The 64,817-nt window shown below is 28.4% G+C and overlaps 3 protein-coding genes and 2 pseudogenes across 14 annotated transcripts; 3 read left to right on the top strand and 2 right to left on the bottom strand.

Moving 5' to 3' along the window:
- Positions 1-11,301: 11,301 nt before the first annotated feature.
- On the bottom strand, positions 11,302-19,474 carry LOC111306717 (uncharacterized). Its single transcript, XM_022904534.2, has 6 exons — positions 19,110-19,474; positions 18,872-18,972; positions 17,983-18,052; positions 12,017-12,044; positions 11,884-11,944; positions 11,302-11,731 (listed from the first exon to the last, which is right to left on the bottom strand). Exons 1-6 carry the CDS (start codon positions 19,212-19,214, stop codon positions 11,617-11,619), a joined length of 480 nt encoding a protein of 159 aa, XP_022760269.1. The 5' UTR covers positions 19,215-19,474; the 3' UTR covers positions 11,302-11,616.
- Positions 19,475-19,644: 170 nt separating this feature from the next.
- Positions 19,645-22,507, top strand: LOC111306716 (actin-depolymerizing factor-like; annotated as a pseudogene). Its single transcript, XR_016332018.1, has 3 exons — positions 19,645-19,797; positions 20,701-20,966; positions 22,224-22,507. The product of XR_016332018.1 is annotated as an actin-depolymerizing factor-like (transcript).
- Positions 22,508-23,617: 1,110 nt separating this feature from the next.
- On the top strand, positions 23,618-30,194 carry LOC111306714 (cryptochrome-1-like). 10 transcript variants are annotated; one of them, XM_022904528.2, is made up of 6 exons: positions 23,618-23,634; positions 24,408-24,794; positions 25,891-26,112; positions 26,620-27,332; positions 27,873-28,542; positions 29,992-30,193. In XM_022904528.2, exons 2-6 carry the CDS (start codon positions 24,485-24,487, stop codon positions 30,096-30,098), a joined length of 2,022 nt encoding a protein of 673 aa, XP_022760263.1. In that variant the 5' UTR covers positions 23,618-23,634; positions 24,408-24,484; the 3' UTR covers positions 30,099-30,193. The 10 variants fall into 10 exon arrangements, with proteins under 10 accessions (XP_022760263.1, XP_022760262.1, XP_089607845.1 ...); XM_022904527.2 differs by lacking the exon at positions 23,618-23,634 and adding an exon at positions 23,966-24,210; XM_089751719.1 differs by lacking the exons at positions 23,618-23,634; positions 29,992-30,193 and adding exons at positions 23,966-24,210; positions 29,438-29,793 and having other exon boundaries at positions 26,626-27,332.
- A 6,698-nt stretch (positions 30,195-36,892) lies between these two features.
- LOC111307405 (phosphoenolpyruvate carboxylase kinase 1-like) lies at positions 36,893-38,110 on the top strand. Its single transcript, XM_022905414.2, has 2 exons — positions 36,893-37,775; positions 37,872-38,110. The coding sequence occupies exons 1-2, from the start codon at positions 36,992-36,994 to the stop codon at positions 37,898-37,900; spliced, it is 813 nt and encodes a 270-aa protein (XP_022761149.1). The 5' UTR covers positions 36,893-36,991; the 3' UTR covers positions 37,901-38,110.
- A 4,478-nt stretch (positions 38,111-42,588) lies between these two features.
- On the bottom strand, positions 42,589-46,130 carry LOC111307403 (low affinity inorganic phosphate transporter 1 pseudogene; annotated as a pseudogene). Its single transcript, XR_016331959.1, has 2 exons — positions 45,908-46,130; positions 42,589-44,891 (listed from the first exon to the last, which is right to left on the bottom strand). The product of XR_016331959.1 is annotated as a low affinity inorganic phosphate transporter 1 pseudogene (transcript).
- Between the last annotated feature and the right edge of the window lie 18,687 nt (positions 46,131-64,817).

Here is a 64,817-nt window from a genome sequence, read left to right as displayed (position 1 = left end):
AATTGTAACAAGCATTAATGTACCGTTTTGAATAATGTGATGATTTCAACAACTAAAATGACTGGCTTTTAGGAAAAAAAAACAAATTCGTTAATTTAAGCCTTCTTAAAAAGAAATAAATTTCTTAGTACATAAAATATTGTGTAATTTTCAAAGTACAATCATGATATTTGTGAAATATTTAATTTTTTTATCAACGCTCTTTAAAATTCAATTTTTGAATTCATAATTTTTATAAAATGATCAAAACTCATCTGTTTTTGTGCCTATGTGCACGTGAAAGAAAAAGAGTGAGTACGTTTGATTTTTGGGTAGAAATTTATATCGTATGAATGTTGATGTAATTAGAGGTGTAAATGATACATTAGTATTCGTAAGTTATTCGGGTTCGATTCGAAAAAAATTCGAATTCGATTCGATTATTGTCGAGTCGAGCTCGAGCTCGAGTAACTCGACTTATCGATCGAGCCGAATTCGAGTATTCTCATATCTGACTCGAATAGCTCGTCAGCCTAATCGAGCTTATATATTTAAATATATTTTTATTTTTTTTAATTAATAAAATATTTTGAATCCGAGTTCGAGTTCGAGCATGAATAATCGAACTCTTGTCGAGTATACGAATCGAGCTTATTTTTATATATTAATCTAACTTAATCGAGCGAGCTCGAGTAGCTCGAATTCGATCACAAATCGAGTTCGAGCTTGAAAAATAAAACTCGTTCGAGCTCGAACCGAGTATCGAGCTCCGAGTTGTGAGTCGAGCTCGAGCTCGAGCTCGAGCTACTCGGCTCGGCTCGTTTACAGCCCTAGATGTAACATAATTTGTTGATTTTTTTTTAAATTCTGACAACATTGATGAATTTAAATATTTTTGAAAGATAATAGATAAAAATTTATGCCCTTAGACAACTCTAGTGATTGTTAATGTAAATGATAAATTTTGTATTATATTTTCAATCTGGTTAATTTTAAATATTCCATTCAATATTCGATTAATGTAAATGAAAATTTTGTATCTTTTTCGATATTTTATATCCGAAAATTAACAAAATTCTAAAGTCAGTTATGAAATCCAATGACATTGAAGTACAATAAACAAAAGTTAATATTATTATGGGATATGACAGAGAATATATGTTATCACAATGAATTAATTTATTGAAATTGACATGTTTGCAATTTCACCCTCAAGCTAATCCTAATTCAAAGCTCAAGCCAATCCTTAAACTACGGCGGTGTAGGACTAAGAGGTGGCCAAACCCTTGCAAAGGACCGGAGAGAGAGATTGGTCAAGTCAGGGCAGCAAGGTCTGCCCAAAATAATTGGCCAAAGAAATTTCAAGAACACGCAACAGACATAACAGATTGTCCTTAATTAATATTCTTCGATGGATACTAGCTATAACTTTGACCTATGGTCAAGGGACCTTTGGTATCGTTTTTAATTTTTTGTTTTATTTTGTTTGTTTTTTCAAATTTTGTTTTATTTTGATAATTTGAAAAAAAAAACATAAAATTTTTGTATGATTTAAAAATTTAAAGCATAAAACATGTTTGATAAAATTTTTTATAAATAATAATTATATTCTAGTTTATATAATCTATGAGTATGAATTTATAATTATAAAAAAATATATGAATTTGTTTCGTCCCACGTCTTTTTCTTGACAGTGATCAGCATGGCATGGAATTCAACCTTCATTCCCTTTATTTATTTATTTATTATTTAGCAGTGCATGATTGATGGTTAGGGATGACATCGAGTCGGGTTTAGCTCGCTTCAAACTCGATTCGATTTTATGCTCTATTAAATCTGAATCTGATCCGATTCGACATTATATAAATCGCATTCGATCTGATTTGACTCAAAATTAATAAAATATTATTTTTTAAAAATATAAAATATTATTTTTTAAATATAAATATTTTAAAATATCATTATATATATAATTAATTAATTAAAAAATAATTTTTTAATAATGTCGGGTCGGGTCGGGTTTTAGGTATATCCGAACCCGATCGATCCCGATTGTTACTTAATTTTACCCGACCCGACCCCAACCCAAAACTGAAAATTCAAAAAAAAAAAACCCAACCCTATAAGATCGGATCGGGCCGAAACCCGTCAGGGACGGGCTTAATTGCCATCCCTATTGATGGCACCCTTTATTTATTTTATCCTGAAGGACATCCGAGTTTTTGTCACCCAATTACCTAACATTATTATATTTTAACATTTCAATTCTTAAAAATAAAGCTAATTATAATTTGCAGCGATATATCCTTACTTAAAAATTAGAAAAACACTTAAAATTCAATATATTCATACATATAATTTGAAGCTTAAAAATGTCTAAGAGTGAATTCAAACTTAACTCTATTAATTCATGTAATTATTTTTTAAAAAATATATTTAATTTGTGATTTAATTTTTAATATCTATAATTATTTTTTTATCCTTAAAAAATGACTTTCTTTATAAAAAATGTATATAAATATATAATTATATGTATAATGATTGATATTTAAAATGAGATAAGATTGTTGGAGAAATAAATTATATTTGGAACTCATGGGTGTACACTAAAGAACTCACATATACATGTTGACATCACTTAAGTCTAAAAATTTAAGTTATTAGATTCTTAGATCCTTTAAACATATATAAGAGGATATTTCATTCAGATTTTCTAATAATATAAAATTTTTTACTCACATGTGAACAATATTCTAACAATTTCTTCTGTTCACTTGTGAGTTCTAATCAAGTTTTACTTTGATTTTTTCATACAAATAAGTTCTATCAATACCTCATTTTGGGTCATGTAACCTCACATTTCTAATACGTTTTTGAGTCAGGGCACAGCACTCAACTTGGTTGTCTTTATTGTCTTAGTGCTTTCTCAAGCTTACACTCCATGTTGACTCAACATATCGTCCACTTGAGTATTTTATTTCTACATATTATCATAAACTCGCTACATCCAAATCGAACTTTTTAATACCGACGTTTGAGTACATAGAGTTGATAGACGTGACCAACCTTCTATCTGCTAACAATCTTTCCTCTAGCAATACCATTGGGACTTCACTTTTGCATATTATCATAAATTCATTGTATCTAAATTGAACTTTTTAAAATCGACATTCGAGCACATGGAGTTGATAGACGCGACCAACTTTCGATCTGCTAACAATCTCCCTTCAGCAACACCACTGATACTCAAATCCACTATAATCTTGACTTTGATACTACTTGTTGAGGAGATAAATTACACTTGGAGTTCATGGAGAGCACACTAGATAACTCATATATATGTTGAACATTATTTGAGCCTAAAAATTTAAGTTATTAGGTTCTTGAATCTTTCATACATGTATAAAATATTTCATTTAAATTTTTTAATGATATAAACTTATTTACTCATATATAAATCATATACTAACAATGATATAGATCATAAATAAGATTGTCAATAAAAATTTTGAATAATCCCCATATTTGTTGATTTCTTTAGAATTGGCTACGAGTACAAGTAATATAACTTTGGTACTTAAGAGTCATTTCTGTAACTCAAATTCCTTTGTATTATTATTTTTGAAAATTATAAATACAAATTATAAATATATTCAAGAATTACATAAATCATTCGTGAATTTTTTATTTCCATTTATAACATAAAACACAACATGATTTCAATCAAACGGCGTCATAAAAGTAAACTTGTTCTTCAGTCAGATTAAATCCATTTAGTCTTGAAAATTTATTGCTCAAGATTCAGTTTGATTTATCAAGCCAGTGGATCCGATTTTTCAATATATATTAAAATAAAAATACTAATATTTAAATATTTTAAATATATATTTTAAAATAAATAAAATATTTTTATTATTTTTTAAATATTTTCAGTCAAATAAAATTTAAACTTCAAATCTCTTATTCAAAACCCTACCCGAAAATTGAACTCACTCAGTCTTTGGATAAGTCTACATAAAAGCCTAAATTATTATTATTTTTTTGTTTGTGAATAAAAGCCTAATTGTTAGTTGCATGGACTATAAATAAGTAAAATAAAATGAGACGTTTGATAATTTTCTACTTTTTTTTTTTTGTTTATATTAGTTTTTTATTATTTTATTTATATTATTATTCGGAAGAAATTAGGATGAAGAGATAAAGAGAATTGAAAAGTTCACATTTGTTGACTGTTATTGTGCTTTTCAAAGGACGGGAAAGAGCCCTAAGTCAACAAAAGGCGGCATTCTGCCATGAATTGTCAGTGGCAGACTGGCAGTGGAAGCCTGCACTAGTCGTTTCCCACAAGACTATCAACTTTTTTATTATTTTTTGGGTGATTTTTATCAATATAATATTATGCAGTTTTGAAATTACACGCCCCCAAAGTTTTTAAATATTTCTTTTACACATATATGACATTTCTTTTTTTTTAATATTTAAATGAAATTTGATTTTCATTAAGTTAAAATTTATAATTTCACCTCCCAAAAAAATAAATATTATTTTTGATATTTTATTTTATGTTAAAGATTAAAGTTGCATAATCCTCATGACCAATGATAATATTTAATATATTATTTTTTATTTTGATTAAAAAATATGTAAAATTAAAATTTCCTTTTGAGGAGTTTAAATTAACCTATTTTTTACAAAGATAAATAACTAATTAAAAAAATTTTGCTTCTCCAACAATAAAGTAAGAAACAAAGCTCTTGAAGAATACTCTTAAATCTAAATCAATTAATTTTCAATTTTGCTTTACAATTTCAATTGAGTTTATTCTAGTTTACTCTTTACGGATATTTTCTTTTAACAATTTAAATTATTTGCCATTACATTAATTTTGTGTACCCTATTATAAGTTCAAAACTCAAAAGTTAGGGGTTTTTAACTTAAATTTGTAGTAAAAAAATTAATCACGAAATTGCAATTTGATGTAAAATCAACAAGTATAAAATCAAGATGGAAATTCATCTTGATTAACTTAAATAATAAAAACAATTTTGTTTAAGTTTTCTTTTTAATTTTTGTTTATTGTATTAGCTTGCCTAATATATATATATATATATATATATGTTAAAAAAATAAATAAGATAATAGAAATAATAAAAATAAATTTTAATTTTGAACGGTGAATTTTTAAAAAAAAAAACAATAATACCTCTAGAATATTACAAAATCTTAAAATTTTTCAAATAAAAGTAATAAAAATGATTATATTAAAAGATTTATTAATAATAAATGAACAAACATAAATTTTTATTAAAATAATTATGATTTTTTATATAATCATAATTTTTATGAATAATAATTTATTTATTTTCAAATAATTATAATAATTTATCATATAATAATTTTTTTATTTACACATAATTATTTAAAATATGAATAAAATTAATATAAAAATTAATTTTTTCATCAATAATTAAAGTTTTTTATCCAGTATGAAATGCACTATAATTTTTTTATTGCCAACAAAAAAAATATGAGTTTATTATGCATTAAAAAAAATTAGCTCTTAATATTCTACAAGACTTCCACCCATTCAAACCCAAAAACGTTGTTTCTGTAATTGTTAAGTAATAAATTCATTGACAAAACAATGTTAAGCTTTGAAACAATATAAGGATATGAGGTAATCTATCTCAAAATAAACAAATTTGTTTTTTTTTTTTTTTTTTTTTATAATTTCTGGAAAAGATAGACTAATTCACATTGAAACGTCATTTCTATATTTTTTTTCTGCTGCCAAACGAATCAAGTTATCGCACCAGTCAAAGAATCACCCATTCTTTATCCTTAAATTCAACCATATCTGAATATGTTACCATCTTTAAGCTTAATTCAACCTTTGTTACCAACGTAAAACTATAGCGGTTAGTGGCAGCCCAATTGGTCAATTTTTTTATTGATGCAGTATTATATTTTTGAAAAAGAATGACATGTGTTCAGACGAAAAGAACAAGTTGACAAGTTGAGGTCAATTTTTTTTTTTTAAGGTTTTATCTAATATATTTTTTAAAAAAATTGATTCAATTTTAATTTATTTATATTAAATTTTAAAAATTATTAAAAAATAATAGTTGAAGTTAAATTTTCGACAAAATGAAACTTATGAAATTAATTATTATTTGGGGTAATTTCTTTTTAGCTAATGTATTTGACCATGAAAAAAAATTAAAGACGTATGTGTTCACATTAAAGCCATTAATGGAGGGTTTTTGAGTTTTGATGAGAAAAATAGTTTGAAATCATATATAACATTATTATATGATACATGATTACTTAATAAGGTTTGTTTATGTACAATCTTATATGGATAATTTATATTATTAACACGTAAAATAATTTTTTAATTGTATTTATTTACCAAATAATTTTATTATTTAAATTAAAAAAATGTTTTAAATCTTAAAAAATTAGATTTATCTAAATTTTTTTATGTTAAATAATTTATAACCTTTATTCTCATTTAAATAAGATAAACTTATTGGACCTATTCCAAAGAAAATAAAAATAAAAATAAAAATCTTATTTAAAATTAACCTAAGTATTTTTTATATAGAACATGTATATATTCTTTATCTTGCATTTAAGCTATGTAAGTATGTTGTAAAATAATTTTAAACTTTTGGACTTCATTTATTTATTTTTTATTATTATAATTATATGTTATGTAAAGCGTAGATATATTTAGATGTTGTGTTTTTATTATTAAATTTGTAATATATGTTTTCAATATTTTTGTTCTAAATCAATCATTTGATGTGTCGTTGTTAGTAAAACTAAATACATACATAGAAAATGTGTATTATTATAATTTCGTCATGTATAATAAATATATAATCAACTTTCACTTTAAATTATTTTTTGATGTACAAATTTAAATAAAGGGTTATAAAAATATATTTTTTAATAAGTTAAATAAGACCATAGATCCATAACAATATATAATATTTATAGTTATTTTTTATTTACATTACAATAATTTTTTTAATATTTCATATATCCTATGATGTATATAGAACAAAGATAATTATTTATAAAGATCCCATGATGTGCTTTTTTTTTTTTTTAAATTCATTGCATTCCGATTTTCTTAAGATGAAATGATGGGCTTTAAGATTTGGAACCATTTGAAACATTAGACAATGCTTTGAATTTGTTTTTCCTAACATTGGAGTGCACAAAAAAAAATTGTTTTTTGGGTCATAGTCAATTTATGACGGCTAGTTTTTTTGTTTTTATTTGAAACTTTTAAGAATTAAATTTTGATACACATTATTAAAAAAATCATACAATTATTGATAAATTATAAGAGTTAAAAGAAAATTTTTAATTAATTAAAATAATATAAAAAGTACATTAGATAATATATATATATGACTAATTATATCTACTAAATAAAAACACATGTAGATATAGAAATATATATTATTGGATTTCACCTATCAAAACCCCATTTCCAAGCTGACAATCCTTCTCTTTTGTTTATTTCCTTGTTAAATGCATAAATGTTGTTAATCATGGAAGATTATTTTAAGGAGGTCAACACAAATTCATGCATATGTTAATTTCATGATTCTATTTTAAAATTATTGGATGCATCTGAACATTGTTTTGTCATGATTGAGTAATTTTATTGGCACCATTATCAATCATTGGAGAATCGAACAAAATCGAAGAATTATTTTTAATGATAAAAAAAAAATCGATGAATTATAAGAAAGCTAATCTAATAATTCAGATTCATGCATGTATCTTAAAAGTATATACATACAATATAAAATTCAAAATAAATTAAATTTGCCAACCTAAAGCGTTAATTGAATTTTAACAAATGCAACATTTATTTTTATTGATATTAGAAGTTGCAAAATTTGCCAGTTATTATATAATATTATAATGTAAATATTAGAAATAATATTAAGTTATTCATATTTTAAAGCTAAATAAAAAAGATAAAATTACTAAAAATCAAATAAAAAAATCACATATTTTTTTTTAAATTTTTTTTTAAAAGAAAAATAATTTGGATGGATTTTTGCGGTCCCATTTATAAATCTAGATGAATTTGGACATAATACAAAGTTTGAATTATTAGGTCTGATTGAATTTAAATAAACATGTATATAATTTATAACATGTTTAAACTTAATTTGACTCGGTCTATAGACACCTATAGTCGTAAATCATATGGTAAGCTTTGTTTTAATCAACTTCTTGTCTTCTTTAACTGATCCATGTTCAATTAGTCAAACAACAAGTGCATAACCTTGCTTTAGTCTTCCCTTATAACATTATTTTTCCACTAAGTTCATTTTAAAATATATCAATCATGACAGATTCATCATTAAGGATGATGGCTTTTAAATCTTTGATAATTGCTACTTTTATTTCTTTGAATCATTTAAATATTTTGGGCTTTTTTAAGTTTACCTAATAGAGTTGGCTAAAAACACGTAACCCAATATATAGAGGATGAAAAAGGTAGTTTTGCTTTATATTTTTAATGACTATTATGGCTGCCTTTTCAACTTATACTAACTATACATTCATGGCTGCCAGAAGATTAATGCATTTGTAATTTGATGATATGTCTCAAAGTATAAAAGTGGTTTAGCTACTTTGTTTTACATTACAAAAAAAAAAAAAAAAATCAACTTTCCATCAAATTGAGCAAGGGAGAGAAGACTAGCTTGAAAAGTAGAAATGAGTTAGCACTTGGCAATAATGTACTTAAGGTCCATTTTAAATGTACGGTAAGATTAGTTTTATTGAGATTGAAATCATAGTAATAAAAATTATTTTAGTTATGATTGAAAAAAAAATTTATTGTAATTACGATTAAAAAAATTTTTTATAGAGAATTTTTTATTAAATGCAATTCACTAAATTTAGTATTTGAATTCAATTAGTGGTGCGATAAACTTGATTGCATGAAATCCAACCCTTAGACTTAGTTAAATTAAAAGTTTAAGGAGATAGTTTATGGATATTTCATGTCAACTTTCTTCTTTTATTATGAAAATTTCATGCCTTTTTTTTTTCTCTCAAAAATTTAGTGGGATTAAGATGAAATTTGCTACTAATATACAGAATTTAGTATTGAATTTTTATCCGCATTTATCCAAAAAATATATTGAATTTTGGCAATGCACTTTGATTTTATTTGTTCACTTTTAAAAAATATTTAATATAAATGATAAATTTTATCACTATACTTTTAATTTTCTCGATTCTCAAACAAAAAAAAAAAAACATAATTGAAATATTGCGTAAAATATTTTACGCAGGTAGCCAATTTTCATCAATTTTGATAAGTATATATTTAAAATCAACAAAATTAAAAATATAAAGACAAAATTCAATGAAATTAAACAATAAATAAATTCAATATCAACTCATAATACATCTCGGCAAATTTGATGTTAATCTCAAATTTAAAACTCATAAGTGAGATATGTTTTGAGGGAGGGAAACCCTTTGTGCAGATTTTATTGCAAAATCTTTGTTAAGACGTTTCCATTTGCAAAATCATGCTAGCTGATGCTGATGCATCTGCTGATGCATCTGCTGTTGCTTTGCTGTGCTCATAATTCAGGCCAGCCCCGTCTATCATGCATCAAGAAATTAAAAAAAAAAAAAAAAATCACCTTCTTAGCTTAAGATGATTTGACCATGAAAGATTAAAACTAGAACTGGTTATGGGTTAGATCAGGTTTCAGCTGGTGAAAAAGATGGAAAATTTAAAAAATATATATTCAAACATTATTAAAATATTAATATTTCAAATTAAATTAAAATATTTTATTATTAATTAATTTAATATTTCAAATTAGATTGGATTTGAGCTTAAAAAGATTTTGTCTAGAACATAACTCGAAATAATTTAAGTGAAATGTTGATATAATTGAAAACTTCAAATTTGCGAGGTCAAAATGATGAGCCTATTCTGTCTTTTTATTCAAAAAAGTGTGTAAATGTCTAACTATGATTTTACTTTAATTCTTCCCCAAGAAATTTTCAATAGAAAAAAATTTGAGCCACCGGCTAACAAGTTATTGTCTCTAATCTGATGTTGGCAAAAGCAATTGGTGCCGTAAACTGACCGCACTTAAACATTGTTGCTCCGATGGTGATAACTCAAATGTTTATTTCTTTAATTATTCCCTTCGTTTCTTGATAATAACGTGACAAAAACAGGTTGAAATTTACGGTGTCTTAATATTTAGTATTATTCCGGAAGTTGATTTACCGGAACGTTTTCGCAATCTAATTTTCAAACTCACTTCTATCTTTCGTCACATTGAGTTGGGAGAGAAATGAAACGTGCTTAAATTTGATTCTTTGTTGACATTATCCAATGCTTCGTTCAATAGCTTGAATGTGAAGCGATCAAGTTTTTGCTTTACAATATTTTTGTGGTATAGTTCGAATCTGAAGTGAACTAAATACTTGAAGAAGTAACAGGGGAAACGGTCAAAATAAGTTCAGTGTTTTACTTCAAATTCTCTTCTTTCTTTGCTTTGATTCATATCATGGCTGGAAATTGTATTGCAGCCTTTCATGGACCTCTTCATTTCCTCTTTCTTAAGGTACTTGATTTGTGTCAAGCTCGGCGAAGACCAGGTTTAAGATATTCTGCCAAGGTTTGTGCTTGGTGCAAAGAATTTTACATGAAATAAAATAAAGATTTATTCAACAAATAAGACCAATGAAGATTTTTTTTTTTAATCAACCGTGGTTCAATTTTTGCAAAAAACACGTCGAAACTAAAATTTTAAATGCATCAAATCAATGTAAAAAAAAAAATGCATTACTATTGTTTGGAGAGAAGGTTTGATCAAAACAAAACTTGATATACCATATATAAAAAAAAAAGAGACACATGAAGATAATGGCCCTCCCAATCCAGTCATTTAACCCATAAAATAGATATTGGGCTGCCCGCAAAACTGACCGACGCCCAAACCCAACTTTTGTACTGAAGCCTGGATTTGAGTTGCTAGGTCAATTTCTTGTTTGATACAGAGAAGAGTTATAATGTTACCACACTTCATAGCTTGAAGAACTTGGTTTAGTTTTACCAAACAAGAAAATATGAATGAGAATGGAATCATTCAGGGAAAGAGGAAACAGATTCGATAGAGAAAATGAACTAGTCTTTCACCTTAACCTGTACAGATTACTTTGTGCCATCAGCTTAAACCAACCTCAACCAGCCGAGCCTCCTAAAACTCCAGTATCTTCAATCACTGCCTGATAATGGGTACAAAATTACAAAGAATTAAGTTGTAATTGGAGATTATAATTGGAGCTTAGCTGGATTTTCTTTCCAAACTTTACATATTTCTCGAAAATGTCAATATAATAAACACAATGCAATCGAAACAATAAAGATTCAAAGGGGGGGAAATTCTACAAAATAAATTATACATGACACCTCTAGATTCGCTATATTTTTCATACGCAATACAGCCATCCTAAAGACTGCTTTCGGCATCACCTAAACCCTAAACTACCTAGACTAACTATTAAGAATTCCCCTCACTGTTACAACGGAATACAGTTACAGTATAAGTACTTGTTAACTTATCTCAAGTTCATATCAGGATCATCTTCATCATCAAAATCTTGTTCACTTGATGGCCTGATTCTCTTTCCATCTCTCGCTGACGAGGCAGTTCTTCCCTTCTTTGGTTTCCCTCTAAATATTAAACAAATACAAGTTATATGTTATGAGCTGATATCTAAAAGTTTCACTTGATTGAGTAATGCCAACTCGATCTGGAATCTACTGTTCTCTTTTATTGTTTCTCTTCAAAACTAAAATAGTAAAAGATGAATGAGCAGACTCACTGGCCATTGGCGGCTAGCCCTCCAGCCTTAGACTGACCTGAACCAAAATCAGATCTTCCATCTGCAGCAGAGAGGATGTCAAAAAATAGATTTTAAGGGGGAAAACATTAGTAAAATAACGAACAAGGTTTACCATACTGTCGAACTCCCAGTTCTTCAGCCTGAACATAAAGAAGCAAAGTGAACAAACCAGTCTAGGTAAATCTGAAAAACTATCTCAACTATATGTACTCTTGAGACACAGCCTTGTCATAACCATTTTGCAAAATTGATTTCTGCTAAAACAAATGGAAGGTACAGCACAATTGCACAAACATGGTAAGACTAGAGCAATAGTCGAATAATACTGAAGATAACAAATCATCATCATCATCATCATCATCAATGACAATTCCATTCACCACCTCATGTAACTAATGGTTTATTTCGAGACAAAATGCAACCGAAATTATCTTGAGAAAGACATGCAACAAAGAGATCTGAAGATAAGCATCACGTACTGACAGCATGTTTTGTCAGCTTAAGTCAAATGCTCTTATGTGATAATAAGGTCATAAATTCCCAAGAGCGGATAGAAGCGGGAAAAAAGTACATCATACTGTTCCTAAAAGGGTATATTATTGGAAAAGCTCCTTTGCTTCTAGTTTAATCACATCAAGTGCCGAAGGAAACATAATACAGAGTTTCAGCATACCATCAAACCATGTGTTGTTGCTATCATAACAGGCCGAAATGTGACTCTCCAGGCAATAAACATTAAAATGCAACTACTTGATATCATCACATAATAATATGGAGATGGCCTAGAAGATGCCATTCAGGAAGTTGACAACGTTAGTGTATGCGCATGTGTGTGTGTGTGTGTGAGAGAGAGAGAGTTGGAATATTATGGGAATATTCCATGGGAGATAGTTTAGGAGGGATTAATTGGGAGCATGATAGTTTAGGAGGGATTAATTGGGAGCATTAATGTGTAATTTGTAATTGATTCTCTTTTCTTGGTATTGTCTATATAATGAAAGGCTAATCCAAGGGATTAGCAGGTTGTTCTCTAAAGCCTTAGCTCTAAAATGGTATTAGAGCCAGCAACGCAACCCTAGCCGTTGCCACCCCCCTTCTCTCTCCCTTTCGCCAAACCCCTCTGCGATAGCCTCTGCGTCGTCACCTAAGCCATCTCTACTACAGACTTTGATCTTGCAGCCCTAAAGCTGCATACTTAAAACTTGTTCTTCCTTTTCAAAAATCCCTCATTAGTTGAAAGGGGGCCGTCCCCTTATTTTCAAAGATGGCAAGAAGAAGGGGATACACCTTCTTCGTGAATGATAGATTAAGGGAGACAAGTTCCTCTCGATGTAGAGCGTGGCTGCAGAACTAGGGATGGTGTTCCTTGTTGTTGAATAGGGGTTGTGTTAGTCGATTGAAGGATTACCAGTTGTGTTCTGAAGGAAGAAGGATATGTGGCCATGGCAAAGGGAGAGGCAACCGCATCAAAGGTGATAACTTAAGAGTTTGTCATGGGCTCACGGTTGTCAGATGAGAAACTTGATGGCTCCAACTACCTGCCATGGAGCAAGATTGTGTTGGTGACCTTGCGAGTTCTTGGAAAGGCTCGGTTTTTGACAAGTGAGTTGCCAGCAAAGGCTCAGAGTGTCCAACGTGGGAGCAGAAGGACAATTGAGTACTTGGACAATTATTCAACTTAATGAAACGACAAGTCAAGGTGATGCTCAATCAATACTTTGCAACTAAGGAACTTTGGGATGCTTTAAAAATTGTTTATGCAAATTCTAAGAATTGGCAAGGGATCTTAGATGTTTCCAGGGCATGGACTAGAATGGACCAGCCTGATAGGAGCCTGAGGGAATATTTTGCTGCAGGAGGTATATGACGAGTTCAATGAACTCATGCCCTTGTTTACCAATTTGAAGACAAACCAGGAGCAACGAGAGGCTCTAGTTGTAGTGTTTTTCTTAGCAGGATTGAAGAAAGAGTACGCTAATGCTAGTACCTAGATGTTAGCAAGTAGAGATCCACTTTCTTTACTGGATGTTATAAGTGCCTGAGCAGGGTCACTTAGCATGATCCTCCATAGAAAGACAAGGAAGTATTTGTTGCCCCACAACGTGAAGGGCGAGCACTATGCGGACGATGTTGTGGACGAGGTAGAGGACGTGGAAATGGTAGAGGAGACCCACGGTCCTGCTACCATTGTAGACAGCAGGGACACTTACAGAATGTTTGTCTGCAGCTTCGAGGCAATTCTAGCCCACCAACAACATATGTGACTGATGTTGCGCTTCAACCCCAGTAACAAGTAGAGAAAGGAGTTCAGTTATCCCAAAATGAGTATGATAGGCCTATTCAGATGGTTCAGAATCGAACTTCGATCTCCTCTCCGACAGCAACTTTTATACAAGGTAAATTTACTGCATACCTGGTTACCCCCTCTAAGACTTGGGTGATTGATTCAGAAGTTTCAGATCACATGACCTATGAATGGGAAACATTCTGTTTTGGTTGCTGATGGAAACTCTATAGATATTGTGGGAAGTGGCAAAGCTTCACCTATATTCACGTTACGTTTACATGCTGTGCTACATGTCCCTTCTTCTCCTTTTAACTTACTTTCAGTTAGTCAGATTAAAAGGAATTTAAATTGCAGTGTTTCCTTCTTTCCTACTTATTATGTTTTTCAAGATCTATTGATGAAGCAAATTATTGGCAGGGGAAGGATCAAACAAGGTCTTTATGTACTTGATGTCATACAGAAGATATAGTCTAGATTAATGACATACTTAGGAGAATTGTCATCAACTTATTAGTCTCATTGTCGCTTTGGTCATCCATCTATGTCAACTTTAAGAGCTATGTGTCCTCATCCATCATCTTTTAGTTTGGATTATTAATCGTGCAAGTTTGCTAAACTGCACAGAATATCCTATTGACCTCGATTTAATAAAAGAGAAAAGTTTCCTTTTGCTGTGATTCATTCTAATGTATGGGGGCCTTATCCTATTATTTTGAAATCTGGTTATAGATACTTTGTGACATTTGTTGATGATTATTTACGAGTTTGTTGGTTGTATTTGTTGTGGAGGCGTTTTGAATTATTCTCTGTCTTCACTACCTTTCATGTAGAAATAGAGAATCAATTCGATAAGTCTATCAAACTTTTACAGAGTGATAATGGGGGAGAGTATTTTTCTACTGAGTTTGTTCAATTCCTAAATGCAAAAGGTATTGTTAATCAATCCTCGTGTACGGATACCCCAAAGCAAAATGGGGTTGTTGAAGGGAAGAATTGCCATTTGTTGGAAGTGACTAGAGCTTTTTTGTTTCAAAGGAAGGTCCCTAAGGTGTTCTAGAGTAAACCTGTCCTCACAGCATGCTATCTTATAAATCGTTTGCCATTCTCAGCTCTTCAAGGAAAAATTCCTCTTCAAGTATTGTGTCCTGATTGTCCTTTATTTCCACTCTCCCTCAAGGTGTTTGGGTGCACATGTTTTGTTCGTGACACTCGTCCAGGTTGCACTAAATTAGACTCACGTTCTCTTAAGTGTATCTTCCTAGGTCATTCATATGTTCAGAAAGGATACCGTTGCTACTCTCTAGACTTGAGTCGCTTTATTATTTCGGCAAATGTCGCATTCCATGAGTCGGTTCCTGTTCCTTTGGTACTACAGTCTCATCCATAACCTATCATATCAGAAGAAGATGATTTTCTCATCTATCAAATACATAATACAGCAGTCAATAAATCTCTTTTTGAGGCATGCTTAGGTACTCGATTTGGTCATACGTGCACTAAAAAGACCTACGTAGATCCACCTACAGAAACTTCCCCTATTGAGATAGTCTCTTCGTCAATGGATCCACCTCGAGACACTATGGCTAAAGATGTATTGATTGCTCTACGAAAAGGTATGCGAACTTGCAAAAATTTTCCTTTACACACACTCTCATACAAAGGACTTTTTGTTCAACTTCATACTTGTATTGCCACAATTGATGCTATTACTGTGCTGCGTACTCTTTGAGATGAGACAATGGCCCTAGAGGCCAACCATACATGGGACTAGGTTTCCTTGCCAAAAGGGAAGCAAGCTATTGGGTGCAAGTGGGTTTACACCACAAAATTGAATCTTGATGGTTCATTCGCTAAATTGAAGGCAAGACTAGTAGCAAAGGGATATGCATAAATATATGGAGTAGATTATTTTAATACCTTTTCACCAATGGCAAAGATGACATCTATTCGCCTATTCCTTAGTTTTGCTGCTACAGATAAATGGGCATTACATCAGTTGGATGTAAAAAATGCTTTCCTATATGGTGACTTGATTGAGGAGGTATATATGGAGCAGCCACCGGGGTTTGTTGCTTTGGGAGAGTCTGGGAAGATGTGTCATTTGCATAAGTCTCTATATGGTCTGAAGCAAACTCCACGTGCATGGTTCGCCAAATTTAGTGCAACTCTTGTTCAATATGGCATGCAACAGAGTGAGAAGGATCATTTAGTATTTTATATGCAGCAGAGTTCTAGTCTTATATTGTTGGGAGTGTATGTAGATGATATCATCATCACTAGAAGTGATAGTGCAGGGATTGACAGACTTAAGATGTATCTTAAGTCCCAGTTTGAGACCAAGGATCTTGGTCAATTGAAATATTTTCTTGGCATTGAAGTGGCAAGGTGTAAAAAGGGAATCTTTGTATCTCAAAGGAAGTATGTGTTGTATATTTTCAGAGAAGCAGGCTTGTTTCATGCCAAGCTAAGTGACACACCAATAGATTAAGGTAGCAAGCTTTCTTCAGAAGATGGCACTTTACTTGATGATTCCACACCTTACAGGAGACTAGTGGGAAAACTGAATTACTTAACCATGACGAGACCTGATATATCTTTTTCAGTGAGTGTGGTAAGTCAATTCATGGCAGCTCCTAGAGATACTCACTGGAGAGCAGCGATGCACATCCTCCGATATTTGTTGAGAAATCATGGAAAGGGAATATTCTACAGTTCTACTAGTGATGGGAGTATTCAAGCCTTAGGAAGATGTAGATTGGGCAAGCTCTCCCATAGATAGGAAGTCTACATCCAGTTATGCTATTTTCCTTGGAGTAATTTGGTGTCCTGGAAGAGCAAGAAGTAGCAAGTAATTGCTAGGTCTAGTGCAGAAGCAAAGTATAGAGCCATGACTATGGCTACAACAGAGGTATTATGGATGGTTCAATTCTTAGATGAAATTGGACTTTTAGTTCAGACACCTACAAAGTTATAGTGTGATAATCAGGCGGCAATTCATAATCTAGTATTTCTTGAAAGAACCAAGCATATAGAAGTTGATTGTCATTTCATTAAGGAAAAGTTGTAGAGTGGAACAATATTACTGAAGTATGGGGGCACAAGAGAACAACTAGCCGATATTCTTACGAAATCATATCCAAGAGTTCAAGTTGACTATATATGTAACAAGTTGAGCATGATTGATATATATGTTTCAGCTTGAGGGGGAGTGTTAGCGTATGCACGTGTGTGAGTTAGAATATTATGAGAATATTACATGGGAGACAGTTTAGGAGGGATTAATTGGGAGCATTAGTGTGTAATTTGCAATTGATTCTCTTTTCTTAGTATTGTCTATATAATGAAAGGCTAATCCAAGAGATTAGCAAGTTTTTCTCTAAAGCCTTAATTCTAACAGACAAGATCAACTACCCCATCTCAACTCTCTTTAGTTCAAATAAACTTATGCTATGTAAGAATGACATTTAACAATAGCAACATATCAAATGTCATGCTAAAACATAATAGCCTTTCTAATCTCAATACTTAGAGTGATTGCTATAAATTTCCTCTGTGATATAATCTATTAGGAAATTTAATTTCACGCTTAATTTAAGATACACAAGATCACAGAGATATCAAGCCCAAGTAAATGCTCACAATATTTATTTAACTCTAACCATCTAACACTGAATACACATTTAAAGTGTCACCTCTATCCAAGAGAAAGAATAAACAAAAATGGAAACGAACATGCTAAAAGGCAGTAAAAGACATTACTCATAAATACTGAGGCTTATACTATCACCTACCACTGCTGATGTGACTGAAGACAAAGAGAACAATCTATCTTCTGGCTGAAATTTTCTGGACCTCTTTAAGCTACAAAAACACAATTACAAGAATTTTCTGTCACAAAAAATCAAACATGAAATACTTAACATGATTACCCACCAGCAGTATTCAGTAGGAGTCTCAATTAAATACAAGAATATGTGCTGTGATACCCATTTATGCACTATTACTATATAAACTCTTCCTAGAACGCCAATTATGGATCAACAAAAAATCACGATATAACATGTCATTAAAATTTCTATGTCAACATAAACAGGTAGAGATTTTTCATTGATCAGAAAAAGTATTGTAAACTATACCGACATGCAGACGTGGCAAATTTTAATGATGTGTCATAACTTGATCAAATCAGCCTACCACTGAAATTATGTAAAAAATTTTCTCACTAATTTTGTAGATTTCCAGTAAAAAGAATTGTAACTTATAAAGATAATAATCTGCATATATACAGTCAGATATTAAAAAATTGCAAACTGGAAATTAATTCTATGATTAAAATAAAATTTAGACATAAAATTACCAGCAGTAAATAAAAGGGTTAATGTCATAAATAGCCCTTACAATATAGTAGAATATTTAATGTATACCTAAACTTTAAAAGTTTTTAATGGGATCCATGAACTATGAATCAATAACTAATATGATACTCACATCTAATGTGGCTAGCTTTAAATGATAACACTGATAAACAAATAACCCTTCAAGTACCATATTAATTGATATATTTATAATTCAGGCATATTTTTAAAATTTAAATATCATCTTAAATGTTTCACTATAGATTAGAGCCATTCTTAACATTATCCATAAATAAAACAACATAGCGTTAAAAAAAGTAGTTACTTTGTTGTGTTCTTGGATGAAGAAAGAAACCCTTCGAATCCTTTCAAAACATGCCCAAAATGGCTCGAATCTTGCAAATAATTAGTCTCTAACTCATAAACCTACATCAAGAATATCAATTAAATTAAGCAATTTAATGGTAATTGTAAAATTCCTCAAAGTTATTACTTCTCTACTGATATATACACATAAGAGAAAAAAGTAAAATTCTCCGGAGTACAACAGGAAAAAAAATTACCTGCTTTTCGATATTGCGAAGCTCGTTTTGAAGCTTCTCTCTTTTGGTCATGAGAGAAGCAAGCACAGCCGCCGGATTTGCCGAACCTTTGTGCCCTAAAGCCATTTTAGTCAAAAACAAAAACAACTTTCTGTTTGGTTCTAGGGAAAGAAGCAGAGAAAATTGAAACGAAGATTTTGAAAAAAAAAATTTAATGGTTTTGTACAGAGAATTTTAGTAGTTTTTAGTTTTAAATTTCAAAAACAGATAGGCGTAGTTTGGTTTGAATAAAATTTGAGGGAAAAAGAAAATGAAAACGGTTAGGCCTGGGACGGGGAGGAGCGACGTTTTAGAGAAGAAGATGAGGCAAAAAAAGAAACGAGGGTGGAAGGGCACAACTCTAAACGGTGTCGCTTAAGGTATTTTTCCTTTTTTTTTTTTAAATTATTTTTGGATCCCTTTAAACCTTTTACTAATAGAAATGAATCTAAAGCAAAGCAATTTTCATTTTATACAAAAAAAAAAAATCATTTTTATTAACTCAAAAAGCTAAAATAAAGCTTTTTTTTTTATTATATTTTCAAAATAGTTTCTACATTTTCTTTTTCTACTTATTTTCTCTCCATAAGGGCTCTTCTCTCTTTCTTCCTTTATCTCAAAAACTCCCCATTTTATTTCTTCATTTGAAGCAGCTATGGCTTTTAGAGGAGTAAGTCTCTCTTTCTTTTGACTCTTTGAGATCTGATTTAGTTTGGATTATTTTTGTTCTCTTTGTTTTAGGTTAAAATGAGTTGATTTTTCCTTTTTTATTTTCATGCTGAAATTAAACAAAGTGGAGGTTTTTATTATATGGGTAGCTTCTATTTTTGTTTTAATTTATTGGGTTTTTTTTTCCTTTGTGTAAGATTGAATCTTCCATGTCTATTAAGATCTTAGCTTTTAGTTTTAGTTGCATGTTGTTTTTCCTTTTTGGGTTCATGAAATAATAGATTCCTTGATTAGATATGTTTTGCAGTTTCATTAATTAAAATCTGATGGGAATGTTAAGCAAGTCAAGCTTGGGACTTTGATGCAATCCCATTGAGCTTAGTTAAAGTAAAGTTGCCTCAAGAGCACTGCTTGAAGAAAAGATGGATTTTGATTTTGTACTCAAAATAGTGTATTCAAGGTAAATTGTCCTTTTATGGCCTCTTTTTTGTGCATCTTCGTCCCCAATTGTAAAGACTGCATCTCGTTGTAAATAGGCCTTGAGATTTGAACCAGGATTAGGCTTTTGAGTTATGTTTGATTGGTTTGCTGAATGACGGGCTTGAAATTTTATGTGCACTGCTTTGGCCTCAATTCCCATGAAATCTATGGCACTTGTGAATGGCAATGGAGTTAGAAATTAAGGATCGTTTTGGAACATTATGTTTTAGTGTCCATTTACACATTTAAATTTATCATGTGTTTTAGACGCATCTGCGTCTTGGACCTGTTGTTTAGGGTTTGTTGAACAAAGTTTATTTTGCTTTGCAGAAAATGTTATGGTTTTTTAATATAAAAAAGTCAATACTACTCATTTTTGGTTGGAGTAAGCATTGAACTTTGAGAATTTGTTTCTGGTTTTCAGGCAAATATATCATCTGGCATGGGAGTGGCTGAACACAGCAAAAGTACGTTCCTGGAGCTGCAGAGGAAGAAGGTGTTCCGATATGTGATCTTTAAGATTGATGAGAAGAAAAAGGAAGTTGTAGTTGAAAAGACTGGAGGTCCATCTGAGAGCTATGACGATTTCACTGCTTCGTTGCCTGAGAATGATTGCCGTTATGCAGTTTATGACTTTGATTTTGTGACTTCTGAGAACTGCCAGAAGAGCAAGATCTTTTTTATTGCATGGTCAGTGTCTCTTTCAATTGCAAAATAATTCAATTCTGTCAAAATATTGTGCTGCATTAGCATTATAATTCAGTGAGTCTGATCTAATTATAACACATCTCATTCTTTATTTCCTCCTTTTTCTCTCTGTTTGGCTTGTGAAACTCCTACACCATTGTATGCTCATTGTATAATGCAACTTGACAGAAAATGGAAGCCTGTAATGTTGGATCAATTTTTTAATCCTTTTCCCATATATCTTCATGCCTTTGATTTTTTGTAAATGATCTTTTGGTTGAAAATTTGATCATTTATGCTTTGTTAATGCCAGGAGCCTAAGGAATTTTGAATGCTGTTGTTTTTTTCTTAGGACTTTCTAGGAACTATTTTCCTTACTCAGGTTATTGTAGATTGTGTTAGTTTTGCTAGAAATACAAATGAACATGGTGTATGGGTGATGTGCCCTCCGTTCTCCAAGCAAAGAGACGGAGAGCGAATAAATATTGGTGGTGAATGAATCCATGGATGTCATGCTTCCAATGGAACTTTGGTATTTGTGCGTGAATTTAAAAGTACTTCTTCTAAGATGACGTTTTGTACTCAGGTTCCATACAAAATCAAATTATCTTCTTCACATTGGATATTAGTTTTTTGATTTTCCTACTATGCAGTTACAGTTCACAAAATTTTCTTAGTACCCCTGGATTTGATTTGTCCTGTTCTTTTACATTATTAAAAAACTGGGATCTTTTGGATTTTTTTTACTATCTACTGGTTTGGCACAAATTTGCCTTTATGATCTGGAAGGTAATTTGCTCTAGCAGTTTCATGTTTTTTCCCTTTCCTTTTGGCATTGAGAAAGATGGAGATTATATTAATGAAAGGTGTAAGATATTTAGTGAAGATTTAAACTTTGGAGCTGAGTTGTTTTGTGGTGGCTTCTACACTAGGGTAAGCAAAGAATCTTGTGTGTGATTACAAGGTGCTTCATCAGTGGTCCTGTTTTCTGGTGCATTCCTTGCTTATCTAATGCAATATTAAACCAAGTTTATCTGCTTTGCTTTTCTTTCTCTCTAAGGTTCATAAAATCAAGTTGCCTGAGTGTGCAAAACAGTGGTCTGAAAATTATGAAATTAGTTTTCATTTCTTGCCATTGACCAATTGAAGTTTTTGTGGAATTGTAAGAGAAAACGAGAATGAAAATTAACTGGAGCACATTTTTCTGTTTGTCATCTCTGTTTGTTCTGTATACAAGTCTGAATCTATGTTCTTCTGTAGGTGTCCTTCTGTTTCAAGAATCCGTGCCAAGATGGTGTATGCAACATCCTAGGAAAGGTTCAGAAGGGAATTGGAGGGCATTCATTATGACATCCAGGCAACCGACCCAACTGAGATGGATCTTGAGGTGATCAGAGAGCGTGCACATTAAGCATTCTCTCCCCTTCATCTTAGCAAACTCCCTGGAGTTGCTTTAAGGATCATTGCCTGGTTCAATTAGTTGCTGAATTAAGTGCAGTTATCTGTCTATGACACGGTACATATGTCGTTAAATAACATCTGTGAAGTTTGATTAGGAGCTCAGGGGTTCAAACATCTGGGGGTTGGTATTGGGACCTTGGGCTCCTCATTGCCGTGATGCTTCTCAGATGAAAATGGGTGTGATTATGGATATTTTACTCTTACTAATAGAATGGCATTTCAATCACTTGTCCTGCTGTTCATCAGAGCACTTTCTGATAAATTTTTGTAGTCTTATAGGGGCTGTTGAAATATAAATAATACTTTAATTTCTAAGGTCACAGTCATTAAATCAAATATATCAGCAATTCCATGGCATTTGTTTTCTACTTCTTTTGTTTTATTCGGAGTTTTGATAGTTGAAAAGAAACCATTCTACCAAACAAAATAAAGGCCTACTGTTCTGATAATGATGATGCCTTGCAAGTCCTCAAAGATAGACAAAAAAGTCGCTAGTATATGGTGGACAATTGATCCTCCTACAAGCCTTGGGAAAAAAAGTTGGCATCTTAGGTCTAGGATGATCAATTTGGTCACCTTCGAGCTCTGACCTGTCAACAGTACCACAATTGGGATAATATTCGTATCACATGTAGACAGTAATTGCAACTGTTACAGGCAATTAGGCATGCAAAGGCAAGCCAATTTTGATTCGGGTCATGGTGACAAAAGGGTTGGGATTTTTTTAAGCGGCAACGGCTTTGGTTTTGTTTGGTATTTTTGTTTTAGTTGCACTAAGTATATTTATTTACGTATATATTTAACAATTTTATAAAAATTTACTTTTCATAACGTAAATTTAAACTCAAATAACGTATAAAAAGTAAATGAAATGAAATCATCAGAAATAATCAGTTACAAAAATTGAGAATTAGGCTGCCTGTTACTTCTTCCTACATGTTTTCATTTGATTTGTGCTTCAGTTAAACTCTTGTAATAAATGGGTCTTTTGATCACGAAAAGATGAAAAAAAAAAAAACTGTTATTTTGAAAAGGAGAGATGAAGGGTGTATGAATTGAATGACACCGAGAAAAAAAGATCCCTTGTTTTGAGAAGTTACAGTGGATCCACAAAGCAGACAAGATACGTGTCCAACCACTTTCATCAATATCATACGAATCCCACGTGATCTTGACGCAGACAAGGAATGTCGCTGTATAATAATGTAATGTAAGTAATGAAGAAATATCATCAATTGTTTTTACCAAACCCTTCAAGTTTATGTCTGTTTTTACCGAGTTTCTAGCTACTAGCTACATGGGGTAAAACTGGGTTGGTCAAAAAAAATTGTTTTAATTTATTTTAGTTGTCCTTGTTTGTGGGTAACATTCTTTAATGCGATAATTAAGGAATCACTCAAATCTGTGTTTCTGTTTTTGGAGGCTCCGATCTGTATTCTTTACTCGTAGTAAATCTGATCTTCCACAGTATACGGAGTATTGGAAAGTTCATGAACAGTGCTTTTAAGATTTATATAGGTTGTTTTCCAATAAAGGGTATTGCTTCTTTTTGTGGAGTTTTTGCTTGTCTATTCTACTAGTTCTGGTGGAGCTCTAAATCAAGGTCTTGGAGTAGGAGATATTTTGTAAGTTTCTGGTGTTTGATTGGTGGAATTGGGGATAGGTGAGACAGGTAGGGAAGGCCTAATTGAAGTTAGATTTGGTTGGATATCCTGGATACATAAGAGCAGCATAAAAGTTGTAAACAGCCGGATAATCTGGGTTTTTTTGGCTTTAGCAGCAATTGGTAATTTTGACTGCAATAGGCTAAACTAATATTTCTCATTTTATGGTTCAAGGGGCTTTTGTTGCTATTGAGATGTTTTGCAAGTGTTTGGCAAATCTGAGTTTGTTTCAAGTTTGATTTGGCTTTGTAGCATAAAACTATCTTGGATGAATTTGTCCAATTTAGGACTTTGTTGATGTTCATGTTTTGGATTGTAGGAAAGATATAGAGATTATTCATTTCTTTATGAACTCGAAGACTTACGGTCTTATCTGAAGGATCTTGTTAGATCAACATGAGTAGCAGTAAGACGATCGTCTGGTTCAGAAGGGACCTCAGGATTGATGACAATCCTGCTTTGGCTGCTGCTGCAAGGGATGGTAGTGTCTTTCCTGTTTATATTTGGTGCCCTAAAGAGGAGGGGCAGTTCTACCCAGGTCGAGTGTCGCGATGGTGGCTGAAGCAATCTCTTGCTCATTTGGAGCAGTCCTTGAAGTCTCTTGGGGCTGAACTTTTGCTGATTAAGACCCAAAGTACTCTTTCAGCTCTTTTAGATTGCATCAACGCTACTGGGGCAACAAAAGTGGTATTCAACCATCTTTATGGTATGTTCTGATTCCTCTGATTAATGCTGCTTTTCTAAACCAATATGAATTTTAATTTGCTTTATATTATGAAGCATGTTTATCATTGAATTCTAATGCAATTTCTTTCTTGGTATCCCTGGAATCCAAACAATTGTAACTGCAATGGTCTCTATTGAATTAGACATGCTGACTGCTTACAAGAAGACTATAGCTGCTATAATCTAAACTTCTTTGAGGCGATTTATACTTCTGCTATTAATCCAATGATGTGATCATAATTAACTTACTTTCGGAAGCTTGATCCCCGTTCCCAGCCTTTTTTTTTCCCTAAAAAATGAGAAAATATTAAGCATGAATATTGATGGGATAAAAAGGAAATTTTGATATTCTCAAAGAAGTTATGATAAAGTTTAGTTTAAATTGTGAGTTGTTCATATATTTAAGAAGTGATTAAAAAAATTGTTGCTTAAAAGTTCAGAAACATTGAAGAATGAAATTGGATGGAAATAAACACATAAGAAGTATAGTTTTCATCATGGGATTACCTTGAGATCAGGGTTATTTTTAGAAATCAGCAAAAGAGAGAGTCTAATAATTGAATAAGTGCAAACATGTTAAGTACATGAGCATGCATCCAAAAGGAAGAATAAAGGAATGATTACTTTTCCTTTTGGGGCACAATATTCATAGAAGCACGGCTTATTGGAGCTCTCTATCAGCTCCAATATAGGCAAAGTCATTATTCCTTTAAAAGTAGAAAAATTTTCAATATGGGTCATGTGTGTTGTCTAGAATGGTAATGGACTTCTCAAGGTGGAGTGCTTGTTTCCCTCTGTTTCTTCTTTTCTCTAGGGGAGGATGCTTTACGCGCTAGCCAGATTTAATTTCTTCTTTGTACGATTGTGATGCCTTGACATTTCCCTGCTTTGGTTAATTTCCATGCATGTAAACACAAGTAATTTTTTTGTTTTAGTTGAAATCGACCCTTTATTTACCCCTAGAGTAAATTAATTCCTTCATGGATGAGAAGTTTGGCTGTCCAATTTTGTTCTTATTCCATTCCTTTTTCTTGAGAGGTCTTGTAAGATGTATCATGTTTCCTGTCCGTTTTCAGATCCTGTTTCACTAGTTCGTGATCATAGCATCAAAGAGAAACTGGCAGAGGTTGGCATTTCTGTGCAGAGCTATAATGGAGATTTGTTGTATGAACCATGGGAGATATATGACGAGAAGGGACAAGCTTTTACGACCTTTGATGCATATTGGGACAAGTGTTTGAACATGCAAACGGAACCCATTTCACTTCTTCCCCCATGGAGATTGGTGCCAGTTGCAGGTAAATTTCAACAGAATATCATCTAATTCAGTGTGGTTTTTTCTTGATAGTAAAGTTAATTGGAAGATATCTTGGTTAAAACTATAGTGTTAAAATTAAGATGACAGATCTGCTTCTTTTTTTAATGATGATTTAAGTGGGAACCATGTCATCCTTGTCTTCTGCTAAGAATTCATCTTCCTTGAAGAAATTATGTTTTAGAGATATGTATATGCATGCATTTGTTTGCTTGTTGCAGCCTAAAAAAGTTTTTTTTTTTTTTTTTTTTCCATTTTTAGGGGCACAAATATGATCCTCGACCTCTGATAAATTAATTTCCGTAGACAGATGCATAAGAAGTTTGAAGTTGTTCATGCAAAACATGCACAATGTAGGTTTATACATATTTATGTCTGTGTGAATTTTGAAGAAACAGAAAGATGAATTGTGGATGAACAACTTGTGTGTTTGTGTGTATATACATATGCACATTGCAAAATGAATAACTAGTTGCTGAATCCTTATTAGTGACAGGAACATTAGAAAGGTGCTCTATTGAAAGTTTGGGCCTTGAAAACGAATCAGAAAAATCTAGCAATGCATTGTTAGGAAGAGGATGGTCTCCAGGTTGGAGCAATGCTGATAAGGCTCTAACTGAGTTTGTTGAACAGAATCTATCCGACTATTCAAAAAGTAGGCTTAAGGTTGGGGGCAACTCTACATCAGTTTTGTCCCCATATCTTCATTTTGGGGAGCTAAGTGTGAGGAAAGTTTTCCAGTGTATGCGGATGAAACAGATACTATGGAGAAGAGAACAGAATTCTCAAGGGGAAGAGAGTGTAACACTTTTTCTAAAGGCCATTGGGCTTAGAGAATACTCCCGTTATCTTTGTTTCAACTTTCCATTCACTCATGAGAGATCATTGCTAAGGAACTTGACGTATTTTCCTTGGCATGCTGATGTGAACCATTTTAAGGTTTGGAGACAAGGCCGGACAGGGTATCCATTGGTGGATGCAGGAATGAGGGAGCTTTGGGCAACTGGTTGGATACACAACAGAATAAGAGTGATTGTTTCAAGCTTTGCGGTGAAGTTTCTTCTTCTTCCATGGAAATGGGGAATGAAGTATTTCTGGGACACGCTTTTGGATGCAGATTTGGAATGTGATATCCTTGGTTGGCAGTACATCTCTGGGGGCTTACCGGATGGTCATGAACTAGAAAGATTAGACAGCCCACAGGTGCATTAAGTTCCCTAATTAATTTATTAACTGCAAAAATAAGTAGCAATCAATGCGATTTCGACAAATATCTCCAGTACCTTTCATTTTGAGGTCATGTAATCTTTATTCATAGTAACTTGTGATTTGCAGTCTTTTGCATCTAATTAGAGTTGTGTGTTTGTAAAGTATCTACATCAAGTTTCAGCTTTTGGAATATAGGTTGTGGCTATGCAGTACTGCAAATGGAACATATGTTTCAGCCTACACAAATAGTTTAAAAGTGCAAACTCATCCTTACAATGAATAAAATAATTGGATTATATATGTCTTATTGAACTTGTCCAATATGTTTTACAAACTTTAGAAATATGATCCTTAGCATAATTTCTGGTCTGCAAAAAGCAAATGATATTAGTCAACAGTGGACAGATTTTCTAATTGAGGAAAATGGCTTGTGGTAGTTAGCACTATTAAAAGTAGAGATAGATCTTGTATATTGATGCCATAAGTTATTTTTCCTATCTTTGGACCTCATTTTTTGTTGATTTTTGGAGTCAGATTCAAGGCTCAAAATTTGACCCAGAAGGTGAATATGTAAGGCAATGGCTGCCAGAGCTAGCAAGGATGCCAACCGAGTGGATCCATCATCCTTGGGATGCACCTCCTATTGTGCTTAAAGCTGCAGGTGTGGAGTTGGGCTTAAATTATCCAAAACCCATAATAGATATAGATACAGCTAGAGAACACCTGACAGAAGCTATATTTAAAATGTGGGAAATGGAAGCAGCTGCAATTTCGGATGGTATGATTGAAGAAGTTTTTGATAATTCTGATGGTATTGAAACCTCTTCCATACCAAAAGTTATCCTAAATGAAAAGTCTTCATGTCCAACATATTCATCTAATGATCAGAGGGTTCCATCATTTCAAAATTGCAATAATCGTTCATTAAATAGGAAGAGAGCAAAACATGTGGAAGAAGAAAGCTTGCATTCGGATAAATTGAATAATCACAATAAAGAAGCAGGGACCTCAAGAGGAGAAGAAGACATGTGCTCAACAGCTGAATCTTCAGCATCTAAGAGGCAGAGTACTAGCAGAATATCATTCTCTGTTCCCCAATCTTTCGCTTCATCCGATGTCAGGCCTTTGCAGGAGTATGAATCTTCTGATCTGAAGCAATCATGGCAAGAAAAGATTGACTTGGAACAGACTTCAAGCAGAAATGGTAAGTAATTGCAGTTAATTTATAGTTTGGCTATCTAAGAAGCTACTGAGTTTGGACCCATTTCTAGTTCTTTCGATTACCTGTCTAATACATGGGATTAGTCAACCTGCAAATTAGTGTGCTTTCACGTGCATGACAATTACAAATTATTGGATGATGTTAAGCCATAGCATACAACAATATTTTGTAATTCCCTGTAATAAACTACTCTACAAGAAAGGCAAATGGCTAACTTGTTTTGCTAAGTAATGTGCATGGGTAACTTCAAAATTCATGATATCTGTTTGGGGCCATTCAGAATACTTCCCTTTATCATTCATGATCTTGATGAAGAACAGCTTGGTTGGTTATGGGCATTGCCGCTGTACTTTCTGCGGAAAAGTATTGTAGTTTGCTGAACACTTGTTTTGCTGCCTGTGTTTGTGTTCCCATCACAGCCTCTTTGATTTATTTCTTCTGAAATAGAGCACAGGAATGGAAGCAACAGCAGGAAAATATGATTGTTCAACAAACTATATCCTTGTACAAACTTACACTTAAGATTGCAGTTGCCTTATTGCTTTGCTTTGGAAAGTTGGAAAGATTGAACATAGAAAACCAAGAGAATAGGAAGTAAGACACGTTATCAAAATTCTACTAACAAAGCTGTTCTTACTGATTCAGATTTTCCAATCCCACAAGAAACAACCCCAGTTCCAAACCATGTAAATGGATAAAGAGTGTGCAGTCTATTTGTTTTATAGGTTTTTATGAAGTTTGAGCTTTAATTTCAAATGAAAGATTATGTTTCAAAATAACTTTTTTCAGAAAAAAAAAAAAAAAAAGAGAAAAATGTGGGATGTTGATCATTAACTTCTAATACATCTTTTGAAACTTTATACTGTCAACTTAGCAGGAGCTATGGGATAGTAGTGCGGGTATCTCTCTCATATTCCCAGGCAATGACCTACTGATCAAGAAGATCCAAACGGTCAGCACATGAATGCTGCAGCTTTTATTCTGTTTTCATTTAGGCTCGACTAACTTAAATGTTTCCTATCATATGCTTGCGTTCTGATCAGTTGTTTATATATAGATATTCTCTTCTAGCTATCGCTCCAAGTATAGAACAAATCACCAAATATTTGGGGTTTAGGCTTATGTTTAGTTGCTCATGTCTGCACATGTTCTTGCCAATGATGTAGTTATAACTATGTAATCAAGGTTACATCCTGTAGCAAATAAATAAAGTTGTCTATCTGTTATCTACCATTATACCTTGATGACCGTAATCCAGGATTCAATATAAGTCTAGTAAGCTGTTCTAAATTTGATGAATGATGCTATTAGTTTTGTTTTTGTTGTTTGATGATCAAATCTAGTATTTTTGCACTTCTGGAGCAGACATCCATGTTTATGAGATATGGTAGCATTGATTTTTTTTTTTTTTTATGAAAATTTTTTTGTTAGTTGCATCAAAGTTACTGGAAGGAAATAGATCGATCACCAAGGGTCCAAGAACGTATTTGTTAGCAGGGGAAGAAACTTTAATTGTCTTTCAACTTCCAATTTGCTAAAAGTAGAGCCGATAATTTGTGTATTTGTATTTGTATTCGTTTATTTCACATTTAATATGTGTAAAATATAAAAATTAATGCATCACAACATCAAACAAAAAATACGTTTTTTTTTTTGTCAAATTAATATACAATTTTTATTAATATTTTAAATCATGTTATTTTTATAATTTTTTAATATTATTTTCATATATCTCCTTGTTACATTTTAAATTGTTAGGCTTACATGGAAGTTCCTCCCAAACATTCTTAGTCATTATCTCTTTTTTCAGAACTTCAGTACTTTCAGTTTGATTATTCACAAACTTAATTCATCAAATAAAAAATTATTTTCATACAATTTTTATGTTATTATTTGAGAAAATATTCAAACTAGGAAAATGAGTTTATAGATATTTAAGCTCAGACCAGGGGTACCCAATGTGGCAATGAAAGATTATTATTATTATTGGAGTTATCTCGAATATAGGGCATGTAGTTACTTATCGTAAGTTGTCAGTTACGGTATATTTTATTTTAATCTAATAGACTGAACAATTTATTTATTATCGGATTTTTTGTTAAAAAAAAAAGTTATTATTATTATTATTATTATTATTATTTACTGGCATTGGAGTGTAAAAAACTGTTAGTAAAACACACTGATAATTATATACAAAATAATTTTTACTTTAAGCAAGAAAACAAACATAAAATTTAACATTATAAAGTTTAATTTATCTAACAATACACTGATTTGTTTGTTGATTGGTTTATTTATTTAATTAATTGATTCTTTATATGTAATATTCTATTATAATTGTAATTTTTCTTATAATTCTAATTTCTAAAAAAAAAATATAATTTCAACCAAGTTCACCATGAAAGGTTAGAAAGGTGACAAGCAAATTTGCCCCCTACTAGTTGTAGCATATTCTGAAATGTCCTTGTTGCTCATTTCCAGCCAAAAGGTTGCGTAAACCAGCAACTCTTTGTTTAAATAAGTTGACTACTTTGTCAATTAGCCTATGAAATTTTAAGTTATGAATTTTTTTATTATAATAATTATATGCATTAATTAAATTTAAAATAAATGAATAAAATTTAGATTATTAGAGTTTTCAAAATAGTTCTTCTTCAAATAAATTTAAGTAATATTTTGATAAATTACATCATCCTGCTCAAAAGATTTTAACCAAAAAAAAAAATCCTGATTATAATAAAATTAAAATTTATCTTTAGTTTTATATAATAAAAATCAGGTATTTATTTCTAGTTAATATATTCCAATCCTTATTTGCCCAGTAAATTAATGACAAAACAAGGAAAAAAAAGAAAAAAACAATATGAGCGATCAAAAGAATTGACATGAAATGCGCTGAATAGTCCAGTATGACTCACTGTTGTTGTCCTCAAAGGAAAGAAAGATAAGTAAATGACAATCAGCCTTGCCATAAACAAAACTACTTTGTTATTAGTTGGAAATATTTTTCTTTGGGCTGAGCTACCAAGGTTGGTCAATGGACTTGGTCCCCGGTTTTTACGATGGGATTTTGGAAATAGATTTTCGATTGGTACCTCATTACAGTTAGAGGAAATTCATTAAATTATATTATGTTAAGTACTTTTAATAAAGAAACTAAACAAGTCATAAACCAACAAAGATATTGGACATAGTTAGCCAACTGGAGTAAGTTGGTTCAAATCATGTTCACATCTTGGCCTATGTTTGGACAGCTAAGCTTTAATTATTATTAGCTAAATTTAAATATTAATTTTAAAGATATTTATTTAATATAAAATTTTTATTAATTTTTTTAATTACAATTAAAATAATAACTTTTTTAATAATAATTATAATAATTTTTATTATAATTTTTAATTTTATTAAAATTAATTTTATCATCTATTCAAATAAACTCTTAATTTATATGAGTAGCAACTTTGTCAATAAAAGATTCCACAGTTTCGAAGCTAGTTCACTCTCAGTTACAAAAACAAGATGCAAAGGCTTCTACTAGACTTAACACTGAAATTAACCCCCATCTCTATAGAGCTAAACAACAAAAAGTATGAAGAAATTGTCGGTTTTCTTGAATTTTTAATGCCTTAATGCCAATGGTTTATGTCCTAAATAGCCTTGATGCCTTAATACGAATATCTTTATTATTTCTAATAATTAAAAAAAAAAAAGAAATCTACGTTAATTGATTAAAAAAGAAAAATAGATATTGGTCATTAATAATAAGAAGAAGAAGACGTTTAGCATGTCTACCATGTAATCAATTACCTTCTTCCTTCCTTCAAAAAATTTGGTGAATGGTCGTTCGACCAAGCATGAAAACACTACACCAACTCTTCTACCCACAGAAATCCATTTCATTTTTTTTCTTCTTTTCTTTTCAGTGGTCGTCCTTGCTTTGTACCTTACACCGTCCGGACTCCGTAGCATGCATATCTAGTCATCAATAGACAATAAAGCCCAAGATTTTGCATCACGATTACCCTTTGCTTACTCCAAAAGTCGTTGAAAAGCAAAACTTCATGTCCCATGCTTTCTCTCACAGTACTTTTATCACAGATTTCTTCGGCTAAAGGTCTGCCACTTGATCTTATTTGCCCTTAATCAGCTCCAACCAAAATAAGCTTTCAAATTGTCGGAAATTATTTTTGATGTTGGTGCTGTCTCTCTTTTCCAAATTGGCAATACATCATTGTCATCCCTAGTGGCTTTCATGAAAATGCAATTCACCCAATGTCAAAAAGATTGCAATTTGATAGTTTCTTTAACTATATTTTTTTGCGTTTTCATGACATTTTGTTAACAAAAAGATGAAAGGAAACCTTGCTTTGGAGGCATGGAAGTCTAGCTGGATCCACAATAAAATCTGAATCATACGGCAACATAGGTTTTTCTTTTCTTTTGCTTTTAAAAAAAAAAAATTAGGTCGATTTCATGCTTTTTCTTTATTTTTCTTTTCGGTAAATGGAGGTGGATTTTTCCTGCTTGAAATTATTGTGGAACTCAATACTTGTCAAGCCATTTTCAACAGCAATTAGCTCATGTTTACATGAGACAAATCTTTTTGCATGTTATAGCACCATGACCTTTCATGACTTGAGGGTAGCCCTGGCCCCTATTTGGCGAAAATACCAAGCAATTTCCAAAGAAAAACAAACAAAAAAAATTGATAGTCACACTTTTTGATCATTCAAGTCGGTAGACATTCCTATGAATGCCTTACTATGATAAATGATCAAAATGTTATACATGTGTTTACATTATCATCAACACAATAAAAGAAATTTCTTGTTGATTATTATGATAAATGATCAGCATGTTATACATGTGTTTACATTATGATCAACACAATAAACGAAATTTCTTGTTGACACTTGATATTTTTTCTTTAATTTTAATAGATAGTCCTCAATTTTTCTTTTGATATAATAAGTATATTTTCCTAACTAATTAGTTTTATACACTTGTAACAAAAGGTTTGGTATTACATGCATAATTAATTCTATTTATATTTAACCATGTATCTATTTAATTGTAATGCTAACGTATTGTAGTAGATAAGATAAGTTAGATAACAAAGATTTGGAGTTAACTCACAACTTATTTATGAAGATTTTAAACTTTTTTTTTTATCAAATATTTTTTGGTACAAGAAAAGAAGTAGTCTAAAGTAAATATGATAATATAAAATATGACACGGTGATATAATACGAACATGAAATAAAAATATGACACAAATGTGATATGGCTTAAAATTTTAATAATAATTATATATGGGTTTAATAAAACTAAAAAAATTTATTTCATATTTTTGTAGTGACACGAATTATAACACATAATTTTTGTATAACACATAATACGAATATACAAATTTTAATATTTTTCACGATACGAATACATGAATCACTATGTCTAGCCTAAAAATAAAAAAATAGATTGTATGTGTTAAGATTTGAATTATAAACTTATTAGACGCCACTTAAAGGTAATTAATTATATTAACCAATTGAGTTAAAATTGAAATTCTTTTTTACCAAGATTTTAAACTTTGATACTAAAAAAATTTGGTTTAGACATGTTTTCCTTTTACTTAAAAAGTTAGGTTAAATTTAAATCACGCCATCCCATACATATATATATATATATATATATATATATATATATAAAAGAATTTAAACTCTCTCCAAATATAAAAGTAGAGAACAATTTTAACCGAAAAATCCCAACAACACAAAAAGGAAAAATACAAATTTGATAATAACATTGTTTTCATTGTTCAAGTAGTTACTTTTATAAGTAAATGTTATGTTTGATATATAAAATTATTGATAAGATATGATAATAATTATTTTATATTATATTTGATTTGTATCTAAACAAATGGATATGAATTGTAAGAAGGATTAATAGTCTCTTAGTATAGGATTATTCAATTCTTCCCAAGTTGAGATAATTATTTTTACTCCACTGGATTAAACTTATATATATCCAATTATATTATTAAAAATTACATCAATAATTTAAATTGTATAAATTTTGAGGAAAAATAATTTTGACAAATAAATAAATTATTTTATCATAATTCATGTATATATCAAACATAAAATAAGATAATATTATTTAATCTAATTTTATTCATAACATTATCTTATCTTATCTTATCATAATTTTATGTACCCAACATAACCAAAGTTTCATTAATAATGAACAAACCCTTTACAAATTTGTCACATCAAATCTAATGAAATTTGATTTCAACTTTGTTGGATGCCTTCTTTTTTTAGCATACAATGCTTTTAATATAATTGTAGAAAATACATTTTATTTGTATAAAACATTTAAAATAAAGCTTACTATATTTTACAAAAATTGACTTTCAGAAAATGTTTTCAGGAAAATGTTTACATTTTTTGAAAGAAAAAGAGATTTTCTATTATTTAGATTAGTTAATAAAAAATGTTTTTTGTTATTTATTATTTTTTGAAAAAATTTTATTTTTTCATATAACATTACTATAACTATTAAAATATTAAAAATTATTTATTATTAAAGTATATTGAAATTATTTATTATTAAAATTTTAATATTCAAGAATAATTATATTTTATTATTATTAATAATATTTAATATTAAAATATTATATTAATATAAAAATATTTAAAATAAAACTATTTATTATTCTTTATATTAATATTTTAAAATATTTAAAGTAATATTACTATTCTTAAAATATTATTTTTATTAATATTCAAATAGCTATATTTATTATTAAAATATTTATACTATTAAAATATTTATATTTTATATTGAAAGTATCTATTATTAAATAATAATAAAAAAACTTTTTTATTTATATTTATTATTAAAATAGTAATATAAATACCTTAATAAATAAAAATAAAAAATTATATATTTTAAACTAAAAATAAGCATTTATTAAAAATATTCATATTAAGAAAATAATAATATTATTTTTTAACATTAATTATTAAAATAATGAAAGTATTATTATATATGTCATTATATATTATCAAAACAATAATATAATACTATTTATTATTGAAATATTAAAAATATTTATGTTTACTAATATACAAAATAAAAATATTTAAAATTGAAGTATAAAAAAACTTTTAATGCTAATATTTTAATTTTGTAATTAAAATTAAATAAAATATTTTTATTAATATAATAACATTTTAAGTCGAATCAAATCAAATTCTAACGTAAAGTATTATATTCAAAGCCTTACTTGAATAGAATTATAAAAATATTTAAAATTAAAATATTAAAAGACTTTTAATGTTAATATTTTAATTTTTTAAGTAAAATTAAATAAAAATATTATTTATTAATATAATAATATTTGGGTCTAGTCAAATTAAGTTTGATTTAAGTAGAATTATACTCAAATATATTGATATATAATTTTACTCATAAATAATTTTTTTCTGAAAATTGTCTTTCTTTTTTGACAATATAAAGATAATTTTCAAAAAAATTACCTCAATTTTTGTTGACTAATAAATTTTTTTTCGATAATTAATTAATTTTTTGTCAAACAAACATCTAAAAATTTAAAAATTATTTTTTACATAATAAACAAAGCTTAAATAAGCTAACTCGCATTTATAATTTTATGTGATTTTCAACGTTTTTCACTAAACATGATAATATTTTTTCACACCTAAGACTTAACTCCTCCTCGAGTAGTTAATTTCATGCTGTTTCTAGAAAAAAACAAAGAAAGTAAGAAAGTAGGAATAAAGAAACTTTAAATTAAATTAAAGTAAATAAAAAACTAAATCAATTGAGATTTTATAGAATATTTAATTGCACTAAATACTAAAAAAGTAAAAAATTAAAATGGAAATATAGATGAAAATATTAACATTTATATTTTTATATCAAACTTTAATTAATTCATACAATCTTACATGATAAATTTAAAATTTAAAATTTTTAACATTAATTTTTTTTTTATTCCGACCTCGCCTGTACCCAAATGCAGGGAGCGCGGTTGTTAGTAAATTGTTATTATATTTTTGGAGGGCAAACATTGTAATTAGGATTAAACAATTTGGGCAAAGTTAATAATAATCCCCACTTCGCGAGATTCTGTTCCCCAAAATTCTCAAAGCTAACTATCCAACTGCCGAAACAAAACCAAAAGCAAAAGGACTGTCCATCTCGTAATTCTATTAAACAACTGACACCCAGTCTTTTGTCCACCGTCTACGAAGAATCACAGTATCTCGCATCCTTATATTACACCACGTGTCTTTCTCTCATTCGTTGGACCGAATATTCCATCAAACATTCCTTAAACCTTTATTTATACCAAGTAAAATAAGAAAACCAAAAAGCACCAAACGGAGAAAGTATAGAAACAATGACAGAAGCATTGAGGAAAAGCTACGAGGTATGCCAAGAGATCGGCCGGGGAAGATTTGGCGTCGTCTTCAGGTGCGTTTCAATGAACTCAGGCGAATCATTCGCCGTTAAATCCATCGACAAACGTAAAATCTCCGACGGCGATTCTCTTGACTCTCAATGTCTTTTCAACGAGCCTAAAATCCTTACTCTAGTTTCGCCTCACCCGAACATAATCCACCTTCACAACCTCTATGAAGACGATTATCATCTCCATATGGTGCTCGATCTCTGCCCTCCTTCTCAAGACCTTTACAATTTCATCATCCAAAACGGGCCGCTCTCGGAGGCCCAAGCCCGGCCCATTGTGGCCCAACTTGTCCAAGCCCTTGCCCACATTCACAAGCTCGGCGTCGTACACCGTGATATCAAGCCGGAGAATATTCTGTTCGATTATAAAAATTCCGTCAAGTTAACGGATTTCGGTTCGGCCGAGGTGGAGGTGGATGTCATGAGAGGGGTGGTTGGGACCCCGTATTACGTGGCCCCGGAAGTTTTGGGTGGAAGGGAATACGGTGAGAAAGTTGACGTCTGGAGTTGCGGTGTCGTTTTGTATATAATGTTGGCGGGGTTTCCACCGTTTTATGGGGAGACGGTTGTGGAGATTTTTGAGGCGGTTTTGAGAGGGAATTTGAGGTTTCCTGTGAGGGTCTTCCAATCGGTTTCACCGGCGGTCAAAAATCTGTTGAGAAAAATGCTTTGTAAAGACGTTTCAAGAAGATTCTCCGCTGAACAAGTTCTTAGTAAGCTCAATTTTCACATTTACTTTATTTCTTGTTTTTTAATACCCATTATCTTTTAGATTTTAAATTTTGATGTTTGTTTTAATTTCTTTACAGGGCATCCTTGGATGACAGGTGAAAGCTAAATTTTGAAAGGGTATTTACTATTGTACATTGAGGGTTTTTTTTTTTTTTTTTTTTAAATTTGGAAAAGAGGGATTTAACGCTATTGTTATTTGAGCGGAAAATCATGCATAATTAAATGTTTGGATGTTGAGAAAAAGTTTTTTGAGCTTTTCTTTCTTTTGGTATAATGTATGGAAAGATATATCCTATAAAAAATCTTAGGAGTTTTCAATAATTTTTGTTTTTTTTTTTTAATTTTATTTTAATGAATCTTTTTAGTTAGTTCTAAATATATAATATGTTCCTCAATTTTAATTAATCTTTTATCTTTATTATATTTTTTTCTCTATTTAAGATTGTTGAAATTTAAATTTTCATCATTAAAAGTAAAATTTAATATTTTATTGATAAATCACATTATTATTGGCAAAAAAAGTTATATCAATAAAATTATTATTTAAATTATATCATTAGGGCATAAAATAAAAAGAAATACTTACATGAAACTAGTTGCGATAAAGATAATATGTCTTTTTAGTAAGATTAGCATTTTAAATTATTTCGAGAATAAAATTTTAAATGTATTAAATCATATGTGAGAAATTATGTTTTTAAAATTATTTGAAATAAAAATAAAAAATAATTCAATTGAATTATTTGATTATTTTTAACAAGTGACATTCAAAAGATATAGAATTTAAATTATAAAATATGTAATTTTTTCTTCTCATTTTATGATTCTTTTATATAAAAAAATAATCAAAATAAAATTACATTTAAGCAAAATTAACTTTTTAAGATATCTTTAATTCGATTCAATAATGTAAAGGGGGTTAGAACCAATTATGCACGGAAATAGTTAAATACTTATTAGGAAGATAAGTCTTGGTTGTGAGTATTTGAAGTTTGAGATAGCGTGAAGATAAGTTTTGCAGTTTTGCATTGAAGCCAAAAACTTTATTGTGATGGGGTTGGGGTGTACCCATCAATCTCCATCACGTTCTTTTTTTTTTTTTTTCCTCAAATCTTTATAGCCCATAGATTTAGAAAGGATCTTAGGGTTAAATTGATCCAACAACAAGTGAAATTTCAGTGTTTTCAACTCCAAATACTCCAAAGATTATAAACAATTTAATAATCATATAATCGGCATTTTAATCCAACTTCCTCAATTTAACAATTTATTATATTTTTTTCATAACACATGACAAATATAAAATATAGAAATAATTTATTTAGTTGATATTTTATAGGATTTTTTAATTATAATTTATTTATATATTTAGTTAAATATTTTCAAAATATCTGTATATATATTTTGTTAAGTTGCATGGAACATAATTATTATCCTAACATTGATTGTTTTTATGTAGATAAAATATTAATATATGTATATATATTTTATATGTACTAATATCAAATAAATATATTTTAAATTTTATATATAAGAATGTTAAGTAAAGGGTATTTTACGTTTTATTTTGATTCTGTTATGAGTAAAAATAAGAAGATTTTGTGTTTTATATTTTCAAAACGGGTGGGACCATGAGCTATTTCTTGTTACCAAAAATATTTTGTAGTGAACTGTATAGCATGATTAGCTAATTCTGGTGGCAGCACTGCAAGGAGCGAAGATGTATTCATTGGATGAGCTGGAATCGAATGTGCATATCAAAAGTACAAGGGATGGATGAGATTCAAAGATATGCAAAAGTTTAACAAAGCTTTGTTGGCAAAACAAGGTTGGAGGCTTCTCACAAATTGTAACACTGTGACATATGGTGTACTAAAAGCAAGATACTCTCCAAATGTCAATTTCTTAGAATCTAGTCTAGGAAATAATCCTTCTTTGATATAGAGAAGTATATGGTAATACAAAGACATATTGTAATAAGAGATTAGATGTGCGTGGATAATGGGCAAATGATAAAAATTTATAGACATAAGTGGTTGCTTCTCACACCAGAGTTTACTCCAAAATCGTCGAGAGGAACATGGGATGAAGGACTTGTTAATGAGCTTATCGATAGCAAAACAATGCAATTGAATACTGAGTTGCTTAAACTCATGTTTGAGGAAGAGGAGGCAGTGTTAATCAACACTTTACCCTTGACTAAGATGAACCTCCCAAACATACAAGTCTGGCACCACAACAACAAAGTAGTATATACAGTGAATAGTGGTTGTAGGTTGCTGTGTAATGAAGATCAAAACGGTTTTGTACATGAAAGAGGAAACAACCAGAGACTATGGAAGAAGATTTGGACAGCAGATGTGACAAACAAAATTAGAATATTCCTTTGGAGAGTTTGTCATGAATATTTACCTGTATTGCAAAATCTTACTGACAGGGGAATGCAGGTGGAAGCTACATGTTTCAGGTGCGGACAGCAAAATGAAACAGTAGGCCATGCTTTGAGATAATGTGCAGTGGCAAGAGAGGTGTGGCAACAGTTAAACTTCTCGTAGGACCAGAGATGAAGAATTGGTAGAATGGATAATGAGCTTAGTTGAAGTGTTGAACAGAGAACAGCTCCAGCAATTTGCTATTACCATCTGGGCAATTTGGAATGGTAGATATGAAGAATTCCACGAAGAGGAGAAGTATACAGTAACAAGTATGGCTGATTTTACCAAACGGTACATTGAAGAATATAACCAGGCACAGGTGCCCTTGATTAGAGAACAAAGTAGGATATTTCAACCTAGGAAACCACCTAGTGACAGGTTCTATAAAGTAAAATTTGATGGTGCTTTGAGCAAAAAAGAAAGAATAGGTGGTATTGGGTTATTATTCGAAACTTTGAAGGGAAGATTATGGGCACTTGTTTAGCAAAACTGGAAAATGTTATAGATCCTTTTGTAGTGGAAGCAACTACGGCAATTAAGGTGATGGATTTTGCATAGGAAATGGGTTTCTGGCTAGTGATAATTGAAGGAGATGCTCTAGATGTTCTGAAGAAGTTTCAATCCTGAGAACAAGATTTTTCACCCATAGGACATATTATAGATGAGGCAAGAAGTAAGATGAGATGTTTCCATACCTGTTCCTTCATGCAAATAAATCGAACCGGCAATGTTGCAGCGCATATGTTAGCTAAACATGGGATAGGTATTGACGAGGAGATGTATTGGGTAGAGGATATCCCTTCTTCAATGTTTGATGTTTCTACTAGATACATTAATGATTAATAATATTTTATATAAAAAAAATTGTTAAGGACAGAGAAATTATTATAGATGATATTTTGAAGCAAGGAAATGTATTAAATATTTGAAAAAAATAATTTATTTTTTAATAAAACGTTGTCTTTTCCTAAAAAGTTTTTTTTTATTTGTTAAGGGTAAATAAATTTTTGTATCTAAAATTTTTTTATAATATATTCCAACAAATATTATGTTTTTAATTTTAAAAATGTTATCTTTATTAAAACTATAAAATTTAAAAAAATATATTTTTATTAATATATTTTAAATAAAGATAATGTTTTTTAGATTAAAAACGTGATTATTGTTATATTTTAATAAAGATAGTGTTTTTTAAAAAAATGTGATCTTTAAATTATAAAACATAAAAAATAATTCTTTTCATAATATATTTTTAAGAAAAATCATATTTTTAATAAAAAAATACGATTTTTGTTAAAAATATAGCAAACATCACTTTTTTAATCTAAAAAACATAATCTTTGTTTAAAATATATTTTTAAAAAATTTCTTTGCAATATCTTATAAAAAATTATTACATTTTTAAGGTAAATAATATTATTTATATAGTTAAAAAATGCTATTGAATAAGGGCATATGGGGAAATAAAAAAAAATTTTCCTTCAAAATATAAAAATATTTAGGAAGAGAAGAGTTTTTTATTCTTTTACTTTGTCCAATTTTGACATTGTTGAAAACGTAAGATTTTTTATTCGAAAAATTTTTTTTCAATCAAACTAAAGAATCATATAATAAAAAGTTAGATTATGAGAGAGAAAGTAAGAATCTATGAATCAATCTGTCATGAAGTTTTGAATTTAAGTTTTATTATACGTAATTTTAGTTCAATTTTATATTAAACTTATTTAATTATGTTTTAATTTATTGATGGATTATTTAATAATTTTTAACATTTAAATTTAATATTTTATTATGATTATTTTCTGTACTTATAGTTTAAAAGAAATATTTATTATAAAAAATAATAAGAAAAAAAAATCACTGATTTGTCTTATAAAAGCCAAAATTATTACGTGAGACGTGGCATGCTCGAAGTAGACTAGCGTAAAGCAAAGAAATATGCAATCGGAATCTAACAAAAGAACGTAAAAAAAAAGGTCATTTGAATTTGACCCATGTGGGTGGGCCGTAAGTTCGTCGGTGGCTATATAATATTTAACATTATTTTTCTTAAGAGAATTAAAATCATAAGAATAAGAATTAAATCATGGATCCGACCAGGTGCTATTGATATCTTTAAACATCGAATCTGATAATTATTATATTATAATTAATTAATAAAAATTATATTGAATTTGTCACAATTTTATATGAATGTAACACTTATAGATGGTAAACCTTTAATTTTTTTTTTTAAAGGGTGATTGAAAAATGATAGTAAAAAAATTGAAGATAAAAGGCACCCATACATGATAGAAGAGTCCGCGTAAGCAGCTAGGGCACAAGCATGCTAACAGAGGGAAATCCACAATCACTAGATGGTAGGACTAAATGCAAACATCAATACCGAAAGGCAATTCCTCAAGGAATTTAGGTTTCATGCTTCTTTCCTAGCCTTACATATGAAATCGGATGCATCGATTTGCAGTTGTATCATTTGTTAAGGAGGCCGGGCAGCTGGTGGCAACCGCAGCGGGGACTGCAGCGGCTGGATAATATCTTCAATCCAAACCATTTGTTCCTTCATGTATGTGCTACTTTAGCCAAAGTTTGAGCTGCCTCATTAGTGTTCCTCCTGGCATGTGCAATCCCAGTCTCTTGAAAGCCTGCCATACTCATCTGTGCTTCTTCTATGAGATTACCTATATTTGACAGATTTGTCCTGATATAATAATAATAAAGAAATAAAAAGATGGGAAAATAGAACTTGAATTGAAAGTTGAAATTCTTACTTATGTGAAGAAGATTACATGAAAGAAAAACCAAAGATGAGCATGTATTAGCAAAAACTTCCCTTTTTAGTTCTATCTCTAATACGAAAAACTCAAGAGAACATAACATCAACTCAATCTCAATAGAAATATAAACCAGAAAACTAGTAAGAAGTACCAGCAACATCTAGAGGATCCAATGTTTAAGACACAACTACTTAAGTACACTCCGTAATGTGACTTTGAAAAGTCATACTAATTATTAAGAGATTACAAGGCTTAATTAAACTTGTACACTTGTAATTTCATTATTAGATTGCTGCCCAAATTGTGTTTCAGTTCCATTTTCTTGCTCAGCTTCCCCAGATATTTCTTCCAGTGATTTTCCTTTTGATTCCGGCACCAAAAATGTGAACAACAATCCCAAGAAGTTGATGACACCCAAAATTATGAGTGTTTTCTTCACTCCAATGCCATCTGCTGCATACAAAAAGCCAAATGCACCCACAATTGCCCCTGCCTTACCTGATGCAGCTGATATTCCATGGCATGTTGATCTTAACCTTGCTGGGAAAATTTCAGCAGGGACTACAAATGTGGTGGCATTTGGTCCGAAATTCGCGAAGAAGAAAGTTAAAGAGTACATAATAACGAACCCAATTCTGTTGTCCGGTAGAGTCCAATGATAGTATGGAATTGCCAATGCAAACATGAACACTGTCATGAAGAAGAATCCCATCAATTGGATTTTGAATCTCCCCATCTTATCAATTAATGCAACGGTGAACCAATATCCAGGAACAGTGCTGCACAGTGCAATCAGAGTTTGGGCTCTTGCAATTCTGTAAACTTCTTCAAGAGCATTCATGGTTTTTGCCTTTGGAATCCAACCAATGGCACTAAAGATGTCCTTTTGAAACAGATTCTGACTATAGAAGGCAATGTCCAACAAGAACCAAGTACTCGTGGTACCAAGCAAGTGAAGTCCATGTCTACGAAGAAATTGTGTGGTGAACAAGCCAAAATCACTCCCTTTGTTCTGTTCTAGTTTCTGCTGTTCCTCTTCCAAATCAACCTGAAGAACTTTTGACATATCTGCTGCAGCCTGTTTTGCATTCTTGGCTACCAAGGCAGTGTAACGAGCAGTTTCAGGCATCTTCATGCGCCAGTAATAAGTAAGCAAAGCTGGGAGTGCCCCAAACATCAAAATTGTCCTCCAAACATAATCGGCTTCTGGCACGGTTGACCCATTTGCATCCATCTCATAAGATGGGGCAGGGTATTTGGCCTTAAAACCTGCAGAAACTATAATAGCAACCATCCCTCCAGCCAAAATACCAAAACCTTGCATAGCAAAAACAGCAGCAATGAAAGCACCGCGAGTTTTTTTGTTAGCGTATTCGGACATGATGGTAGCAGAAAGAGGATAGTCACCACCAATACCAAAACCAAGCCAGAAGCGAAAGAAGCAAAGGGTAGCCATAACGGATTTAGGGTCACGGCCAAAGGAAAGGCCAGAGGCAACCGAACAGATGACCATGACTAACAGCGTCATGCCATACACACGTTTCCGTCCCATCTTGTCACCGAGCCAACCAAAAAAGAGCTGGCCTGTAAGGGTACCGCAGAATGCTACACCATTGACAGCAGCCGAAACATTAGAAGGAAGATTTCCTGGGGTAGCAGCACCTTCCTTGTGGTAATATATGCGACCAAGCAATTTGGTGACCAAGGAAATGCAAAACAGGTCATATGCATCAGTGAAAAATCCCATGCCGGCAATGATAATTGCTGTAAAGTGATACCATTGTGTTTTGGCTACATCAAGTGCATTAAGAACTTGCAGTTGATCCTTTGCCATGACTATATCCCTCCTCAGAAGTCTTTAAAATGGCTGTATCTGTTTGTTTTCCTAGAAAATATTGCAATAGATCAGGAAACATCAATTTTTTTGGGCTAATATAATGACAAACATTAAAAATAAATCATGAGTCAATAGTGCCAAAGGTGAAGTCAGCTGATTAGGACTATCAGACTTGTGATGGTTCGACGAAACAAAAAAAGATAGAAATACAGGACAGTCCTTTTCCAAAGTTGTATGAATTGAATGTTTTGAGTTTCAACTCAACTTGTGGGGCCTTAACGTGATTACTGTTGTGAGAAAATGACCAAAGACTATGATACGAAGCCCTAGATCAATAAAGAAACTAAAATTCTATGACAACAGCCTCTGTTATTAAAGTTCTGAACTTTTAATTTTAGCTATAAAAATTCAAATATAGTACTCTCAAATTAAAAAAAAAATACTACAAAACAGTTACAAGAAACAAATTTCAATAAAACATAAAGGATGTAGATAGAAATTAGGATATTCCACAAGAAAAAATGAATTGAAAATTTTGGGTCGACAAACAAAAAATTTTTCACACTTTCTTCTCCTTTCTAGCTAGCTACCATGAAAAACTATAGTAAGTAAAAATGAAAAGATTGCACCCGAAAGCTCTGGCAATTTAGCTCAGATTTATAATTTATTTACCAAGAAAAGACGTAATTATATTAGTAGTGAGAAAGGATAATCCAGCCTGAACTTCCGCACCCTTATCAGGAACGTAAGTTTTGACTCAATGCTTGCGACTCCTCTCCTATCCCAACTGCTAAGGATAGTTCAAAAATAAATAAAACACTAAAACCAATAAATAAGGGAAAAAAGAAAACAGAAAGTCTCAAATCTTAGGACTCTGGATTTCGTTTGAGTATCTCAAAAATATATGCAACTCGAAAAAAGCATAGAACAAAGGAAGTAAACTAACACCAGCCTTTATCAAAGAAGTAGAGATTTTGACCCAAAGGAGATAAAGAAACAAACATAAACTCCATGATCAAATATCATCAGAAAATCAATCCAAACTCATTACTACTCATTCATACCTTAACAGGAAGGAAGCTTTATGTTTAATATGCAAATCCCAATAAAAGAAAGGAGAGAGAAATAGCTGAGGTTACACCAAAAACAATAACCAATGTATGGTAAAGAAAAAAAGAGCTTTTTTCATTGCTTTAATAAGCTAATGATGAAGAAACAAAGAAAGAGAGAGATGAAGAAGAAATGGGCTTGGGATGGAGGGAAAGGAGAGTTCGTTCCGTATTTAACTGCAATGGAAGCTCTCTCTACCTTCTCCATTTGGCCTCGTGGGGGTTTTTAAAGAATTTTTATGAGAATCTTTTTGTTTCAGTATGGTATATTCTCTATAATTGCTCCATATTTTTCTACATTTTGTTAATTTTTGGGCACTGATTTGAGTAAGTTCGAACTATTTTTTCCTAATTTGAATTTCCAATTTGATTTGAGTTTTAGATAGCTTAATTAGATTTGTTGTAATGAGACTTTAGTTTAGTGGTAAGGAAAAAATTATAGAATTTTGAGATTTTATATTCAAATTTCACTGTATATAAATTTGGTTGCCTAGTTATATTATAATTTGTTATTTAATTATTTAGTAATTATAGTTTGATTATGATGCAATAATTAACTGTTCAATTCATTATACAGATGTAATACTTAATTATATGATTGTAACAATTTAAAAAAAAAATTATCTTATAGGATATGATTACAGATATTTCTTTGTTTTTTTAATATAAATAGTTTTAAATCTGAACGATGCATGAACATATATTTAGATATCAATAAGTTTATATATAATAGAAGTTCTTTTCTAAAATGATAATATAAACTTTGAAATTTATGAACAACACAAAATTTATTTAAAAAATTTTTTTAATTAAGTTTTGTATATTTTAATATAATAAAATAAGTTAATTACATACTAAATATACTTATACAATTATCATCAAATTTAAAGAAAATTAAAATTGTAATTTATTAAATTCAAGTAATCTCCAAACAAAAGATAATAATATATTCGATTCAAAGAAATTAAAAATTTTGGCATCTTAAAGTCAATCTTATATGCACATTTTTTTTTTATATGAGATTCTTTTATAAGTTCTTATTAGAGTGAAAATGCAATAATTGATTCTTAAGTATTTTTTGAAATTTTTGAAAAAATATCATTTTATTTTATGAGCCAATAAATTTCATGAAAGTAAAGAGATAGATAAAACAACAATATGTAATTTGGTTAAAGTTTCAATTATAATCTAGATTATATAACTTTATCAAAACATAATCATTATAATAAGTTTATACATACATGTTTCAATAATTTTTTATATTCGACCTTAAGATCAGAATCATGCACTTTATTTATTGTAAGTGTGGTAGCAATTATCTTAAGATTATATTTGATTGGCCTCGTCTCAAACACACAAAATTTACCTTTTTAGATCTTCAAATATCTCTCAGATTTTATAATTTTCATTTTCTTAAATCATAATTATAAATATATCATTCAATTAAATTGAATTTTGAATAATATTAAAATAATTTTTAATTCAATGCCTTAATAGATATTTCATAAAAATAGTCATTATATTTATTAATTAAATCCTTAGCTTCTTTATTGAATAGTACAAACAACAAAAAGTAGCTAACATTTAAAAAGTATAAAGAGATGAGAACAATGACAACAATAAAGGCAAAATAATAATTAAGAAATGATAAAAAAATATTAAAAAAAATAAAGTTAATATCATGGTTAAAGAGATATAAAATATAAATATAAATAGATAATAACCTTTGAGCAACACAAATCAAGAAATGATAAACGGTCAAAATTGAAGTGAAAATTAAAGTGAAGCTTATTGGTGATCAAAAGATTAGCGAAAGTTGGTTAAAGATGCATTGCTTGTCAAAATTAAAAACCTAGAACTACTTATACAAAAGTTGTGTTGTAAGTTAATTAATAAGGTAAATTTAAATTATAAAAATTAATATTGAAATAATAAAAATTGTGAGTGAATGATGGTCAAATAATGACCAGTTGATTGAGATTGAAATATTTTATTTCATTAGCTCAAGTTATGAAGAATTAATTTGATATATTTGCTTTCTATATTTACACATAAAATACATGAATTACTCAAATGGATACCATATTTAATCAAATATAAATGTATTAAATAATTTATTAGAGAATGAACTTTTTATTATTGTAATTATAGTATTTATTAATTTATTAATTATATTATTTAGAAATTCTTAAATTATTAAACAAAATCTTTTATGACCATAATTATAGTGTTTATTAATTCTTTGAATCATTTGTAAAATTAAGTAAAAAATATTGAATGATTTAATTTGTTAAATTAAGAAAATATTTATTTTGATAGATTGATTGAGATTTAAATATTAATAATGGAGAATTAATTAGATATATTTATTGATTTTTTATTTGATTATATTGTATCATTGATTTAATTGTGATCTATATTATTAATTAAATTAATTTGAGCAATTAATGTATATGGGATGCATGGTGTCACAACCATATATATAAAATTTATCATTATAATGTATAATTGATTTTATAACAAAAACAAAAATCTAACATTATAATGTATCATTAATCCTATATAAATACATAAAATCATCATATTATTTTTATATACACTTATAAACTACTTAGTTAGATATCATATTTAATCAAATATGATGTATCAAATAATTGATTAAGAAGTTAACTCTTGACTGCAATTATAATGATTATTAAATTTTTTTTTACAATATTTTTGATTAGATTTCAATAGAAATTCTTTGAATCATTAAAAAAAATGTTTAATAATGGTAATTATAGTTTCATTGATTTAGTTTTGATAATAATTTAGGATATTTTATTGAAACTAAAAGGTAAGTCAATTGAAAATTTAAAAGAAAATAAATATAATTAATACATTGAAATATTTTAAAATTTTTATGAAATCAAATCAATTCATAGTAATATAAATAGAAATAAACATGAATAAATATAACTAAATCATAACCCGTGCGATGCATGAAATAATTTTATTTATTTAAAATAAATATATATACAAATTAATTTTTTTAAAAATTATATTCAAATATTTAAAATTCATAACATATATAAAATTTATATTTATTAACTTGTTATTAAAAAATAAACTTTATGCAAACAACAAAAAAAAAATTATGTCTTTCCTTTTGATGTTTTTGTTTACAATAATATTTACACACTTATAAAATTATATCAAATTAAAATAAATTATGCATTTTAAAAAAAATAAAAATAAATATTATTGAGTGATAAATTAAATAATAAAAGAAGTATTAACACATTTTCACTTTAGTAATTTTGACTAAATTATTATACAAAATATGAAAAATGTTAGAAAATATGTGAAAAAGAAAAAATAAATTAAAAAATATTATTTTGCATAAGAATAAAACTATAATAACAATAAAATATATCTTAAAAAAATTTATAAGAAAACAAATTGCAATAGTATTAGAATATACCTTAGAAAAAAGTTACTGAAAAAATAAAAAATTTGATATATAACACATTACATTACATTTGTAATCTTAAATTTGTAGAATAATTTTTTAGTGACAATTAAGATTAAATAGATAATTTTTGAATTAATTTTTTAAAATTTAAAATTGATATAATAAGTGATAAAGATAAAATTAAATTTTTTGTAGTTATTTGAAATATAAATTTGATAATTAGAGTTCAAATGAATATAATCATGTTGATAATCTTATTATTTAAAGATTTAAGATAAATTTTTAAAATTTTTAAAATCTTACATAAAATTCTTGAATTTTTAATATCTTACGTAAATTTTTTTAAAAATAAAATTTTAAATCAAGATAAAAAAATATTGTTGAAAGATTTAGATAAACTTAATCTTTGTAATTTTTAAACATGTTGGAAAGATTTTGATAATTAAATAATTTTTTAAATAAGATTATTTGGTAAACAACTAAAATTATTTATTAGAAAATAAATTTCATATTTTTTATTTTAGAATATATATCTCTAAATTGATTTGATTTTCAATTATAATTTGAATAATTTTGATATTTGAATAAATTTAAAATTGTCTAATTTGTAATTAAAAGATTTTATCTTATTCTTTTAAAAATTTATCCTATGTGTCATTTAAGAGAGTTGCCTACAAAAACATCTATGTGGCAAACTTGTTTGTGTATGTTGTTATATAATTAATACAAGACACATGACGATTATAAAGGTTGTCCGCATGCCTATATTATAAACCATCTATATTGGACATTTACTTTTTTCACCAAAAACTTTGACTTTTATATATATTTATTATATAAGATTTTGAATTAATCTCTTTAAGTTTGAGTTTGGTTTAATCTAAAACAACTAATTTTATTTTGTTTTTCACTAATTTGTTATATCTAAAAGTGTCCATTTTGTTTTTGGTATTTAAAGAAATAAATATATAATTTATATTTTAAAATTTTAAATTATGTATTATATTAACCTAAATTTTGATCCAGCTAGCCATATCAAGTTATATATATATATATATTTATATATGACGTTTGATAAATATTATCATGTTATATTCATCACATTTAATATCAATATTCTTTTGTTGTATAAATTAATATATATATATATATTTTACTTGAACCATAAAAATATTTATCCATGATTAGTTAATTATTATTTGTCATGTGGTATCCACACGACATTTACATGAAATTTTTATAAAATATTTAACATTTTTATTTAACAACAAACAAGTATAAAATAAAATTATAACGGTTAGACATTTTATAGGTAAGATAAATTAATAATATTAGAATTGGATTGAAATGATATATTATTTAAAAATTCATAATGTAAATTATACATTTTATTTTTTTAGATATCTATTTATATATTTTTTCAAAATTTAAGTACCAAAAATATAATTAATTCTATTTAAAATGGGAAGGGAACATAAAGTAAAATTAAGTTTGCTAGGGTACAACAATAATCTTGTCTTTTTTATTTTTTTAAATTAAATAATTTAAGATTATTGATGATTTGAAAATGTGATCGTAAAATGAAATAATAAAAAGATAAACATAAAATCCTTACCTCCAATTTAAATAACTCAAACAATATATTCAAATATATCGATAACTTGATAACTCAAATAATGTATCCAAATCAGCTTAATCAGTCCATTTGTCCCGCATTGGAGTTTTGATGCGATTAACGTCTCGTTTAGTATTGTTACTGAAAGTAATTTTAAAAATTACTTTGGATTTAAATGTAATGCTAAGTAATTAAAAAGTTTTAATTTTTTAGTTCAAAAATTTAAACTCCATTCGGTTTGAGAAAAAATATTTTTTTTTATCTTTTAGAAAATATTTTTTATTTTCTATTTTTTGTTTTCTAAACAAAGTATTTGGTAAACGAAAAAAAAAATTATTTTTTAAAAAACAAAAATAATTAAATAAATAAAATATTCAATAATATTACTATTAAAGTCATTTAATTATAAATATATATTTATTAATTAATAACATTAAAAAGCATTTAAATATAGTAACTTGTAAATTGTAAGGATAAAAGTAAGGTACATCCCTCATTTTCACAATTGAACACTTTTTTTTTTTTTTTCATATTTCAACTCATTCTTATTTTAAAAAAAAAAATTATTTTTATTTTTAATTACCAAATACATTTTCATTCATATTTTTTATTTTTTTAAAAAAATAAAAAAAATAACTCTGTTTTTTTAAACCAAACACTAGTTTTCCAACCCGAATAAAAAACTCAATGTTTTTGCAGTTAAAAAGTATTTATAGATAAAAGATCATTTTATTATTTTTTATATTTTAAATATTTTATTATTTTATACATATATTTTTAAATATTTCAATTACTCAACATTTTTTTATAGTAATACCAAACATTTGATTGAAGTGGTTCTTTCCGGGCGAAACAAATGGGTTTAGGGCGAAAATACTTGTCTTAGTGGTTCTTTTAGGGCGGAGCAAATGGGAAAGCCATGGCACCGGAAGCTTTGCGGGAGCAAGTTTTAAGAGAACATTTGCTTTGTAAAATCTTAAATTTTAAGAGAAAATATGATATTCGAGAAAGTATAGATTCTTAGTAAAGGGTGATTATTCATTATATTCGATTATTAAATTTTTGTGTTTGGTTGAAGGAAAGTTATATGGTTTAATCATGCATTTTATTAAAATGTCTTTTATTACATAATAAATACAATAATTTATCAATAAATATAATCAATAAGAAATACGTTCCAATTCATAAAAATATAATATTTGAATAACTAATTATAAAAAAAATAGTAATCAATTCCTAATTTAGTTCATCCAAAAAATGTAAGATATAATCTCAATTATTAGTTTCAAAGTCTAAAAATGCAATAATTGATTGTTTTAAAAAAATTACAATAAATAATTACTACATTTATCTTTAAAGTAATGTAATAATTTATTATTTTAAAAAAATTATTATAAACAATTATTAAAGAAACATAATAATTAATTATTTTATAAAAATTATAATGAATAATTATTACATTTAATTTCAATAAAATGCAATAATTAAGCTTCTTATAATTTTTAAAAAAATTATAATAAACAATTACTACATTTAATTTTATTAAAACACAATAATTAATTATTATAAAAATATCACAATGAATAATTACCACATTTTGATTTAAAGAAACACAGTAATTAATGGGATGAAGCAATGGTGTACCTTCTGATGCTGGTGGATCACCTGTGCTGGTTCTTGCGTCACGATTGCAAACAGGACAAAAAGTTCTCCATGTCATAAGCCAATAATCAACACAAAAAGCATGAAACTCTGAAAAATGAAACTCTAAAAAACGTTGACAAAGAAACATAGTAATTGATGGGATGAAGCAATGGTGTACCTTCGGATGCTGGTGGATCACCGGTGCTGGTTCTTGCGTCACGCTTGCGAACAGAGCAAAAAATTCTCCATGTCATAAGCCAATAATCAACACTAAAAGCATGAAACTCTGAAAAATGAAACTCTAAAAAATATTCAGACACAAACGTATAAACCACAATAATTAAAATAAAGTAAACAAATCAAGTAAAAAGTTAAAAAAGATTTTACAGACGTCACTATTACAGCAAGTCTACATTCACAACACAAATTTCAGTTATAAACTTTATCAAATATTAAGTTTTTATTTAAAGAAATACAATAAATAATAATAAATACTATGTTTCAAGCACTGCAAACGCAATATTGCAGTAGAAAAAAAAAAAAAATTAAGTTCAAGTCAAATATTGTATTTCTGTTCACATAAACGTTATAAATAATAACAATGATTGCATTTTAAAGCATATATACAGTATTCAAGTGAAAAAAATTTACTATTCAATTAAAAAATATTATAGAAAAAAGTAAAATAAAAAAATATTTTTTTATCCAAGTGAAATGTGAGATAAAAATAATTTTTTTCTTGAAATTTTAAAAAATCATACAGAGATATGAATTTTTAATTTTAAAACTTTTGAGTATTATTAGAAATTTAAGATTATCTTTGAAATCATATACTTATAATCCAAATATGAGAATCACATTTTTATAAACATATTTAAAAAAAAGTAAAATAAAAAAATTTTATTCAAATCAAATGTGAAACAAAAATAAATTTTTTTTAAAATTTTAAAAAATTATATAGAGATGAATTTTTAATTTTGAAATTTTTTAATATTATTAAGAATTTACATTATCTTAAAAATCAAATATAAAAATCATACTTTTATAAATACAAATTAAAAAAAAAATTTCAAATTCCCCCTAATGAAATGCTACCTGAGTACTTATCCAAAAGTCGAAGTGTCAAACTGATGTTAAGGTGTGAAGCTGATTCAAACCCATTTTCTATGGCCGTAAGTAAGTTTAGAATGCCACTTTTTTGTCCATGGAGTTTGGGATTGAATCCCTGATTATTTTAACTCGACCTTTTTGCACTTACTCTTGAGGTTCTAATTCCCATGCAAGTACAACACAATGACACCTACAGAACCCTATTTAAAATCCCATACAATATTCTCTAATTTGTCTCACCCTCCACTTTATTGGCTGCTTCAGCATGTTTGGCTCAAGTTTCGGATTCTAGCAAGAAATAGATGCTATTTCTCTAACCTTCTTCTTTCTCTCCAATAATGCCATTATTGTAGAGATTGAATTCATTTTACTGACCACTAATTTTGTTTCAAATAATTATATTTTCATAATTATTGGATAAATTAAAAAGTAAAGTCTATCAATTCGTGGGTAAATATTTTTTTATATTTAATTCATTCATAAATGGAAAATCACTGTTAAACTAATAAATGATTGTTTTAAATTCATTTTCATGACAACATTCATTTCATCTTTAAGGAAATTTATGATTTATGAGGATTTAATTCCAAAATTTCCAAACTGGTATAAACATTGACTTGTACTGATTAATGAATAAATCACTCGGTCAAACAGCAAGTAGTATAATTTTCCTTTTTTCTTTTTTTTTTTTCCATATTTTATACATGGCCTTAGCCTAAGCCATTCATTGCTCATCAGAATTTCTGATTAGTTGCATGTGCATTAAGTAATTAGTAAGATTATCAAAGAACGGGCAGTTTGAATTGTTCACAGTTACAATTTCTATTCCACCAATGAGATTGTGAACAAAAACAGAAAGAAAAATATCTTTTGCCCAAAATTAGAAGACTACTAACTGAAAGTAGAGGAAAGAGGTAAAAGTCTAAAGATGATAGGATTCTGGAATGGTCCCAAAAAAAAAAAAAGAAAGGAGCCAAATCTTTGGGGACCAGCAAACCAGGATTTGGCTGGCTTGCCTGTTTTTATGTTATTATCTTAAACAAGAATCTTTCTTGACTTTCCATCTGTCCTTGTGTAGCTTAGTCAAGAATGACTGTGAGCTTCCCATGCTTTTTCAACAAGTTTTGGCTTCGCTTAGAAAAAAGAAAAAAAGTTTAGGGTGAGGCAGAATTTTTGGGTTCACAGTTGAGGACAAATAGTAAGTTTCAAAGAGATTTTTTATTAAATTTATACATTATTTATTAAGAAAGATTGTTGTTAATAAAATTCCAATCTAAAATTTACAAGTAAAAAATTTTAATCTTATCAACTCAATCAATTTCTATTAACAACCTTTATACTACACTAGCAAAATCTCCTTTGCTGTGGGAGGTATCAATATTTTTATTCTCTTAAAGTATAGATTTTAAAAATAATAATTTAAAATTATAAATATTTGCAAAGAAATATATAATGGCATTTTTCTCATAAAAAAAAGAATAAAATACAAAAAAAAGGTTGAAATCCATAAAAAAATTAAAGGTCAAATTATACAATAGATCTATGTACTTTAGTTTCATGGTGTGTCATAACATTTAGGTTGAGAGAACCTACTTATTAAGCACAAAAATCATGGAGTCGTTACTAATTTTTTTTATCTAGATGTAATTGACCACTTATATGAATCTATCATCTTTAAAGTTGTTCTAAATGTAAACTAAGAATATCTAAAAAGAATAAATTTTAATCTATACCATCAAAACTAAGGTTCAGAAGTCAGGTACATGTAAAGAAGGTATTAACACTCCTTTATGTCTAAAATTGGTACCATAGTAGTACTAATGTGTTACCTTATCTAAACATTATCAAAGATGGTTTTATCAAGCAAATAGATTAATTTCAATCATTTTATTTATTTATAAAACATGGTGATACAAAAATTCTATCAAAATATTAAGTAATCATACAATAAATATTAAACCATACCATGCAAATATTATCATGCAAATATATTATAAATCATATCACATATCATGTAATAATATCATGCCTATATCATACTAAAATATTCATATCAGAATATCATGCAAATTTATTAATTATCATGCAATAATAACAATCATGTAAATATGCAAATAAAATATAATCATACAAATATGTTAGTAATATAATCATGCAATTATACACACAATAAATATAAAAATATGCAATTATATATCATTCAAAATTAATATAATATCATATCATGCAATAATAATCATGCAAATAAATATATTAATAATCATACAATCACACAAATAAATAAATTAATAATCATGCAATTAAATATATAATCATGCAACTGACAATGTAAAACATGCAAATAAATATATAATTATGCAATTAACAATATGAATATGCAATTAAATATATAATCATGTAATTAATAGTATAAATCATGCAAATAAATATATAATCATGCAAATAAACGTATAATCATGCAATTAAATATATAATCATGCAATTAACAATATAAACCATGCAATTAAATATATTATCATTCAATTAACAATATAAAACATGCAAATAAATATATTATCATGCAATTAACAATATAAAACATGCAACTAAATATGCAACTAAATATATAATCAAGCAATTAACAATATAAAATATGCAATTAAATATATAATCATGCAATCATACAAATAAATAAATTGATAATCATGCAAATAAATTAATAGTCACACAAATATATTAATCATGCAAATAAAATATTAAGCAAATAAATTATCATGCAAATACAATATTAGTCATGTAAATTCATGCAAAAATGAATAGCATGTAATAAATATAAAAAAAAATAAGCAGTTAAATATTATAAAAGTCATGTAAAAATCACAAAAAAAAAAAAAGCAAGCATTATCTCAATGAATCACAGGTTTTAACAATTTTTTACTTTTAAGAAATTGATGCTTCATACTATAAATCTTAGCCTTTCTTCCAAAAACTTAAACTGGATCTTCTTGCAAAATTTTTTTGCTTGATTGCTTCTTCCTTGTTGATTCAAAGCATTACCTTTATTTGATCTTAACGTCAATTGCTGTTAGGCCCCCTTTTTTTTATCTTGGATTCAAGTTCTTTATATAGGGATTGAATCCCTTTCAATTTGAAAGAAATTAATTCAACGAATTTAGGATTTCTCTTCAAATTTTATTCTCTATGTAATATTCCCTTTTTCAATAGATTAAGCTTCAAATCTTTCCTAAATTATTCAACTATTAAGTTAAAATCTAAGATAAAATCCAAGAATTGAATTGAATCCAAGATTTTTCATACAAAATCTCATTTTTTTTCTTTTATATTTTCAGCTTTTTTTAATTTTTTACCAATTAACTTTGACTCTTTTGACTAAAAAACCAAAAATAAACTAAAAATTAAACTAAAAAAAATTAAAATACAAATAAAATTTAGGGTTTAATCTTTTGGTCCAAAATTGACTTTTTTGATGTAGACACCAAATTTGTCTAGGTTTTGATTTAAGTTTTTGGGCTTTATCAAGCTCACGAGCCAAAGCCCGATTTCTCTTTAAAGCTTGAGCCCACTGTTCTACTTCATTTTATTTTTATTCTTCATAATATTAATTTATTAATTAAACACAAAAAATTCAACAAATAAAAAAACAAATAAAAACAAACAAAAAAATTTTAAAAAAAAAAAGAAAAAAGAAAGTAGGGGGTTGGAGCCAGTAGGTGTATAGCACCACTACCACCCCTACCCAATCCTCTCACCAGAACACTACAGCCACCCCCTATAGCTTACTTTAGCCATATCTTCAGCCACCAAACCAGCCATCCTTAAGGCTCCTAACCATACCTGTAGTCACCTCTACAGCCACCACATACTCCACCCATTATCTGGGACACATATCCAACCTTATAAAGCACCCAGCTTCTTCTCCTTTCAGCTCTTTCAGACACATACAAACATAGACACATACACAGATACCTTACTCTCAGATAACCAGAAACCTCAAGTCTTTCTCGCCCAGAAACCCTAAGTTCTCACGCCCAAATGATATAGTTCCTACATGCCTAGAAACCCAAGCTTTCCCACAAGACCCTTCACTAGACACTTTCGATCCCAGCTAAACTCCAGACTAAGCTCTGCCTAGATGTTGAAGAGTTGAGGTGGTCTCATTATACTTAAGAATCTAACTTTTAAATTGCATTTCATTTTACATGACATTCATTAGCATACATACGTTAGCATGTTATCATCAATAATTGTCGATATTATTCTCTCTTTAATTAACTGTTTGATGATAAAATATTTTACAATAAAAAAAAAGAATAACGTATTTTAAAAAAAGTTGTGATACTCCAAAATAAAATAAAAATAACATTTCGAAAAAAATAATTATTGATACTCTGTTTAGATGTTGGAGGGTCACTAACAATTATTTTCTATAAAGATTGTTATTTCATTTTAAGGATATTGTGTTAAGTCTTGAGCGAAAAGAGTTATTTTAAATTCTGCCTAAATGTTGAAGAATTTTAAAATAATCCTTTAACTTTAAGATTTTCTCAATATTCCTAAATAAAGAGCTTTAACAAAATTGTATTTTTTTCAAATGAAGGGAATTAGTATTAAATTTCAAATTGAAACCATTTTTATCCAACACCGAAAATAGCGCATAATTAAATGATACCAATTTATGGACGTTGTGGGGGTGCTAATCCTTCCCCGCACGTAACTGATTCCCGAACCCAACCTAATTTTTTGTAGATCAAAATTTATCTTTTTGATAAACTTTAAACTTTCTTTTATAGTTTCATTAAAAAGATAAACTTTTAGGTGACCAATCACACCCTAACAAAGATTGGTGACGACTCCCCCATTTACTTCAATTTTAAAACTCTTTTACGTCTGGCGGTCTCAAAACCGTTACAACAATATATCAATTAATTATCAAATTTAAGATTTAACCTAAAATAATATAAAAAAATATAAATTATTAATTCGACCATGATATTTTTTCAATATTTAGACAAATTTTTTTTTTGGATATTTGAATTATTAATTAGACTTAATTTGACAAATTGGGTTAATATCAAATTAGATTATAAACCTAACATAAACTAAATTATATCTTATCTTTATCATTCTTTTATTTATTTATTTTTAATTTCTATTTTCAATATTTTTGAAATATAAAAAATAATAATAAGAAACTTTAAAAATGATAGAAATATAAAAGTTAGATAAAAAAAAACCCATAATCAACAAACCCAACAAATACATATATACAATCAATAATAAAAGCAATTTTAGATATTTCATTTTGTCCTAAAATTTTTTAGATATTAAATAGATTTCGAATTTCGTCTTGATATTGGGTTCTAAAATCATTTTTGAATCAATTGGGTTTTAATTATGAAATTAGATTTTAAGCCCAAATTTAAAGGTCCACAAGTATTTTATTTATTATTTATTTAATTTATATTTATTGTTTAGTTAGTGAAAGTCAATAAGTTAGAAGAAAGCAAAAAAAAAAAAAATCAAAAATTGAAAAAATAAGAAAAATATGAAAATTTTTTGGAAAGATTGATTTAGGAAAATTTTGAGAATTCAATAATAATTGACAAGATAACATAACAAAAATAAAAACAACCAACAAAAACAATTAGAAATAATTTTTCATTGAAAAATTTTTTTAGAGGTTTTCAGGTTTAGAATTTTTACGGCATTATACTCAATTTTACTTTGAACGATGATACAAAATAATAGTGTCCATGATCGATTTCTGGGTATTTATGGTTTTTGGGATAAATTTTTTCTATAATCTTTTAAAATTTTCACTCACTAGTTTCAAGAAATCTCATTGAAATATAAGTTTATTGAATGAGACTTGTAGAAAGAAGTAAGAGGAAAACAAGTACGAGAGAAAGGAAAAAAGCAAAAAATTAAAAAAATGATTTTTTTGTTTTTATAATATGTTGAAATGTTGTTTTAGAAGATAGGTTTGATGCAACTCGTGTGTTGACTTATGTATTGACTCTATTACAATTCGACCTATTTGTATTGAAAAGTTTTTTATATTTTATTTTAGTTTTATTTTATTTATTTTAGATCATATCTTAAATTCAACAATTAATTAATGTATAGAGACCAAATTTGAAAACACATTAAGATAAAAGGACTAATTTCACCATTTTACAAAAGTACAAGGACAAGTCATATAATTTCAAAAAAATTGATGTGCAAAATGCTAACATGGCAAAAATTTGTTGCCACATAATTATTTTACCACGTGGACTTGATACATCAGTAAAGCCAATGGCCATGTAAGCAAAAATATCACGTTAAAAAAGTCAAAATAACACGTCATCAATTTTAACGAAAAAAGTTTAAACAGTTAACAATTGACTAAATTTGATAATTTATTAAAGTATAGGGATTCAATTTAAACACATTAAGATAGAAAGATCAATTCCATCATTTGACTAAGGTACAGTGATTTACTGTACAATTTGACCAAAATTAAAAATTACCTTTTTACATGCAACAACAAAAAACTAAGTCTAATATCATATAACTCTGAGATAGGTTGTATGAAACGCTAAAAAAGGAATAATATTAGGTTATAGTTTTGAATCTTCTTGCACCACTCATTTTTATAAAAAATAATTTCATCTACTTTCTTAACCTCTATATCATTCTTTTATTCCTTGCATTCACGTCTTTCATGATTTACTTATAAAATTCATGATTTACTTATAAAAGTTTGGATATCTCCTAAATCTAAAAGCTCATTTCTCTTAATCAGTGGACAAATAAGCTTATATTTCACATGTTTCAACTATCTCGAGTGATCCTTTTTCATCTTTTCCTCAATTCGAACTATTTCTAATTTTTTTCAAATCTTTTCATTTCTAATTTTGTTTTTTCTAGTTTTATCACACAACCATCTAAGTATTCTCATATCAACTATACTCATTTTCTTCCCATGTTACATCTTCAGTTGATCCGAAATATCTCAACATCACTCTGAATAATTAATCTCAAATATAAAAAAATGACTACTCTTTGGTAATCTCATTATCCAACTTAATCACACTAGCATTCGCTTCCTATGATTACTAAACTTATATTCCATATATTCATTTTTAGATCTATTTAATTTAAAGTCTTTAGACTCCAATGAATACCTCTATAATTCTAATTTTGCATTCAAATTATCACTAATTTTAACAACTAAAACTATATCATTGTTAAATAATAAACGGTCCCTTGTCTTGGATATTTACAATGAGCTCATCCATAACTAATACAAAAAGAAATGAACTTAATGTTGAGTCTTGATGTAATCCTAAGATAATGAAAAAGCTATTAGTCATGCCCACAATGTTTTTACATTCGTCATAACTTTTTCATACATATATTTAACTATGTTAATGTACTTTAAAGAAACTCTTTTCTCCATTAAAGCTTACCAAAGCGCCTCTCAAGAAACTCTATCGTATATTTTCTCTAAGTTGATAAACACCATATATAGATTTTTCTTTCTCGCTAAAGTACCTTTTAACAAAAGCTTCAATAACTAAATTGCCTTTATTGTGGAACGTCAAGACATAAACCCAAATTAATTTTTGAAAATTTGGGTTATTTTTTGAAAAAAATAGTATTAGCTTAATAAATATAATTTTTTTTATAAAAAGCACAAAAAGATTAAAAACCCATTTTGATTAGATCAAGCAACCCATTTTGATTAGAGTTATGACAAAAAAAAAAAGAGAAAAAAGGCTAGTCTTTTTCATAGTTTTTCAACTAAGATAACTCAATATAATTAACTTTCATTTAATATTGGATAACACATTAAAGTGGCATTTAGTTAAGGAAAAAAATAAGATTTTGTTATCATAATCTTATTTTTCATAATTTGATTTCTTAGTTTAGTTAATGCGATGTGATTTTTGAGATTTTTTTAAGATTCCTAACAATATCATAAAAGAGAAAAATAAGGGTGAACAAAAACTCTCATCTTCCTAAAGATTTTTGAGATTCTAAAGGAAACATAAAAACTTTACCCCATTTGCATTGACTTAATTGCATTTTTAGAATATATTATCCTTTTTAATCTTCTAAAATTACAAAGTAAATATGATTTTCGTTATTTATAGTTTCAAAAAGTATTGCATTTTTAAGATAAAAAATATAGTGGATGTTGAAATTATATTTTCAAATTTTGAAATTTTTATAAAAACTGTGCTTTTATGATAAAAAAATCAGTGGATGTTTAAATTATATTTTTAAAATTTTAATAAAGAACCCATTTTTAAGATATAAAACGCAAGGAATGTCAAAACTATATTTTCAAAATTCTGAAATTTTAACAAAAATCATGTTTATAAGATAAAAGAGTAATAGATGTTGAAATTATATTTTTGAAATTATGAAATTTTAACAAAAATCGTGTTTTTAAGATAAAAACATAGTGGATGTTCAAATTATATTTTTAAAATTTTGAAATTTTAACAAAGATCGTACTTTTAAGATAAAAAACATAATTTTTATTACTACTTACAACAAAATTAAAATAAAACGTAAAATATCTTTATTTAATATTATTGTATATAAAATCTAAAATACATTTGTTTAGAGGGCTTCGCCCCTTAAAACCCCTAAAAAAAAGGCTTATTACCTTTTCCAATCCTAATGTCAGCTTTACTGTGAAAGTCTATTAAGGTATTTTTTTTTTTTTGTGTAGGAATAATTAACGTGAGATAATAATTATGATTATAAAATTATCTTTGTTTAAGATATGAAAAAAAAATTAATTATTTAATTTCAATAAAAACAACCCGTTATTCACATATAATATGTTATGAATATCATTTACATGTCATAAAAAATATAATAAAAAATTTTATTAAATAATCTTATATTTTTCTATACCAAATATAAAAATTTTGCAGTCACTAAATTAACAAAATTTAAAAATTATACATTCTCCTTTTATATAATTTTTTCTTCAAATTATTTTATCTCTCAAAATTTAAAAATTAGCTAAGTAAACACAAGTGCAAAAATGTATTTATACTAGTGTTTTAAGATGAGAAAATTGTTAACACAAAGCTGAATCAAAGTTGAAGTAATTTGGAAAAGACAACTTGGTCTATAGAAACTATGACCTGCAATTAGGCATACATCTACAAAACAGATGCAAAACTATAATTAGAAATTCATTAAAAGTTTTTTTATTTTAGTTTAATTATGTTTAATCATGTGTGATAATATTAAAGATACTTTTCAAATTCCTCCAAAAACTTCAAGATAAGATGATGATATATCAAGATAATGACACATTAAGTTTTACTTTTGTTAACATTAATTTTGACATCAACTTTATGCCTACTTTACATCGTAAAATTATTTTAATTAAAGTCAACTTGATTTGTGTTTTTTGTTGAATTCAATGAAGGGATAGGGCTTCAAAAAAAGCTGGCAAAGCTAATTAGCTCAAAAAAATTTTATTTATAAAATTACTAATATTTTAATTTAATAATAATAAATATTATATTTACATAATCATTAAATAATTAAATAATAAATTATTATATAATTAAATAATTAAATTCACATATAAAAATTTTGAATTAAACATATATAATAAATTAAAAATTATCAAAATAAAAAAAATAAAATATTAAATCCAAATAACTCAAATCGAAAACGATTTAAACAGATATATTTGGATCAAAACCTGACTCGTTCCATCGCCACCATCGTTTCTATACGTTGAACATGTTACTCATTGAAGACATGGTGACTGGTGACATGAAAAATGGGTATTAGTGCACAAGCCTAGGTCCATTTTTAAGTGGATAACTTAAAATTGTATCCTATCCAAGGCGTCAGTCAACTCTATGAGCCACTCACATCCAGATGCAACAAGTCAGATAAAATCAACTTTAGATTAGCACACTAACTTCAAATTTTTTGTTTTCTTTTTGATAATTTTTAATTTGTTAATAAAGTATTACTCGTGTTTGTTAATAATTATATAATTTGTTAATAAAGTATTAATTATAATTTAATTTTTGATAATTACAAATATAAAAAATAAAAAATTACTTATATTCTTTTTCTTTTATATTAATGCAAGTGAAAATTTTCTTTAATTTATAACTCCTACAAGAATTTTATTACGAAACCAAACACTCCGATCCAATCTAAATAGTTGACTTTTGTTAAAATTTTTATTTATTTATTTTAGCATATAAATTTACAATATAAAATGTATAGAGGAATTAACATGTTTTCCTTGAAGATATTATGATAAAAATTAAACCACGCAAAAAATCAACAAACTTTTTTATATATTGTCAAAAACATTCTATTAGTATAATAAAAATTATATCTAATAATTTGAAATACAATGCAATGACATAATACAAATAAAAAATATGAAAATAATATGACTTAAAACTTAAAAAAAAAAAACTATAAATAAATTTAATAAAATAAAAAAAATTATATTTTATATTTTCGTATTGATACGAATTATGACAAACGATTTTCATGTAAAACAAAATATTAATGTAGTATTTTATATAACACGATGACAGAAATTATCATATCTAACTAAAATATTACTTATTTTTAATGGACTATTTTCATTTGAATACTTTAACAAAAAAAAAAATCTTTATTAACTTACTACTATATTTATGTCCACATAAATTTTAAAAAATTGTGAGTTTGAGAAAATTTATTTTTATAATTTTATTGATAAATTAAATATATAACAATTGGGAGATTAAAAATAAATTAAAATTTTTTAAAAAATCTTATTAACTTATTACTTATGTTTATTTAACATGACAACATTATTTCCTTCCATCATCAATACTAATAACAGTCCTTTTTTGCTATGAACTAGCTGACAAACTTTAAAGTCAATATATAAACAAGTCGTGAGTGAAGTGAAGTGAGCCACAAATCTCGATTGGTCCAAAAGACCTATGAGATATCAAACAAACTGATAAGAGGGAGCCATTCCGAGAAAGCAAATTATTTAT

This window comes from Durio zibethinus, chromosome 22, assembly GCF_047325235.1.
Source record: "Durio zibethinus cultivar Kanyao isolate XHJ-2024 chromosome 22, ASM4732523v1, whole genome shotgun sequence".
NCBI lineage: Eukaryota > Viridiplantae > Streptophyta > Magnoliopsida > Malvales > Malvaceae > Durio > Durio zibethinus.
This window is presented reverse-complemented; position numbering and strand designations above follow the sequence as displayed.

Bases quoted from the DNA above. Each gene is read 5' to 3' on its own strand.
- LOC111306717 (XM_022904534.2), bottom strand. From the start codon at position 19,214: ATGGCTTTAGGGCACAAAGGTTCGGCAAATCCGGCGGCTGTGCTTGCT. The intron at 18,053-18,871 runs GTAACTACTTTT...GTGTTTTTGTAG, and splicing joins TCATCCAAGAACACAACAAA to CTTAAAGAGGTCCAGAAAAT. The intron at 11,945-12,016 runs GTAAACCTTGTT...TCTCTGCTGCAG, and splicing joins ACTGGGAGTTCGACAGTATG to ATGGAAGATCTGATTTTGGT.
- LOC111306714 (XM_022904528.2), top strand. From the start codon at position 24,485: ATGAGTAGCAGTAAGACGATCGTCTGGTTCAGAAGGGACCTCAGGATT. The intron at 24,795-25,890 runs GTATGTTCTGAT...GTCCGTTTTCAG, and splicing joins GGTATTCAACCATCTTTATG to ATCCTGTTTCACTAGTTCGT. The intron at 28,543-29,991 runs GTAAGTAATTGC...TTTTTTTGTTAG, and splicing joins ACAGACTTCAAGCAGAAATG to TTGCATCAAAGTTACTGGAA.
- LOC111307405 (XM_022905414.2), top strand. From the start codon at position 36,992: ATGACAGAAGCATTGAGGAAAAGCTACGAGGTATGCCAAGAGATCGGC. The intron at 37,776-37,871 runs GTAAGCTCAATT...ATTTCTTTACAG, and splicing joins CTCCGCTGAACAAGTTCTTA to GGCATCCTTGGATGACAGGT.